Source organism: Primulina eburnea, chromosome 18 (genome assembly GCF_022965805.1).
Source record: "Primulina eburnea isolate SZY01 chromosome 18, ASM2296580v1, whole genome shotgun sequence".
Lineage (NCBI taxonomy): Eukaryota > Viridiplantae > Streptophyta > Magnoliopsida > Lamiales > Gesneriaceae > Primulina > Primulina eburnea.
The window spans coordinates 3,829,526-3,901,614 of record NC_133118.1 but is presented as its reverse complement, the minus strand read 5'-3'; the positions used below and the strand labels follow the sequence as shown (position 1 = coordinate 3,901,614).

The 72,089-nt window shown below is 38.3% G+C and overlaps 5 protein-coding genes and 1 non-coding gene across 8 annotated transcripts; 2 read left to right on the top strand and 4 right to left on the bottom strand.

The window, feature by feature from the left end:
* Positions 1-13,089: 13,089 nt before the first annotated feature.
* Positions 13,090-16,118, bottom strand: LOC140819723 (tRNA (carboxymethyluridine(34)-5-O)-methyltransferase). Its single transcript, XM_073179904.1, is given in 4 exon segments — positions 13,090-13,445; positions 14,238-14,316; positions 14,319-15,349; positions 15,946-16,118. Coding segments are annotated over 3 exon segments (1,167 nt in total). The 5' UTR covers positions 15,322-15,349; positions 15,946-16,118; the 3' UTR covers positions 13,090-13,360.
* Positions 16,119-16,789: 671 nt separating this feature from the next.
* LOC140819861 (putative HVA22-like protein g) lies at positions 16,790-19,670 on the bottom strand. Of its 2 annotated transcripts, none has more exons than XM_073180105.1 (7): positions 19,541-19,670; positions 18,683-18,723; positions 18,499-18,597; positions 18,363-18,419; positions 18,200-18,263; positions 17,911-18,117; positions 16,790-17,351 (listed from the first exon to the last, which is right to left on the bottom strand). In XM_073180105.1, exons 2-7 carry the CDS (start codon positions 18,712-18,714, stop codon positions 16,950-16,952), a joined length of 861 nt encoding a protein of 286 aa, XP_073036206.1. In that variant the 5' UTR covers positions 18,715-18,723; positions 19,541-19,670; the 3' UTR covers positions 16,790-16,949. The 2 variants fall into 2 exon arrangements, with proteins under 2 accessions (XP_073036206.1, XP_073036205.1); XM_073180104.1 differs by having other exon boundaries at positions 19,425-19,669.
* Positions 19,671-60,524: 40,854 nt separating this feature from the next.
* Positions 60,525-63,357, top strand: LOC140819490 (protein SPA, chloroplastic). The gene is made up of 5 exons (XM_073179608.1): positions 60,525-60,852; positions 60,938-61,021; positions 61,117-61,168; positions 62,438-62,594; positions 63,051-63,357. Exons 1-5 carry the CDS (start codon positions 60,682-60,684, stop codon positions 63,070-63,072), a joined length of 486 nt encoding a protein of 161 aa, XP_073035709.1. The 5' UTR covers positions 60,525-60,681; the 3' UTR covers positions 63,073-63,357.
* A 228-nt stretch (positions 63,358-63,585) lies between these two features.
* Positions 63,586-65,760, bottom strand: LOC140819489 (L10-interacting MYB domain-containing protein-like). 2 transcript variants are annotated; one of them, XM_073179606.1, is made up of 4 exons: positions 65,628-65,760; positions 64,942-65,023; positions 64,498-64,824; positions 63,586-64,402 (listed from the first exon to the last, which is right to left on the bottom strand). In XM_073179606.1, the coding sequence occupies exons 2-4, from the start codon at positions 65,017-65,019 to the stop codon at positions 63,806-63,808; spliced, it is 1,002 nt and encodes a 333-aa protein (XP_073035707.1). In that variant the 5' UTR covers positions 65,020-65,023; positions 65,628-65,760; the 3' UTR covers positions 63,586-63,805. The 2 variants fall into 2 exon arrangements, with proteins under 2 accessions (XP_073035707.1, XP_073035708.1); XM_073179607.1 differs by having other exon boundaries at positions 64,971-65,023; positions 65,628-65,733.
* Positions 65,761-69,932: 4,172 nt separating this feature from the next.
* LOC140820382 (small nucleolar RNA R71) lies at positions 69,933-70,040 on the bottom strand. Its single transcript, XR_012115457.1, has one exon. It is a non-coding gene; the product is annotated as a small nucleolar RNA R71 (small nucleolar RNA).
* Positions 70,041-70,577: 537 nt separating this feature from the next.
* LOC140819045 (uncharacterized) lies at positions 70,578-71,912 on the top strand. Its single transcript, XM_073179057.1, has one exon. The coding sequence runs from the start codon at positions 70,578-70,580 to the stop codon at positions 71,910-71,912; it is 1,335 nt and encodes a 444-aa protein (XP_073035158.1).
* The last annotated feature ends 177 nt before the right edge of the window (positions 71,913-72,089 follow it).

Here is a 72,089-nt window from a genome sequence, read left to right as displayed (position 1 = left end):
TCGGATCGTCCGAACGTTGGCTATAAATAGAGGCGCGAGGCTTCACTTCTGACTCGCCAATTCCGAGCGTTCCAGAGCGTTTTAGTCGTTTCTGATGGGTTTCTAGTCTTTTTCCGAGGTTCAGGCACTAGCAAGGAGCTACTGGTTTTGTAGCGGAGCTGTGCTCTAGTTGGGAGCTAGCGGCATCAGTGGGCTAACTGCGGACGCAGGCGTGAGTCTAGGGCTGATTGTTAGGATCTGCTGGTTTGAGGTACGAAGGTACTATCCGAGATATCCTGGTCGAGTATACATTCTTATATGTGTTGCATGATTATTTGGTGCATTGATATATGTCATATGATGTATGCTATTATGTCACGTTTATTACTGCATGTTACATTTCATCTTGAGCCGTATCTCTTTCGAGATAGCCTTTATTGTTGAGCTGTATCTCTTTCGAGATAAGCTATATCTTGTGGGGCCGCTCAGCCCTGTCTTGTGGACGCATGGACACCGAGAGTACACAGTGGCCGACGGGTCCGGAGGGCTTCGGTGATCTGGGACATTTTAGGTCCACGTCTGATCTTGTAGTGGATGCAGTGACCCAGAGGAGTACCGCGCGGCACTATCCACTTGGCGCCTCTATTGATCGCTTACGCGAGTTGACGCAGAATGGTCATGTGATCGCTTACGCTTCCAGGCAGTTAAAATCTCACGAGGAGAAGTACCCTATTCATGATCTAGAATTAGCTGCTATTGTGTTTGCGCTAAAGATCTGGCGTCATTATTTGTACGGTGTTCAGTTTGAAATATTTACTGATCATAAGAGTCTGAAGTATCTGTTCACTCAGGCTGAGTTGAACATGAGACAACGTCGTTGGATGGATCTACTTAAAGATTATGACTGTGTGATCAAGTACCATCCAGGTTCTGCGAATCTCACAGCCGATGCTCTTAGTCGCAAGGTGAGAGCCTCTGCACTTCAGACCAGTGCTATGTCTAGTACTGTCCAAGATTGTTGTTCGTTGGGGTTTAAGTTCAAACATCGGAAAGGTATGGAAAGCATTCGTGTTGCTACCATTTTATCTGAGCCAACTTTTTCATGTGATTCGAGATGCTCAGATGTCTGATCTCAAGACTCAGAGATTAGCTCGGTTGGTTGGTGGAGATAGTAATTTCCATTATCAGTCTAATGGTCTTCTGTGTTTGTCTAATCGGGTTGTAGTACCAGAGGATGATACTTTGAGAGAAGAGATCTTGTCTCAGGCTCATCGAAGCAAGTTGAGTATTCATCCGGGAAGCAACAAGATGTATAAAGATTTGAGGACACGATTTTGGTGGAAAGGGATGAAGCGCAGCATTTATCAGTTTGTCTCCAAGTGTCTAGTTTGTCAGCAGGTTAAGGCAGAGCACCGTCGACCGGGAGGATTATTGTTGAACTTACCTATTCCTGAATGGAAGTGGGAGCATATCGCGATGGATTTCATTACTCACTTGCCATTGTCTTCGAGGAACAGTGATGCTATTTGGGTAGTGGTGGATCGACTCACCAAGTCTGCTCATTTTCTGCCATATAACCGTGATTTCACTTTCGATCGTATGGCTCGATTGTATATTCAAGAGATTTTATGGTTGCATGGAGTGCCAGTCAGTATTGTTAGTGACAGAGATCCTCGTTTTACCTCACGATTTTGGGGTAGTTTCCAGTCAGCATTGGGTACTTCACTAAGTTTGAGTACGGCTTATCATCCAGAGACTGACGGTCAGTCAGAGAGGACTATCCGTACACTTGAGGATATGTTGCGAGCTTGTGTTATGGATTTCGGAATCGCTTAGCAGGATCATTTGCCTTTGATTGAGTTCGCGTACAACAACAGCTATCATCGTAGTATTGGTATGGCACCATTTGAGGCGTTGTATGGGCGACGTTGTCGTACTCCATTATTCTGGGACGAAGTTGGGGAACGACATGTTGAGGGACCGGAGTTAGTCCAGCAGGCTATTGATAAGGTTACAGTAATCAAGAAACGGATTAAGATTGCTCAGGATCGACAGGCTAGTTATGCGAACACCAAGCGTCGACCTCTTCATTTTCAGCCAGGTGAGAAAGTGTTTCTCCGAGTTTCGCCTTTTCGCAGGATTTTGAGATTTGGTCTCAAGGGTAAGCTGTCTCCGAGATTTATTGGTCTATTTGAAATATTGGAAAGCGTGGGAGATTTGGCTTACAGACTTGCATTGCCGCCGTACCTATCAAGTATTCATGATGTGTTCCACGTATCTTTGTTGAGACGATACGTAACAGATGAGTCTCACATCTTGCATCCCTCTGAAGTTCAACTTGATTCGGATTTGTCTTACGTGGAACGACCAGTTCGGATTCTAGATCGCAAAGACAAGGTGTTGCGGAATAAGATCATTCCTCTTGTCTTAGTGCAGTGGCAGCGCCGAGGTACTGAAGAAGCCACTTGGGAACTAGAGAGTCGTATGCGATCAGAGCATCCAGAGTTGTTCTAGTTGTAGTGTTTTCAGTTATGATTATAATTGCAGTTGTACTTTCGGTTGTAATTCATTCTTAAGTTGAATGTATTGTTATTCAGAATTATCATTCTTCAGACACGATTTCGCGGACGAAATTCTTTTTAAGGGGGAAGAATGTAGTATCCCGATGCCTAATTTGAGTTAATTATTGGATTAATTATATTTCGGTGGGATCGGAAGGACCGAACAGGGTTCGGATCGTCCGATCAGGGTTCGGAGCGTCCGAACAGGATTCGGATCGTCCGAGCCAGGTGGCTGGACCCGTGGAAGGCATGCAGGATTCGGATCGTCCGATCAGGGTTCGGATCGTCCGAGCCAGGTGGCTGGACACGTAGAAGACATGCAGGGTTCGGATCGTCCGAAGTGTACCGGTTCGGATCTTCCGAAGTGGATCGGATCGTCCGAACGTTGGCTATAAATAGAGGCGCGAGGCTTCACTTCTGACTCGCCAATTCCGAGCGTTCCAGAGCGTTTTAGTCGTTTCTGATGGGTTTCTAGTCTTTTTCCGAGGTTCAGGCACTACCAGGGAGCTACTGGTTTTGTAGCGGAGCTGTGCTCTAGTTGGGAGCTAGCGGCATCAGTGGGCTAACTACGGACGCAGGCGTGAGTCTAGGGCTGATTGTTAGGATCTGCTGGTTTGAGGTACGAAAGTACTATCCGAGATATCCTGGTCGAGTATACATTCTTATATGTGTTGCATGATTATTTGGTGCATTGATATATGTCATATGATGCATGCTATTATGTCACGTTTATTACTGCATGTTACATTTCATCTTGAGCCGTATCTCTTTCGAGATAGCCTTTATTGTTGAGCTGTATCTCTTTCGAGATAAGCTATATCTTGTGGGGCCGCTCAGCCCTGTCTTGTGGACGCATGGACACCGAGAGTACACAGTGGCCGACGGGTCCGGAGGGCTTCGGTGATCTGGGACATTTTAGGTCCACGTCTGATCTTGTAGTGGATGCAGTGACCCAGAGGAGTACCGCGCGGCACTATCCACTTGGCGCCTCTAGACTGAGCATATTGAGATCTTTTGTGACTCCTGTTTCTTGACTACCCTGGTATCATATCATAGCATGTGCATTTTCATATAGGCTTGTATACTCATGCTTTTGTACTGGGCGTTCTTATCGCTCACGTCCTCGGTTTTGTTTATCTTGGACACCCCATTCCCACGGGGCAGGCCTCAGGTTGGATGGCTCAGGAGGAGGATGAGGAGAACGTGGAGTAGCCGGTTGAGTTATTTCTTCAGTACCATTTGATTCAATATGGTTGTACCGTATTTTTTTATTTCTGAGTTGTTCTGGATATAATTTGGGTTGTATAACTATCGTTGGTTGACCACTTTCCGCTTTTATCTCTGATTGTTTTTAATTAAGTTAATTGCATGCTTAGTTCTTGATTAGTAGGTGATTCTGGAACGGGTCACTACAGTTCTTATCCTGACATCTCTGCAAAACAAGGGATATGTTATGTAAACAATGATCAAACGATGAACCAAATACCAAAAAGTCATCCATGAAGACTTCCATTATTTCCTCCATCATATCTGCACATATGGCCATCATGCACCTCTGGAAAGTGACAGGTGCATTGCATAGGCCAAACGGCATTCTCCTAAAAGAAAACGTGCCATAGGGACACGTGAAAATAGTCTTCTCCTGATCTTCTGGCGCTATATCAATTTGGTTATAACCTAAATAACCATCTAAAAAGCAATAATGACAATAGCCAGCAAGTCTATCAATCATTTGATCAATAAAAGACAGTGGAAAATGATCTTTACATGTAGCATTGTTCAACTTTCTATAATCAATACATACTCGCCAACCAGTTACACTACGAGTAGATATCAGCTCATCATTTTCGTTTCTAACCACAGTTATTCCACCTTTTTTAGGCACAACTTGTACAGGAGATACCGAACTACTATAAAAAAATGGCATAAATTATACCAGCATTTAATAATTTTAGCACATCACTTTTTACAACTTCCTTCATTGCTGGATTCAATCTCCTCTGAGGATCCACATAAGGAGTATAAGATTCCTCCATTAAAATTTTATGCATGCATATAGTAGGGCTAATTCCCCTAATATCAGAAATCGACCATCCTAGAGCAGTTTTAAATTTCCTCAATAATCTCAATAATTTATCTTTTTCAGTACATGTAAGAGAGGAAGAGATGATTATCGGATATGTAGACTTCTCACCTAAAAATGCATAGCAAAGGTGTCTTGGTAGTTCTTTCAAGCCAGGGGAATGTGGTTTTACCTCAACTTTCTCATTTACATTCAACTCTTCAAGCGGTGCATCTTTTCTCTTTTCTTTCTGCAGTGCCTCAAGAGCCACCGGTTGCTCTTTCACCTCCCAATTGTCTTCATCAACAGTTCCTGCAGCACTTAGCAAACAGCTCTCCAATGGATCCCTAGTTCCTGCACATTCAAGAGACATACATGAGTCTTTAATATCAATACTTTTACAAGTGCTTACCTCATTCGATCCCTTCATAGCGTGATAGATGTTAAAAATGACTGCTTCTCCACCAACTCTCAAGGTAAGTTCACCCTTATGCACATCTATCAATGTCCTTCCAGTTGCCAGAAATAGTCTCCCAAAGATTAATGGAGCATCATGATCTTCTTCCATATCTAGAATCACAAAATCAGCAGGAAAAATAAATTTATCTACTTTTACCAGTACATCCTCGACTATCCCTCGTGGATACGTGAGACTTTTGTCTGCAGGTTGTAAGGTGATAGTAGTTGGTTTAATCTCTCCAAGCTCCAATTCCATGTAAATAGACAATGGTATTAAATTAATACTTGCTCCTAAATCACATAAAGCTTTACTACATTTAGAACCACCAATAAAGCAAGGAATAGTAAAACTCCCTGGATCTTTTAATTTTTGTGGTAGTTTCTTTTGCAGGATGGCGCTACATTCTTCAGTCAGTTTCACAGTCTCAAAATCCTGCAACTTCCTCTTCTTAGACATCACATATTTAATAAATTTTGCATAATTTGGCATTTGCTCCGAAGCATCAGCAAATGGTATGTTGATGTGTATCTTCTTAAAGATCTCCAAAAATTTTGCAAGCTGATCATCCAATTTTTTTCTTTTTGAACCTCTCGGGTATGGAAGAGTTGGCTTAAATACTGGAGGTTGTTCAACTTCAACTTCAGCTTTAGATACCTCAGTTTCCTCTTCTTCAACTGTCTTCTCGTTGTCCATTCCCTCCTTGGAACTTTGCACCTCTAACTCTTTTCCACTCCTTAACGTGACTGCCTTGCACTGCTCTTTAGGGTTAACCTCCAGGTTACTTGGAAATTGACCCCTGTTCTGATCCCTCAAGGCATTGGCCAGTTGCCCGATTTGCGTCTCCAAAGATTTCATTGTGGCACCCATATTTCCCATGTGAGTCTCCATGTTGTCAAGACGAGACTCAGTCCTTGCCATTCTCTTACCAGACTCGGCAACAAAAGTTCCCACTAAATCTTCAAATGAAGGCTTTCGTTCCCCCTTTGATGTATTGAACCCCGGTGGATGATTCACCACATTTTTATTATTTGCATAAGAAAAATTTTCATGATTTCTTAATCCTGGATGATAAGTATTAGGGGGAGGGTTACCTCGATATCCTCCGAATCCTCCAAAATTTCTGTTGTTGATGTACTGAGCTTCTTCAGGAATAGATTGTTCTTCAGCAACAGTCGATGGACTCTCGGTCTCTGATGTGCTCACTTATTCATCGCTGTTATTTGAGTGGTCAATGCAGATACCTGAGCAGTGAGCGACGTAATAGGATCCACAGCATAAACTCCAGCTGTCCTTTTTACTCCTATCCTTTCAGACGGCCACTGGTAGCTATTTATCGTCATCTGTTCATGCAAGTCACAAGCTTTCTCGGGAGATTTAGCAAAGATCGTGCCACCAGCTGCGGCATCCACTGTTCCTCTTGTTTGCCCATTTAGACCGTTGTAGAATAATTCAATTTGCACCCAGTTCTCAAAACCATGGTTCATGAATTTCCTCAACAGCTCCTTGTATCTCTCCCATGCCTCATACAATTGCTCAAAATCAGTCTGCATGTACGTGCTAATCTCAATCTTCAACTATGCAGACTTTGCAGGGGGAAAGTACTTTTCCAGAAATTTTGTCTCCAGCTCCTGCCATGTCGTGATACTTCCCAAAGGAAGCGATTGGAGCCATCCTCTTGCTTGATCCCTGAGAGAAAACGGAAACAAACGCATTCTAATAATATCATCAGGAACATTATTAATCTTTACCGTATCCGTTATCTCCAAGAAGGTCCTCAAATGAAGATGATGATCAGAAGTGGCTTTTCCAGCAAACTGGTTTTGCTGAACCATATTGATTAGACCAGGCTTCAACTCGAAATTATCGGGATTGATGGTCCCTCTTGCAATACCAGAGTAATGATTGTTGATCACTGGTCGGAAGTGATCTCTGATAGGAATAGCCTCTGGCAGGATTTTTCTGTCATTTTCTCTGTGTTCAGACATTGCTTGTATCTGTTCTCTTCTTGCTTTTCTTAATCTTCTAGAAGTTTTTTCGATCTCCGGATCAAAGTTAAGCGAGTCAGAGTTTTGCGATCTTAGCATGCACTGTCAAACAAAAAAAAACAAAAAAAAAACTCAATCAATATAAAGTAAAATAAAAAATAAAAGCTCTAAATTAAAATCTAGACTAATTGGTAAAATACTGATATAAATTCAAATTTGACACTCCCCGGCAACGGCGCCAAAAACTTGTTGCGTGTTTTCTTGAATGTTCGCAAGCGCACGACGTCAAGTTATAGTAAAATGTAATTTTGAGCACAAGTGTCGATCCCACTGAAGAGTGTGTATAAAAATGTATATCAGTTCTTGTAATTAAAATAGTCTCAATTTTATTTATAATAATCAATTAAAAGGTTGGTTTGCTTGATCGAATTAATTGAAAACAAAGGATTAATCTAATCACCGAATTGAGAAATAACAATGAGAGAAAATATCTAGAGAAATGATTTCATCAAGTTTTCATGAAAATTATTCCCAGTTAAATTTATATTCCTGAATTCCAATTATTTAATGGCTAAGAACACTCAATTATTTTATTCCCTCTTTTCCAAGTGACGAATAAACTGTACCAATCAAACTTCGATTCTAATATTCCTAATTAAAATCTAAGTTTCATTGATATATGCAAACAATGTTCTTACCTAAGACTCGCTAAAGTTATACGCCTTCCGAACGCTATAAACATTCAATGATGTGTTTCTAATGATATATAATCCTAGTCCCTCTCCCGAGTTATAGACTTAATCAAACAATATACAATTTATGACCAGTAAATTGCAGTGAAATAAACACAGATAACACAATTAAACAAGAGCGGAATTCAATCAAATAAACTACTGTGTCAAATCATCGTATCAACAAAGCTACATCATTCTCTAGACTAGAAAATTAGTTCATCACGAAATCCAAGCGAAAACAAGACATGTTCCACGTTTTAGACATCACAACACAGTAAAATAAAGAAGCGGAAGAAGAGATGAAAAATCAGAAGTGGCGTCTCCGTCCTCGGATTCGTTGTTCTTCGTCTTCGTGATCTCTCTTCGTCCGTCTTTCCCGGTTGTGCATGTGTTCTGCGGCTCTCGTGTGTCAATTTCTCTCACGGCGGCCGATTCTTGTTCTGACCTAGGACCTGCAATTTATAGTTTTCTGGACGCTCGGCTCGCGCGGTCGCGCGCAAGCTTCTGCCCGGTGGCTCATGTCTGCACGCGCGCGGTGGCGCGCAAGCTGCTGGTCTCTCGCCTATGTTCATGTGCGCGCGGTTGCGCGTGAGTTGCGCGACCGCACGCGCGCCTCTGCCCGAATTTCTGCATGTATGCACGCGTGCACCTCTGTCCGATGGCGTGCTCGCGGCTGTGCACTTCTCTGTTTTCTTAGTCTGCTTGGTTTCGTGCCCACTATTTTCTCCATTCCTGAAATGACAACAAAAAAAAACCAAAAACGCATAATTCTGTTCGAAACAAGTATAATTCAAAATGGATTTTAATGTCAATGAATGCAAATATTGCACTTGTCAGTCTTGCTTGATTGAATATGTTGTCAGACCATTTGGGCTTGACAGAGGGACTCTCTGGTGTATACCTAATACCAAAATTTTTGTCTTTATTAATTAGTTTGACAGGTTTCTCAACTAGGCTTCTGATATTCATATATCTTACTGGACTTCAAAAAGTGAATATATTTCCATTTGCACATGTTCAGTTTCGATTGTGTGATACAGTGGGGTTTCTATCAAACCTGCTGAAGCTAAGACCGTTTTCGTCTCCTGAGTAATTCTGCAACTCCTGCATTTTCTCAGGACTCATGGACGACTTGTTCCAAATACCAATCAATTCAGGTAATTTCTTATTCTTAGAAATAAGCAGGTAATGCTCATTTAGTACTCTTTCATTCTCATTTATCAGCTTTGTAACTTCTACCTTTAGACCTAACACTTCACCTGACTATTCCCGGTTAGGCTCAATATCATTGTTAGTTAGGCTTACTTGCTTTGATTTGAATTCCTCGAATAATTGAGAAAGTATCTTGTACTCTGTTATCATGTTATTGATTGCACATATGAGATCATCTCATATAAAATAATTTAAACTAAAGTCAAATATCTCATCATAGGTAGATTCCAACTCAGTATCGGCCATGAGGCACTATATCACATCTACATCACTCTCATTGATGAAGCAATCTGGCTCGGATGAGTGAGTCTCAAAATCAGCCCACTCGGCCTTGCTGTCTTCAGCCACCAACACTTTCCAGTTTCTTCTCTTTCTAAATGACCTCCTCTCATACTTGGAATTCTTGTCATGAGATAGGCCTTCTTTGTCAGTTGACCTCATTTCATCCTTCTTTGGCTTGGTATAGTGGTCTATGAAATGCTAGAGTTTCCTTCTGTTTAAAATGCAAATTGTCCTCATCAATGGGCTCTTTTTTGTGGTGATTGTGTCTACTTGGGTTTTGGACATTGCCATGATTATTCCTTATGAACTTTCCAAATTTATTCACAAACAGTGACATTATGGTCCTTCGATTCTCGCATTGCCATTATTTTGACATCTCATTCTCTTGGGAGTGCTATCATAACTTTTAAGAATATTTCTCGGTTGTCATATTCTTTGCCAAGAGCAGCTAGTTCAATAATGATGTTGCTCACTCTTTCATCGAAATGTGACGTAGATTCTCTAGCCTCCATCTTGATATTGTCAATTTTTTTAATAGCAACTGACAGTTTATTCTCTTTTGTTTTAGCATTGTCTTCACATAATTATATCATTTTCTCTCATATGTCCTTGGAAGTAGGACACATCTTAATCTTGCTGAAAATATTTTTGTTCAGTGTCTTGTATAGAATGTTTTTATCCACATTATCTAAATTGGTTTTCTTCTTGTCTTCACTTGTTCGTTCCATTCTGGTTTTTCTATCATTTGTGAAGCACCATCACTGATGGCAATGGAAGTGTTTGCTTTTAAAATCTTCATCGGACCATTTGTGATGACAAACCACATGTCATCATCTTGAGCAATTAAGATAGACTTCATTCTAATATTCCAATCATCAAAATCATCCTTGGAGAACATCGGGATTTTACTAAATGAGGTTATTTGATTGAATAATGTTCAGAGACAATAAATAATCTGTTCTGATACTATTTGTTAGGATCGAAAATAAATTTAGAAAGAATTGCTGCAAAAATTTCGGTTGGATTAGCAACATTGAAATTAATTTTTTGTCAGTTGGGTTCTCAGTAAGTCAAAAATAAGAATTGTGCGAAACTATACTGGCTGAAACAGTTTGAACAAAATGACTTATCAAAAATCAGTTGGGTTATCAAATGAGAGGTAAAGAAGGTAAACTGAAAAGAAATTTGGCACGAGTTTGTTTCTGGATTTTCAGAAACTTCAATACTCCTACGTCACTTCTTATTCCTCGCGAAAATACTGCACTAAAAGATTTTGGTAACTACAAACAATTTGAAATCACCGACTTCAGTAGAACTTAACACTGCCTATTTAACTTTTAGTAAATCTCAATCTTAATCAAAATGAACAGTAAGACTTCTTACTTTCAATTACACAGATTTCACAAAGAAATTCTAAGCAAAAATTGATCATTAAATGATCAGATAATAACTTATCGGTGTATCAGTTTGGCTCGCAAAAAGTTTTTCAAGAAGATACAATAGATCAGTTAATTCAGAGAATTGGAGAGCTCTATTAAAGTTTGTCAAACCGGTCTATTTATAGACTTCATCTGTAACGATAATATTTTTAAGTCATATATTCGTTTCCAAATACAAATGTCATTATTGTCATGTCATCGTTTTTTCTGACATATTCTGGTAGTGTCGTGAATCCTGACATTCTGTTGAGAATCAATGAATCTTGGTTAAGAAAACTTCATCTGAATTTCAGTTGGAATCTGATTATTAATCACTGAGTATTCTGATATTTTTCAGAGAATGTTTTGATTTGTGCTGACTAGTCGACTGAAGTAGACTGTCTTTTAAGCTCTATCAATTGTGATTTGATTAGTTTATCTATCAATATGCCACTTACACTATCAGTTTGGTTATGTTGTCAGTTGGACTCTTAGAAAAAAATTTCTTTTGAATATTTAGTTTTTTCTTGAATTTTGTTAAATCAGACTACGTAACTATCCATTAGATTTAAAAAGTTCTAACAATTAGCACCTCAGGAAGCAACTATATTCTATGAGCTGAAGTCGATGAAAAATTCACTTACAGTTAGATGATCAGAAATGTATGTCACCTCGAACTCCTTGCCAAAGCCGGGAAAGGAAATTATGAGGGGTCCTTTCCCATCATTGCAAGGGTCGGGAAGGTCTCATATATATATCGAATCGACTCCGCAACACATTGAAGATTCATGCGATGATGTGAACACTAGAAGGCGTCAACCCTCGCTTATGATATATCTAACATCTACACAGCATTTTCTCAAACAAGTGGAAAATTTTGACTAATATTGATTTTGTCCATTGGAGAGAATACTAATTTATTGTTTTTTAACCTGTTAATTAAAAAATCATCTTTGTTTTAAGTAAAAAATATTTCAATTTGGAAATTTAAAAAAATCGAAATAAATATTTTTTTCAGAAGGAATGGTTACAAATAATTTAGATGATTGAAATCATGTCTAAAAACAATATTAGTAAGTAGAATTTTTTATTTTCAATATATGTTACTTTTTAAAATAAAAATAACTAATTAGATGTTCAATAACTAAACGGTGTAATTTTGGGAAAATATGAGTGTATATTTTCATGAATATAGAATACATAAAAATATTTTCTTAAAAATAATTATATATAAAACTGGAAATATATACTAAAAAAACATATTTAATTGAAAAATATTAAACGAATTATATTTATAACTAAATACTAATTCAAAAGTTACAAATTTATAATTATCAAAGCATTTTATTATAGTATAAAATTTCATAAATATATATCACCAAAGTAACAAAATAATGTAATGCGTATAATAATAATAAAATGGAAGAATAAATATGGCAAACAATCTATATGTAAATGGTGAAATTTTGGGAAAATATGAGTGAAAATATTAATATTTATATAAATTAAATGTAATGCCTATTTTATTTTATTTTTTTAATAAAAAAGTAAATATTCATTATATGATATGCTATAATTTTTTAATAATTCATTAGTTTGATCTCATTATTTTTTTACCTTTAAAATATGAATAAATAAATCAAATTAGTTCAAAGTACAACCAGATCAAGATGAAAATAATTTAGAATCAAAATCGAAACCATATCCAAACAGAATAAACTGGAACTTCAAGTTTCGAGATTGAAACTAGGGGTGGGCGCGGATCGGGTTTTCGGGTTCGGGTACCAGAAATTTCGGGTACCTGACACCAACCTGATCATGTCGGGTATCCGAAATTTTCGGGTATTTTCAGGTACCCAGCAGTCGGGTACCTGAAAAAAAAACCATTTTTTAATTTATTTTTTTAAAAAAAATATATGTATTATTCAAATTTCACAAAAAATCATATCATTATATCGAGTTATGGCTAGTCAGTATATCATATTATGACTAGTAAATTAAAAAAACAAATGTATTTTTCACATTTCACAAAAAGTCATGTCATTATATCATTTTATGATTAGTCATTTGTCATTATATAGGGTTATGACTAGCCACAAAAAAATACATAGTATTTTTTAATTGAATAGATCGGATAGACCCATAAAAAAAGTTTAAAAAAAATATCGGATACCCGATACCCGATCGGGTATCGGTAAACTTACCCGAACCCGATAATGTCGGGTACCCAACGAACCCGTTTTTACAAAAATACCAGACCACGATCGGGTCGGATCGGGTACCCGAAGATAAATGCCCACCCCTAATTGAAACCATCGATTATAGAATTTTGAACGTGTAAACCAAAAATCATATTCACGGTTCTGTAAAAATAGGAACCTTCTGCCCAAAACACATTGAATCACCCCATCTTCATTGATCACATCCCAATGAAAAGCAATTTTTTGACATTTGAACTACATTCAGCATTGATTGGTTACATTTTTTGAAATCTGTAATGTAAACCAAATATTACAATCTCATTCTTCAATGTATGTTTTTACCGCTTTCCCATCTCTGATTCAGTATTTCACAAAAATATCCTTTGCACCATCAAATTCTCGAAGTCTCCCATGCATCTAAAAACCTCTATTTGCTCGAGGTTGAACATGATCACCGGTCCAGAGATTAAGTTTTCTCAAGGATAATGCACCAGTTTGATTTGTCGTAAAATTTATCGACGATGACAGCACCATCCACACCAGACACCAACCTGCAGAGTAAACAACACATTAGATGTAACAACTTTAGTCTTTCAAACCCATGTAAAAGCAAAAAACTCCCCTACCCCACCCCAATGTTGTAATAAAAAAAAGTAGGGGAGGACTTTAACTTGTGTCAGTCAACAAACTCTCGAAATTTGAAGTTTATTTTTTCACCAAAAAAGCTGTTTATTCTCGCCTTGACCCACAGGGTGGACAGAAATGAGAATTAAAAGAAAGAATGCAAAGACTTGCAATTTTATTCTTGGTAGACAGAATTCCCCAGTGCAACAGAAGAAAAGAGGCTAGGGATGGACCAGATGTTCAACAGAGGAATTCTAGTAAAAAAATGTGGGGACTATTCGTAGAGGGGTAAGACAAGAAAAACAGGATGTGTTGAATCATCTCAGTCTCCACAACTACGGCCCCCAGCCTTCATTGACTCCATGAATCTTTTCCATTATTTTTTCCCAAGATTTCACCAGTGGTTCAGCCCAAATGGAAAAAATATACATAAAGAATGGAAATTACATTAAGACCGAAAGCCTGTTCTTTAGCAAAACAGTGGCAGACTATAAATGTCAATGCGGAAATTTGCCCAAATATTGCAAATCACAAAGCTGTTAATCAACGATAATCAAGCAGCAAAAACAAATGCTAGCTGAGGATCGTTTTTGACAATATGCTGTTGATTAGAGCCAAGTATTTAGCTATTAATTACAGGCAGAAATCACTGAGAGATTATTATTATTATTATTATTATTATTCAAACTGAGGAAGATAAACATAAACTGAGGTCTAACCTTTCAAGTTCACCTTCACCAAAAACATGATAATATCTGTCATAGACTACAGCGCCCTTCTTGTCATCTTCCTTGCCCAACCATTAGCTATGGCATTGGCAGAAGCTCCACTCACTTCAGCTCGATGATAGGGTAAGTGCCAAGGAACAAAATACTCCTGATGACAATCTCTGCTTTTTTTATTATTGGAAACCAATGCATCATCTCCATAACTAAAATCTGCATGCATTTCTTCACAAAATTCACCTTTTAGGAACTCAGAAGGAATATACTTCGACGTCTCCGCAGAAACATTTTCCTCATTTTCTGGGATGCTTTCTAGAGCAAGTGAAGAGGAAGGGCTGCGAATTCGGGGGCTTCCAGGCCCAATCCATTCCTCCGAGTACTTCTGAGGAATGGGAGTCCATTTGCTAACCAAAGCTTTATCCTCTTGTTCCCTAGCCCAAACTGTAATTAGAACAAGGCCACCCACCTTGACAACACGTATTAATTCATCTACAGCTTTTTTTCTCCTACATTCCGTGCTTAAGTGATGTAACACTGCTATAGAAATCGCTGCATCAACATATCCAGTTCGGTAAGGAAGATTTACTGCATCAGCAACTAAAACTTCATGCCTCTTATCCGCACATATACCAATAAGGGGGGCACTGATATCACAACCAATGAAATAGCATTTCGGATTCAAACCCAAGTATTTCCCATTTCCACATCCTGCATCTAATATAAGTGATCCTGAGGGCAAAGAGTTAAGAAACAGTTGAACTTTGGGCCATTTTGCAAACCGAGTAGAGCTAAAATGGGGAGCAATTGCGTCATATATGCGATGAACGTACTTCTTCTCAATTTCTGGGGTCGATTGAACATTTGAAGAGGAAGCTCTCGGGTCAGACCTCACAGCAACAGGAGATAAAACGTTTAACATTTCTTCGGATACATCGGACAAACCAGAGGAGCCATCTATTTCTATTTCTTTCATGGTACATAAACCTCTCTGATGGCCAGTTGTTTGAAATATTAAACAAGAGTATGCCCGAAATCCTTTAATAAGAGATGTTCTAGCAGTAGCAGCATCAAAAACCATCAGCTTATGCCACCATCATTAGACTAGACTGAAAGATAAACACCACAAACTTCAGGAAAATTAAAAAAAAAATTAACAAACTCAACGAGAATCTTAAATGATGCCTCACCCACACGGATACTTGATATTAAAGCAAAAACCTTATAGAAGACAATAACTTGCTCCTCAGTGAAGAAAACCCAAACACGTGAGTAAAAAAACAACATAAGCACGCCTTAAGATGAATGGTCAAACAAAAGAACCATAAGCATAAATTCATCTCTTACAAATGACAAATCTAGTAAAATGATTCCAGAAGGATTATTTAAGAAAATCAAGAAACAAATTAAAGGCATTTACATCTACAAAAGGTAAGAAAACGTGGATAGATTAAGTAAAAATCCACTCCCACGAGTTGTTGAATCACCATTCATTCCAACAAACACATAATACAGCGCAAAAATCATCCATCCAAAGTAAATGCAACAAAACATGACAAAAATTTACCATCGGCATTCCGTCAAACAGAAGAATTGCTAAATATAAAACGCGAAAAATCGGAAGAAATCGATATTCTTCAGAAAATTAAAACAGAGTATCGCGAGTTTCATTAAAAAGAAAATGCAGAAACAGATTGAGCCTTACGTAAATATTTGGCAGAACTTAACAATTCTTGCTGCTGTATCTTCGGGTGGTGTATGTGTCCAATGTTCGGAAATATAGGGCGGACCTCGCCGGCGGCGCCGCAAGTGGCGGAGACCTGACTAAATACCCAATATTAGAGGCTTCGGCTCTCGGCCCAACTGCAAGTTTTTATAGATTGGACTTTTAAGGACCATTTTTGGGCCTATCAAGCCCAGTTTTAAAAATATTTGTTTTTCAGAACATTTGAAATTGTTGATTTTTTTTACTCAGAAATTTTTAGGTAAGTCGGAAATTTGATATATATATATATATATATATATATATATATATATATATATATATATATATATATATAAATAGGTTAAAATTTGTGTCAGATGGTCTCACGAGTCGTATTTGTGATACGGAACTATTATTTGGGTCATTCATGAAAAAATATTAATTTTTATGCTAAAAGTATTACTTTTTGTCGTGAATATCGGTAGGGTTGACCGTCTCACAGATTAAGATCCGTAAAACGGTCTCACACGAGACTCACTCATATAAATATAGTTTTTGTAGTAATTTTTCTTTTTTTATTTTGCATTTTCTTGTATGCTTAAGTTGAATTTTTTTTAATCACAAGTCATAAATATTTTTTCATGTTTGATTTTTTTTACTAAGTTGTCGATTAATATCGCTAAAACGTACACATTGAGTTAATCATTTTCCATAGTGTTGATTTTATTAACTTTTCATTATACTTGATAGATTGTTTCTTGTAATAATCCTTTTGTTGGAATATATACAAACATATACTTTGTGAATGAAGATTGATTTACATCTACTGAGGAAGAAAGCAATATGAAAAATGCACAAGAAAAATTTTTCCCAAGAAAAATACAAACAAAGGTTCTGTATATAAAAGAATAAAGGACTTGAAATGAGTAATGTTACATAAGCATGAAGAATCCATTGATCACATATCTGCTAACCAACACAACGTAACTACACTCGAAATACATCTATTTATTCGGATGATTTGGGGGAGCACGTGTTTTCCTAAGCCTGGCTCGTGTCATTCGTTCTACTCCGTCCAATATCATGTCTTGAGGAGGAGGTTGAGCACTTCCATTGGCTGAAGGCACTGAATCAACCTGCATCATTGCCAGTTCTTCTGAAATTTTGACAGTTTCAATAAGGGCTTGCATCGGCGCTGTTTTCAGCTCTTTTGGGACTGCGGGAGGGGGGACAGGGGTGGGAGCAGGTTTCGAATTTTCCGAAGGTCCTGCTTTGTCTGTTGCATCTTCTTGGTGATCACTCAAAGCAGGAGAAGAGGGTTGTTCATCTTGCAGCTGTGTTGTTAGACCTGGTCCTTGATTTAATGGTGCAGCGGGTTTCTGAACTCTGGTGCCTTGCTGAGATGGCTGAAAAAGTTAAAATCGGATATGTTCATTTGTTCATTTGAAAAAAGAGAAAATTGGATCCCTATCAAATTGTACTGGAAAAGTCCTTGAAGGTAGTCGGGAGTTGTAAAAAACAAGTGTGAAGCTAACATATTCAAGAGTAGAAAGAGTTTAAAGTTGAATATTGTTTGGAAGCAAAAGCTTCACCGAATACACACATCTAATGACTGGAAAAGAGTCGTTTCAAAGCACGACTAAATATTAACAACTGCTTTAGCTTTGCCCTAAACAGTTCAAGTTATTTTGAAAGTATAAAACTAGCCAGAATTTTCACTCAAGGAACTAAAGGCAGATTGGATGCAGAAAAGAGGCATTTCTTTTGCTTTGACAAATCAGGAAAGAATTTCTACCAACACTTGTGCATGGCATGAATGTTGGAAAAGAGTTCATTCAAGGAAACTAACTGCTCCTATAAGTGGACAAGGGACAAAAAAAGAAATTGGTCTGAAAATTTTGAATTTCATTATGCTGCACTTGACAACACTGAATACTCTTTGAAAAAAGACATTCCAGTTCATACCTGAGCTCGTTGTGGGGGGGATGATTGTGAAGCAATATACTGTAAAACATAAAAAATTCTAGTTTGCCCGTAGTTTGCAGCCTTTTGCCAGTACAAGAGAGCCATATCTCCAGCTCGTGTCCTCAGTTCTAACAGACTACGGTCGATTTCTGTTTCATGCTTAGCAACATAGTGTCTAAAGAAGGAATCATAGACATATGTTGCTCCCTGAAATACATTAGTAAATGAAAACATTAATATACAATACAGAAGGAAGAAAATACCAATATTCCATAAATAGAAAATTGACCTTGGTTTTAGGGAACCACAAGTATATAAAGAAGGCCAACTTAGCTTCGCCATACATAGGAACCCTGAATACATTTTACAAGCTAGAACTACAATGAGAATCTGGGGAAAAAATGTAACAACCAAGTAAAAAAGTATTAGTGTATCAGTTATTGAAAACTAACCAGCCAACAAACATATCACCAATCCATTCACAAACAGTCAAACAAGCGACCAAGATCCTGAAAGTTGGAGATGAAAATTAATCAGATAATTGCATTAAAGCACTGTTAAATTAAGTAAATGAAACATGCAGCATACCAATATTGGCACCAAAAACGAAGTTGCTCGATGTCAGGCTTGTTCATTTCCACGGATTTATAGCATTCATATGCAGGATACACATAACCCAAAATCAACCTGCAAAATGCTCAGAAATTTAGAAACTTGTGCAACGGAAATGTAGTGGGGTTTAGTTTTTATCTGCCAGAAAAAGGAGACGTACAAAAGTCCTCTCGTCAGTAAAGATCCTATCATCTCGATTCTCTGTCACAAAGATATAAAACACACATAAGATCAAGTTCAGCACACCACAGATTCGGAATAAAAACAAAGAGGTTGCAAAAACTGCATTCCGTTGCTAAAACATGAGAATTTAATCAAATCCCACAAAAATCTAAAACACATAATGAGGTCAAGTATAGCATAGAATCGGGATGACAAATGGAAAAAACCAATTTTTTTCCCGATTAGCTTGTGGATTAGATTAATCTCATCCACAAGCTAATCGGGAAGACAAATGGACACAAATCGCCTTTCTGTGCAATAAATATCCCTAGTGTACTAAAAAACGAGAAAAATCCTCTACCAGCTTAGACATCAAATTTCCAAACTTCGGACAAAAAAAATATCATAGCTTAAAAAAACCTCCGAGAAATGACATTCATGTTCCACATTACGCCTCCTTCATAAAAACAAGAAATGAAGCAGTTTCAAACTCCTATCAAACTCCTAAAAGCTCAATTTCACCGAATCATACTAGTCTCAACCCCCACACAAAGTTTACCGATCCTTCTAAAAATACCTTCACGGTGAAAAAAAAAACAAAGAAAGAAAAACAGCAATTCATCGAAAAAAACTCTTCAAAAATTCAACGACGAGCAACCCCAAAGATAACAAATCGAACATAGAAACAAAAAAGAACAAGCGAAAAGAGTAACGATTCAAATCATTTGGGTTTTCAGAACCTCTACAGAGAACGAATACTCCAGAAAATAAAAAGAGGGGGAAATCTCCGCTCGTTCAGCGCCGCATACACAGTGAGTTGATCAATAAACGACACAGAGCATGAGATTTTAGAAACCTTCTCCGTCGCACGTCCGGCGGAGCCGCCTCGTATACTGAACTAACCGTTACTACGTCGGCGAGAGGAGACAGTAGGCGAGAAGGAGGGGACCGGATTTTGCAGTAAATTTTTTAAAATTCAATTTGAGTTTTTGAAAGGATGAGGAGTAATTTTAATGTGCGGGGAGGTGCACGGAATCAACGTGAGGGCTCGCGCTTACACCATCGATGGTGTTTTCCAGAAAATAATAATACTGACATCGTGGGACGATTGTACATATTTATATCTTATATATAAAATAAAAATTAATATTTTTAACATAAAAAATAAGTTGGATCGGGTTGGATAGAAATTTATCTCACAAAATTGACATATTAAACGATCTTATAAAAAATTATGCGTCCTTGAACCTTGCAGCACTTTGAAATTTGATTGCTAGTATAGATTAAAAACCTGAAAAATTATCTTCTAATATCAATCAAATATCACTAAATTTAAGAGATTTAAAATGTATTCATCAATTTATTTAGAGTAGGTCGTTTGTGACACGGTCTCACGAATCTTTATCCGTGAGACGAGTCAACCTTACTGATATTCACAATAAAAAAATAGACAAAAACTTATGTGAGACGGTCTCACGGGTATTATTTGTGAGACGGATCTCTTATTTGACTCACCCATAAAAGAGTATTACTTTTTATGCTAAAAGTACTATTTTTTATTGTGAATATGTGTATTGTTGACCCGTCTCACAGATTATGATCCGTGAGACAGTCTCACATGAGACTCACTCTAAAAAATAATACTCTTAGCATAAAAATTAATATTTTTTCATGCATGACTCAAATAAGAGATTCGTCTCACAAAATACGACTCGTGAGACCGTCTCAAACAAGTTTTTGTCATTTATTCAATAGTTATTAAATGTTCAAATTAATAATTATCATCAATTCATAAGAACTAACAATCTGCTAGCTAATCTTACACAATTTCAACACAAACATGACTTAATTTTTTTTCAAAATTTATTAAATACACAATATAATAGAAAATTATAGGTAAATAATAATGTGTAACTAAATTATAAATTGGTATCACTCTATGAATTTTACAAAAGAAATGGATAAATTTTTTTAATAAATGATATAATTTTGTTTCAATTTATGATAGTATTTCTAATTTAAAATTTCATTAATTTTATTTTAACATAGCCAAATTTACATCAATTTTTATAATATAATTTATGGAGATTATTTTATTTATTCATATAATCATTAAAGTATATAAAATTAATTAATAAGTTTTTTTTAACATTTTAATTAATTTTAAAATAATTTATAAAGAAAGCTTAGTAATTGAACTTTTGTATGTGCCTTGACAATGACTTATAATATACTGATTAGTATTCAAATTAATTAATAATATACTGATTAGTATTCAAATTAATTAAGGATTTATAATTAAAATAAAATAGATGGTGACATGAATGAATGTATAAGGAGCAAAGTATATTATTTAACCTACCAAAACGCAACAATCCAAGAGAATCTCCCTTTCTAAGTTTCTTTAATGTTACTAATTATATGCTACTCTTCTTTGTACTTTTTAAAGCCTAAGTATAAAGACTCTACCATAAGTTTTGTAAGATCGAGCGTATGTTATTCTACTAAGAATCGTAGTTAATAATAAATGTTTAAATTTAATTTTTTAAAGAGTAAGTTTTTTGTGAGATCGGTCGACTCAATACATACTCGGATTAAAACGTAATATTTTTAGTATAAAATGTAATATTTTTCATAGATAAAGTCAGATAGGAGAAGTATCTCACAAAAGTAACATGTAAGACGATCTCATTAGAGCTTTTGGTGTCTTTTAAATCATCCATATTATGTATCTCAAATGTAAAGTTTCGATTCTCTCTCACCAAGAACAGTTGTTTCTCCCGAAAAATTCTCATCGTAATAATCACATTACTTTCAACAAATGAAAATTGAACAAGTAAGCTTAACTTTGATAACAATCGCAGGTTCGAATACTTTCCGTTTCATCAAAAATTATAGTTGGTGGTAATTGTAATTGAGCTGAGCTTCAATCTCTTAAAAATCGTGCAACAATCTAAGAATCACGTTCCAATTATTTTTATTTATTACTTTCAACAACTTTTATCACTTGGCTTCATGTACTCTCTGTGTTTATACCATGTGCCATTAAAATGGGGAGTTTGTGAGTGGAATATTTTGGAATGCTAATTGAATTACTTTTATTTCGGTTATAGAATTTAATAGTCAAAATTGTGGACCTTTTACAACGGCTATATGGACTTTTAGATGCTCATTTGCTAGCTTCAAAAGATTGATATATTATTATCCCAATCAAATTATTATTTCAACGGTTATAGTTTTTTTTATAAAACAACACACAAAAGTGTTACTGTTGATATCAGAGACATGATTGTTTGTTCAATTATCATTAATTTCAAGAAATATAATTATTGAAAGAGATATATTCTTAAACAACGATATTTGTATATGTTAGAAACACGATAAAAACATAGCTTTTTACAATTTTATAGTTTAAAGTATTGAAGTTTCACATTTATTACTCAAAATAGGAAAGATTGTTATGTCAATTTTAGAGTAAAAATATGAAATGGAATGTCATTATTGTAAATATATTTTCACAAAATTCATTTGAGATGTTCTTACGGATCAATTTAGTGGGTCAGATCTCTTATTTTGATCATCCGTGAAAAATATTACTTTTTATGTTGAGAGTATTACTTTTTATTGTGAACAGCGGTAGGGTTGACTCGTCTCACAGATAAAGATTCGTAAGGCCGTCTCACAAGAGACCTACTCATATATATATATATATATATATATATATATATATATATATATATATATATATATATATATATATAAATATATATGTATGTATGTATGTATGTATGTATGTATGTATACACGCACACATATATACTGACCAATATTGGGTGTTTTCCGGAAGATTTCATCCTACCTTGTGGGGCACTCCCCCATGAAAAGATCAAATGTCCAGATTTAGAGTAGGTCTCATGTGAGACCGTCTCACGGATCTCAATCTGTGAGACGGGTCAACCCTACCCATATATGGGGTCCACCAATTTCTTTATGTGGTCCACCAATTTCTTGAAAATCAATGGCCTAGATCCTGTGGGGGCACTACTTCCACAGGTAGTGTCAAACCTACCGTGTTTTCCATAAATAATCTTTAGAGTGAGGCGATAATAACGGCTCTGCGAAGAATTGCGACCCCGATTTGGAGCACTCATGGCTCATCTCATAAATCTATTGTATAATTCTTTAGGTATTTATTTATAATTCTTCTTTTACCATTATTTATTTAATTTGATAACAATCTTTCATTATTTTTAATGCCATGAAAAATATATTATTCGAAGAATACTGCATAACCATGACCATAGGGTCTTGAAAAAATTGGGTAAGTGGCATCAAAGATGTGGTAACAATATCCAAGGAACGATGGACCAATTGACCCTAGGGAAAGCAAGTTGAGATACAAGTCCATGAAGCAATTCAACTTATTATTATAAGAAAACAAAATTTATATTTTAGAAAGAACGACAATATGACCATTCGAGTCGTGGATGTTAGAGTAAATGTTCAACGAATCAATCTGACGGTTAAGCTTTACGTCGAGTCTGGATTTCCATTAGTGGGATTCTTCAAATGAAGCAGGCATTAGAGTGGCAAAATTACATAGCTTTTAGAGCCTTTATCCCCCAATCATTTGTTCTTTAATTTAGTAGATATAGCATACAAAGGCTACTAAGGAGAGATAGGGGGCAAACAAGAAGTAAGCTCCATTAGCATAGATCTGATCGAGGAACTCGTTTTTTGGACTGAAAATCTTTTGAAAGAGAGAGGTTTGAAACCCCAATGGGTAACCAAAACAAGCAAGCCCGTTTCGTTAAGGGTAGCAGCTTCAAAGGAATTGGTAGTATGTCTTGAATAGGTAATCATTCAATGTATGAACTCAACCTATGTTCAAAAGCTTGAACAATGAAGTGAAAGCTATAAGCTAGCTCTTCGATCATAGCAGTGTGTGGGGCCCTTAGTTCCTAATCGTTATTACAATACAATCTGATTAGGGTTAAGTAATTACAGCGGAAAACGAGTTTAAAATTTCTTTACGATGTGCCCAAAACATTTCTTCTAGATTTATAATACTAAAAATAGTATTTAATCTCAATCATAAAACACGCCCACACGTAATCAAAACTAATCACATACAAACATATCATATCCTCGGGACATGCCCCGGTATATAAATACATATACATATATACTGGGAACAAGACATAAACATAAAACCTCAGCCCAAGCTGTGGCTCCCTCCAGAAGTACCCTCTCCGGTCTCCTGATATCCTGGAGTACCTGCCATTGTCCACACACAAAGACAACAACAGCCCCCCTTGGGGGTGAGCAAAGCTCCGTATGGAACAACCAATCATATATACCACAGATATCTAAACAATGATATATGGTATGCAATGCATGTATGTCGTGGAGGTATCAGGTAATATGTCCATCCACTGAGCACATGTCAGAATCAATCGAATCGCTATCAAATCAAATCAATGCTCGAGGTGGCACACCGGCCGATATGGGAATACACGTATGATAGCGTCGACGAAGCGCCATCAATCCCACATCTCATATCCAATCATATGAGGCCACAAATGTCTATGTTTTAAGGGTCATGTAATACCAAACATAGCATTGTGTTCACAAACCCCGGAATCCAATCAAATCATATCAGGGTATCCAAGGATCATAGCTCAACGTGCATGTCATATATCGATGTATGCAGCAAATGGTGTGTGTTAACAAAACATTTATTTTATACATCGATACTCAAATCATAATGTCATGTATGCCACATCAAATCACCCAATAGGCATATAGACACGTATTCCAATCCAATCAATCCAATTATATATCATATAATACAGATACCTGTCGTATGTTACCCGGTCGCAACATACCTCAATTCTTCGTTCCAGTTGATATAGCTTGAAAATACCAATATAATAATCTATCTACATCAATAACATATCCATTTCAATCAATAACATTATTCAATATCAACAATATAAGTTTCAAATATCTTTTGAAACTTTGAAATTTCATATCAAATCGAAATCATAATATAATTCAATTTCGACTTCGAATACAAGTTTCTTGCCGATTATTCTACCGCATATATAACCGACAAATAATTCTTCAATCTCAATCAAATGATTAAAATTCTCTAATTATAATAAATTGAGAATAATTCAAAATAACATCATTATAATCATCTTTTCTTCGTTAAAATCATACACTATTCAACAATCTTCAATTCCTGTATGATTTAACAATTTATCGGATTTATTCCAAAAATCGACGAATTTCAAACATCATCAAAAATATAAAATTTATACCTCAAATCGAAGACCTTGTATCAACGATCTCAAAACTGAAGTCGGTTCGTCGATTGGATAAACCGATAAGTCGCACGATCGAAAAGAAAATAAAAAAAAAATTGTATCTCCTCTGTCTCTCGCCTCTCGTCTCTATTCTTTCAAATGAGTTCGGTGGAATTCCTATCAATCCATTTTTTCTTTTTTTTTTTCTTTTTTTTTTTAAATATTATATTATATTATTGTATTATATTAATAATAATATAATATAATATAATATATAATATTTAACATTTTATTATCGGTATATCTCTTTAGACGAGTCAAACGATCAAATTTTCCAAAACTCAAAACATGAAACTTCTATATCTTTGAGTTTTCTATGTCATATCCAAGTTTCAAATCATTTGGGCTAATATTCGGACAATTATGTTAAAATCCATAACATAATTACCATTTTGCCCTTGAAATTAATTCATTATTTTTCAACTTATTTACGAAAATGCCATCAAAATAAATTGAATATTTTTCAACTTATTTATCAAAATGCCATCAAAGCTATTTTAGTCTCGGGGTCTCATACAATGGGTGTTCGATGTGAGAAAACGGTACTTCAACAATGATATCAAAGCCAAGGTTTTTATCATATGATTCATTTTGCTTAAGAAAATTTTTCAATAAATTGCAAAGCCTTTAAAATCTGATTTTTAGAAGAAAAAAAATAGTAGTAAACTGATGCAACCCGGGCAAAATAGACGAGTCGGGTCGGAAACTCTGTCGAGTTTGCTATCAAAATATCGAAGGAAGTACGAATTGGACGTTTGGCTTGAATTTTATGACTCATCGAGCGATTTGAGAAATCTGCGAACAAGAAAATAACCACGTGAATGGGCGCCGGAGGGGTGTCCGGCGTGACCACTCCGATGCTTAAGTCAGCAGGGTACTCAAGCAATAAAACCAATGTGGCCAAGTGATGGCTGTGTGATTGGTGTGAAGAGTAAATGAGAGTATTAAATGTGAGAAGTAATGACTGAATAGAGAATAAATGCAAGTAAAGAACCTGGTATTTATAGTAAAGAATGCAATGATGACTTCGTTTTTTGTGTTTGAGCATTAATGATAGTAGGGTAGCTGATTATACCCTATTATTCTGACATGTCAAATCTTACACTAGTCACGTCCAACCCACTTGATTTTATCAACAATTAATGTCATTGTCAGATATAGGTCGGCTGTGCATGCTCTACCAAGTTGGCGCCATTAAATGCTTCACTCATATCGAGGTGGCCGAGCAGAATGCCTCTCAGGTAATTACAGAAAAGCTCGGGTATTCCACGTCTTGGGGAAATCATGTCTCGGGTGGTCCAATGGCTCGGGGCATTAATCCATTTTTTCATGCTACCGGCCTGAGAGCATCCCATCCTGGCCTGGGCACCAGCCATGGATATGCTCCATTGCCCGAGAAGTCCCAGGGCCTATCCATGACTCGGGACATCCCGGGACATTATCACTCCCTCAATTATTCGGGCTAGAGTCCACTCGCTGTCCTGATTGGTCTAGTGTGCCCGGTCAGGAAAATCGCCTTATCACTTGGAATTTTTTGGGATGGTTGTAGTGTATTGACATGTAGATATTGCTAACGTGAGCCCTAAACTTCAACCTTATCCAAAACGTTTCGTATTCCCGAGGATGATCGTTGTGATATTCCTATATCTGTGCACGTCTTTTCAGCTACTTGGTATAACTCCCAATACCCATCCTAACCGTTCATGCATTCAAAGATCAACAGTCGTGATCAACCCCTTCCTCCTATATATAGCAACCCACCTATTTTTTAATCGCCCGAGAAATCTAATGGCAGGTTCAAGTAGCTCGAAGACTCCTGATATGGCGGAAGAGTTCATGCACGCGGCTTTTGAAAAGCGAAAAGCTGAAATGGAAGATGAAGTCTTCCAAAAATCCTTTGCTACTGGGAGAAACTGCAAGGACTGCAGTTTCTCTATGAACGTGGGGAAGCTACCACTCCTCGACTGGTAGCAAAGCTGGAGAAATATCGGGAGCGCCTGTACGTTGCCATGACGGTGGACCTCTTTGAAGGTGACTATGTCTACCAGCTGATGCTTCACAAGGAGAGGAATATTTTGACGGACATCACCAACTCCGATAGCTTCCACAAGACGTCTACTGGAGAAGTAAAAAATTGTATAACCATGTGGATGTTCTTTGTAGAGGAAGAGTATTTCGATGTAATCCGCAGAAATGCTCTTAAATAAATAAAATGCTTATCTAGTTTATCTCGGTTCTTTACTTTGCTCAGTCGAAGATAAATAACGGATAATCGACAAACCGAAATGCCGGGACCTCACATATCCCGGTCTTAGAATAAGGTGTCGAGGCCTCATATTCCCGGGCTTAAATAGAATGCCGGGCTCTCTAACCACCCGGGCTAAGAATATGGTGCCGGAACCTTATATCTCACGGGCTAATATGTTTGAGATCTTCCAACTTCTTCAATATTAAATGTCACTTGCGTATAAATAAGATGGTAGAGACAAAAGGTGATCATCAATTCAATATGTCGAGTTCAAGTGATTCCAGTGCTTGCAGTAGTACAATCACTTTCGGTGGTACGCACGCTCAAGCATCAGATGGAATACGCCCCTATCTGGAGGGTTTGAAGAGGACTATTGAAGAATATATCTGGGTAAAGGTCATATCTACCTGGTATAAGATTCAAGATATCAGTAACATGCACCAGAACGGTTTGGCCCTTACCCGTGCACAAAGGGCAATGGCGAGGAAATACAGGCAAGAGCTTGGAGTAGCTCGAGTTGCAGATCTGGCCACTGACCAAGTTCTGTTGCACGCGTGCTGTGGAAGGAACGACATCAGCTGAACAAGATCTCAACCGCCGAGTCCTTGTCCAATCTTTACATTCAAAAATTGACTGATTGGATAACTGAGTGGCAAGACTATGTAGCCTCAAGAATGGCAGATGTAATACGACATCAATAATTTCCTTAATAAAATCTTAATTATTATACTTTGTTTCTTTAATCTTCTGCAAATAAATCGATGTAAACCGAATAATATATAACCAACGAATGAAATTGAAATGCCAGGACCTAATGTATCATTGACTTAAAATGAAGTGTCGGGGCCTCGTGTCTCCCGGGCTTATAGATAAGGTGCCGGGTTCTTCCACCATCCGGGCTTATAGATAAGATGTCGGGTTCTCTCGCCAACCGGGCTTATAGTACTTTGTCGTTTGGTTTCCCCGGGCAATTAATGCGATGTCAGAATGATGCGTGGCCACCGCTTCTGCCTCTATCAGGCGGCGCGATTACTTGGCGATAATTGTGGTTTAATGCCCTTCTGACAAGCTGTCAGGATCTGTTCGTATTTCGAGCAGATAAATGATCATGACGCCTCGATTTATGCACCTGTCTTTTCAAATATCCCGCCTAATCATGCCGCTCAATTTCCGAGGCTGATCTGGTCCGTTCGATTTTGTTTTAGATCAACGGTGTAGATCACCTTTCTCCCCTATATATAGTAGATGACCGATTTTCCAAAAATCATTTGCTAATTCAAACTTGTAGCGAAGCTCTGCCAAATTCCTCTCTCGAGCTTTTCCGTCGCGTAGATATTATTCTGGCGACCCTTCCGCTCATCGGCTACCGGTCATCATCTTCGTTTCTTCCTAGTAAGTCTCTTCTCCCTTCTTTACTTCCTTAGCCATGTCAAACTCTACCTCATCTATTTCTGGCCAAAATGCCAGGGGTCAGTCAGAAGATAATTCCCCGACTCCTTCCGAGCAATCTGCTCATATTCCCATAGGTATTCCTATTTCCCGTTCCCGACCCCTCCAAAAATCCAAAACTTCTTCTTCTCGGCCCTCTGGCACCCAGGGCAAAGGGAAAGACCAGGCAACAGGGCCCTTGTGGTTCTCTACTATGACTTCTACCCTTCTCCCGGTAGTATAGAGGAGCTGAGATCTGTAGGCTCCATCCCTTCCAACTACAAAATCAAAATTCCCGGGCCGAACGATCACCCAGACACCCCACCTCCCGGCTACCATGCTTTCTTTCTAGAACAACTTAAGAGTGGTCTTCACTTCCGAATACATCACTTCTTTGAAGGGGTGGCCCGATTCTTTAACTTTCCCCTTAACCATCTCCATCCTAATGCTTTTCGCATTATGGCTGCCACTTTTGTTCTGTTTCGCATGAAACTTATTCCTATCAACTCTCCTATCTTTCACTATTTTTATTCTTTCCGGTTTAATGACGGGGTCTTTTCTTTCATGGCCCGAATGCATCACCGATTTTTAACTGACATCCGTTCCTTTTTGAAGGGGTGGAAGACAAAATTTTTCTTTCTTCAATTCCCGACTCTTCCAACCTGTGCCTTGAGTTTCCTACCTTCTATGCCCACACAACCTGAGCATCCGCGGGACTTCAAACTCCCCCCCCCCCCCCCTTTACCCAGGCCTGGGATGTTCTGGAGAAACAATCTTACTTATCTTCAGTACTGATGGGGGGGGGGGGGGGGAGGGGGGGGGGGGCAATCTCATTCATTACGGGATCGGGTCCCGGCCTGAAGACCCTGTAGATCGGATAATAGATGAATTTGGTCAAGCTGGTTCTCAGGCTGGTAAATGACTTCCCAGCTTCCAATTCTTAAATTCAAACTTGTTATTTTTCTAATCTTCGAGTTCCCAATGCAGAAGGAGAAATGATCAAGGCCAGCCTCCAGGAAGCTGCTGCCAAAAGGAAAGCTGAGCAGAAGAAGATCCGGGCTGAGAATAGGGCCCGGGAAATTCAAGAGGAGGAAGAACGCCGAGCCCGAGCGGCGGCTGAGGCCCGAGAAATTGAAGAACGCCGAGTCGAGGCGGAGGCTAAGGCCCAGGAGGAAGCCATCCCTCCCCGGAAAGAATCCACATCCCAGGCTGCCGAGGAGGACCCGGCTCCTCTAAATCAGCGAAAGAGGAAGGACACCAAGGAGCCGATCGCAGAAGCGGTGGTGATGGTAGAGGATGAGGCCGAGGAGATCGCCCGATCTCCTCCTATGACTGGTTCTTCTGCAGGTCCTTCCGGAGGAAGGCCCTGGATCCTCCCCAACATCTTTGGGGATGATATCAGCTCAGATCTTGTCAAAATGATCCGGGGCCTTCTGCGCCCTGACAAGGTGGCTCACCTCCAGGGAGTTCATCCCAATATGCTGCTCTGCAAAGGAGTGTCCCGGACCTTCTCTGCAAGTCCATAAAATTGCACTCTTTTACATTACCTTCTCTGACCTTTTTATGTTTTCAGGGCTTGCAGATGCTCATACATTCCTACGAGCGAGTGGCTCAAGTAGCCAAAGGGGCCTATGCTCAGGCTACCTCGGTCCGAGAGATGCATGCTAAACTCCAAGAGGAGGTGGGTCGTTTGAATGAGCTTCACGAGCATGTGTTGGCTCGGGAGATGGCTGTCTGGGAGCAGAAAATGAATCTAGTCTGGGCAGAACTTGCCGAGGCCCGAGCAGAGACACAGACGGCAAAAGAAGAAGCAGAGTCCTCCCGAGTCCAAGCCGAGGACCTCCATGCTGCTGCAACCCTCATTAAGACTGCTCAGGAGGAGCAAATGGCCAAATTTTTTAAGTCCCCTGAGTTTAAGAAGGTGGTGGCTGAGAAGGCCTTTCCATACTTTGAACAGGGCTTCAACAAGTGCCTGGAGCAATTTGAGGAGGCAGGCTTAGTTCCAGCCGACCAGGAAGACTTTCCAGACCTGGAGAAGGCAGCCGCATCCCTTTCGAATGATGAGGAGGAGCAGAATAAGGAGAAAGATCCCCGAGTAGATTAGGATTTTCTGTTTTGCTTTCCCCCGTGGTTTTTTTTTTACCCCGGGATTCCGGGCACTTTGTAAATATCTTCCTTTAAATGAAATCTCCTTTTCTCGCATTTTATAATTGCTTCCCAATATTTCCAGAATTGTAAATTAACTTGAATTCTGTATTAATTCGGAATTTTATCAATCATTAACCAATATATTTTCTCAAAGCAAATACCTGAGGGCCCAATACGAAATTAATCTTGATAAGCAATCAGGGTGTAAGTTACTGGACTGGTTTCCTGGGATTGATAGACGACCAGGGTACGGATCCCTGAGCCAAGGTACAGTTCATTGGGCTTTGTAGATAACCAGGGTGCGAGTTCCTGGGATTGATAGAAGACCAGGGTACAGATCCCTGGGCCAAGGTACAGTTCCTTGGGCTTTGTAGATAACCCGGGTGCGAGTTCCTGGGCCAGGATACGGGTCCCTAAACTTAGGATATAACCTGGGTACAGGTCCCTGGGCTTAGTAGATAACTAGGGTGCGGGTCCCTGGACTAAGGTACGTGTAAGGCCCGAGATTTTGATTATTGTAATCTACCATGAATTATGGATAATTGAGATGCAATTATAGACGGATATGATTAGACCGAAAAGACGGAAGAAAACCCGAGTTTTGTGCGAAGACCGAAGGTCTCGCGCATATGCGCGAAACGTAGGCACGCATATGCGCGAGCTGTGCGGACGCTAAGGAGCCCAAGATTGAACCTTGCGCACATATGCGCGACTTGAAGCACGCACATGCGCGATAGGTCCAGAGAGTTGGGCGCATATGCGCCGATTGGATGCGCGCATATGCGCGAGTGCTGAACGTCGAGGCCGTAAGTCTCGCGCATATGCGCAGGGCTGTGACGCGCATATGCACGAGCCATGCGAAACAAGAACTCGACATTTGGCCTCTTGCATGCAACGTGTGTGTGTGTGTGTATATATATATATATACACATAGAAGATTGTATTATTCTTGAGAAGCTTCAGAAAGAAATGGACGAGAAAACTTCGCGAAAATCCTTATGCCTTTATATTTTGATCCGTCCGTTAGATTTTGAATTCGATGTCGGTACTGTGTTCCTATCGACGTAGACTACAACTGGACGTAAGTTTTGCTACGTTTTGATATGTTTTGAAATTATGGTATTGTCAGAATCTGATATGATTCATATATGATGTCCTTGTCATGTTAGACATCGTATAATTGAAACTGGATTGAGAAACAGATACCATATGAAATTGTTATGATTTTTGGAATAGTTTTTGAATCAATTGATATCAGAATTGAATTGTTATCGATTATGAGATGTTGGGATTGATATCTGACTGATATGGTAGTGCTGGATATATTGAAATTATGACGTTATGTTGTTGAAACAGAATTTGATTGAATTTTGATTATATCCAGTATTGATTGAATGGTGTATTGATATTGTACCCTCGATATCGTTATTGTCATATTGAGTATTGACAGGCTTGGGGTTCGAGACTTCAACCGAGTCAGAGTATCAGAAAGAAAGGTATAAATTAATGTTGTGTTGGGATTGCACAACTCGAGTGAGGTTTGACTCGAGTTTCCCTAAATCACATACTTAGTTTATTACATTGATATTTGTAATTGATGAGATTGATGTTTGTAGTCTATTGATTTATAGCCACTGCATGTATTGACTACTGAGTCGTTTAGTCATTGGCTGATTCGCCTAGTCACCGGCTGATTCGTCTGGTTATTGACTGATTCGTCTGGTTATCGACTGATTCGTCTAAACTTTGGCTGATTCGCTTAATTACTGGCTGATTCGTCTAGTTATTGGCTGATTCGCTTAATTTTGACTGATTCGTCAATTCTGCGGCTGTTTCGCTCAGACACTGGATATATGAATTATATCGATGCCGTTTAGGAATTGATTCATTCCTATCGACTGAGATTCAATATAATTATCAATATCCAGACATTGGGATCCCTAGGTTAGAGTTGAGTCGAGTCTGAGACGACGCGTTGTTTGAGTCGAGTCTGAGTCTGAGTCTGAGTGTGATTCATTGCTTGATATTGATTTATGTTTCTGATTTGATACATGATATGAATAATTCTTATATGCTTTTGTATATGCTTTTATATGATTGCATGTTTACATTGTTTATACTGGGATATAATTCTCACCGAAGTTATCCGGCTGTTGTCTTGTTTTGTATGTGTGCATGACAACAGGTGGGGCTGGATCAGGGTCAAGAAGAGGATGAGAGAAGACAGTTAGCGTGGAGATCCGAACTTAGGAGTATATCTGTTATATGACCTGAGATGTAGTGAAAGAAACAGTAGTTATTATGATTTCTTGTTGTACAGGACTTGTACTTAGCTCTGATTAGTGATCTTGTAAATGAGATAAGACTTATTTCATATGCTGCGTACTCTCGTGGTTTTTTTTAAAACAAAATTAGACCCTGTTTATTTTAATTGATTAATTATTCCCAGAAAGTGATTAAGAATTGAATTAAGTTCGGGTCCCCACAGTACGGGTCCCTGGACTTAGGATATAACCGGGGTACGGGTCCTTCGGGCCAGGATACGGTTCCATGGGCTTAGTAGATAACCAGGGTGCGGGTCTCTGGGCCAGGGTACGAGGCCCTAGACTTAGTAGATAACCAGGGTGCGGGTCCCTGGACCAGGGTACGGCTCCCTGGACTTAGGATATAACCAAGGTGCGGGTCCCTGGGCTTAGTAGATAACCAGGGTGCGGGTCCCTGGGCCTGGGTACGGGTCCCTGGACTTAAGATATAACCGGGGTACGGGTCCTCCGGACAAGGGTACGGGTCCCTGGGCTTAGTAGATAACCAGGGTGCGGGTCCCTGGGCCAGGGTATGGGTCCCTGGACTTTGTAGACATTTCCCTGAACTATTTCTTTATTTGATGAAGAAACAATAGATACACTTGCTTTTAAGCATAATATTTCTTTAAATGAAAGGTATTTCATGGCCTCTTGAGAGTGTGTCCCTGAGAATCTTCGAGATAGTAACCTGCACCTGAGCTGACTCTTCGAATTATTTTGAAGGGTCCTTCCCAACGGGCTTCTAATTTTCCTACATCACCTACGGGCTTGATCTTCTTCATAACCAAGTCCCCAACCTGAAAATTTCGTGGCCAAACATGCTTGTTGTAGGACTTCATCACCCGGCTGCGATAAGCTTTCATTCGAATGGCTGCTCAATCTCTTCTTTCTTCCACTAAATCAAGTTCAATAGCCCGGGATTGATCATTGTTGCTCGGATAAGATTCTATCCGAATAGAAGATTGCCCAATCTTCACCGGCAGGACTGCCTCTGAACCATAGACAAGGCTGTAGGGTGTTTCCCGAGTAGATGATCGAGGCGTAGTTCGGTATGCCCATAAGACACTCAATAATTCTTCCACCCAATCTTTACCTTTCCCATGGAGTCGGGCTTTCAATGCTTGCACAATGATCCTGTGAGTCACTTCAGTCTGGCCATTAGCCTGAGGGTAAGCTACTGAGATGAAGGATTGAATAATCTTCATTTCTTGACACCAGGAGGTGATCTTCTTTCCCTGGAATTGTCCTTCCATTATCTGAAATTAATCTCCTCGGGATGCCATATCTGCAAACAATATTCTTCCAAAGAAATTTCATGACTTCATCCTCGCTAATCTTGGCTAATGGCTCGGCCTCTACCCACTTGGAGAAATAATCCACAGCCACAAGAAGGAATTTTTTCTGTGCTCGGGCTATGGGGAAAGGGCCCACAATATCCAAACCTCATTGGTTAAAAGGGCATGATGCGGAGATCGGTTTCATACTTGCAGCTGGGCGATGGTGAAAATTAGAATGGTGTTGACAACCCTGACATTATTGAACAAGTCGGGCAGCATCTTGATTCATCCGAGGCCACCAGAACCCGGCCAGTATAGTTTTCCGAGACAGAGCTGTTCCACCGAGGTGTTCACCACAGCATCCTTCGTGTAATTCCCGGAAGACGTACTCTATCTCGTCTTCTGATAAGAACTTGAGCAATGGGCCCTGATAGGATCGCCTGTACAAAACATTATTCAAAAAGACGAACCTGGGCGCTTGTTTTTTGATTTTTGCAGCCTGGGCTCGATCTTCTGGGAGCTTTTCATGTACTATGTATTCAACGATATGAGTCATCCATGAGCTTTTCTGGACCAGGGGTACTTCTTCATCAATAGAGAGCACCAGCTGGGTAAAGCAGAGAACCTCCCGCATATTTATATTTGCCATGGAAGCAGCCAATTTGGCTAAGGTATCTGCCTCTGCATTCTCCTCCCGAGGAATTTGTTCGATACTTCAGTCTGTCAGAAACGATGCTCGGGCAGTGATGAGCCCTAAATATTTGAGCATATTTTCGTTTTTGGCCTCATACGTCCCTTTGATATGCTGTGTAACCAACTGGGAGTCAGAATAAATAATGACTCGGGAAGCACCAACTTCCCGGGCATCCTGTAACCCTGCGAAACAGCTTCGTACTCTGCTTCGTTATTTGTGACCCTAGAATCAATCCTCAAAGCCAACTTGATTTTCTCTTCTGATGGGGCGATTGGACCACCCCCACTCCACATGCCTGATAAGTTTGACGCGCCATCAACAAACACCCTCCATACCTCTTCTTAGACTGGTTGGATCATTTCTGTTAAGAAGACCGTTAATGCCTGGGCTTTTATAGCAGCTCGGGGTTTGTATTCAATGTCATATCCCCGAGCTCCACAGTCCATTTGACCATTCTCCCGGAGACTTCGGCGTGAGTCATGATCCTTCCCAGGGGAGAGTTGGTGATGACCACAATGGGATGTGAGAGAAAATATGGCCTCAACTTTCGAGCAGTCATTACCAGGGCTAAGGCTACCTTCTCCAATTCACTGTATTTTAATTTTGCTCCTCGAAGGGCATGACTGACATAATATATTGGTTTCTGATCGGCCCTCTTCCTCTTTGATAAGCATAGAACTAACAGCGAACTCGGTGGCGGAGATAAACCCACAATTTCTCCTCGGGCTCGGGCTTGGCCAGAACGGGCAAATCAGCCAGATGTTTTTTCAAGTCTTGAAAAGCTTGCTCACATTTGTCGTCCCAACCAAATTTCTGCGCCTTTCTTAGGACTTGGAAGAATGGATAACTCCGATGGGCAGATCGGGAAATGAAACGCGACAGGGCAGCAATCCTCCCGGTTAGTTTCTGCACATCTCAGACAGATTGAGGAGAAGGCATGTCCATTATTGCTTTGATTTTTTCAGGGTTGACTTCGATTCCCATATCAGTTACCAAGAAACCCAAAAATTTACCGCTCCTGACCCCGAACACACACTTGCTTGGGTTGAGCTTTATTCCATATTGTTTCAAAGTGGTGAAAGTTTCAGCTAGATCATCAATGAAGTAGGAGACTTCCCGGGTTTTGATTAGAATGTTAGTCCACATACACCTCAATGTTCCGACCTATTTGCTTTTGGAAGACAAGATTTATCAAGCGCTGGTATGTAGCTCCCGCATTCTTCAAGCCAAAAGGCATAACGACATAGCAAAAGGTGCCCCCGGAGGTAACAAAACTGGCTTTGTCTTTATCTTCCAGAGCCAAGGGGATTTGGTGATACCCTTGATATGCATCTAGAAAGCTTAAAAACTCGCACCCAGAGGTAGAATCTACCAGCTGATCAATCCAGGGGAGTGGATAACAGTCTTTTGGGCATGCTTTATTCAAGTCCCAGAAATTAACACACATTCTCCACTTCCCAATGGATTTTGGGATGAGAACCACATTTGATAGCCAGGTAGGAAATTGGACTTCCCTGATATGCCCGGCCCTCGGCAACTCTCCAACTTGCTCTTCAATTACTTTATTTTTTTAAGGGCCAAAGTGCCTCTTCTTGTGCTTTGCAGGCCGGGATCCCGGGATGATATTCAATTTATGCTCGGCCACTTGGGGCGAGATCCCGGTTAGTTCCTAATGAGACCAGGCGAAAACACTAATGTTAGTTTTTAAACACTGTAAAAGATTTACCCGGGTGTACGTGCCGATGTCTCGAGCCACCCGGACGTGATTTCCTGGCTCAATTTCCACCACTTCTTGCTCTTCCTCAGCAACAAAGTGCACTTCCCTCTCCTTGGCCCCTTCTCGACATTCTTTCTCCTTCCCTTCCCTTCTTGCCTTCTTTTGATCTACCCGGACTGTCTCCCCATAACATTTTCGAGAGGAGGGCTGATCTCCCTTAACTTCTCCAACCTGTCCTCGCACTGGGAATTTGATTTTCTGGTGATAAGTGGAGGCCACGGCTTTCATCTCATTCATGGCCGGCCTTCCCAATATGATATTATACGAGGATGGGGCATCCACCACGGTAAAAACTATCATCACAGTCTTCCTCAGGTCTCCAGTGCCCAGGGTCAAGGGTAGAGTGATTTCCCCCTCAGGGTACACAGCATGTCCAGCAAAACCAAACAAGGCAGTCTCAACCGCCTCTAATTGATACTCGTGTAAATCCATTTGGACCAGTGCTTCCTTAAATATGACATTAACAGAGCTTCCATTGTCAATAAATACTCTCAACACATCATAGTTAGCCACTCGGTCTTGAATGACAAGAGCGTCATTGTGAGGTAAACTAACTCCCCTGAGGTCCTCTGGTCCAAAGCTTATAACTGGCTCGTCTCTCCTCCTTCCATCAACCTCCAAACATTCCCTCCTGCTCCTTGCTTTCCGGGCTCGGTTGGAATCACCATCGGTAGACCCCCCCGAAATCATTTTGATTAGTCCTCGGCTTGGAGAAGGGTCCTTCCTTTCTGCCGGTTTGCCCATTTCCTCTCGAGAACTCGCTTCTCCCCTTCTGCTTCCGCTCGGGATGTTTGTTGACTTTGGGAGAATATTTGGTCTGGGACGTCTAGACAACCAAGGTGGTTGTCTAGACTTATCTCGAGGGGGATGGGATGCTGACATAGGACGCTTACTGGATTCCTTCCTCAGGGTCCGGCATTCATTAGTGTCGTGAGAACACTCTTTATGAAGGGTGCAATACCTTCTCTGCTCTGGCCTTGATGCCCTCGTCACAGGCCTGGGAAGCGGGGCTACATCCGAGCTGCATTCTTGAATCTCTCAGTCCCGGGCAATTCTCAAAGTTACATGAGAGAAATGTCCCGGGCCATTTTTCTTGGGAGCTCTTTCTTCGAGTTTGACAGCCCGGTCTCCTCTTGATCTCTTCAAGGCCTCTCTTTTATGATTTTGCGCTTCTTCCATATTAATGTATTTCTCTGCTCGGGATAAGAGATCTTCGAAGTTCTCGGGCAGTTTCTTAGTCAAGGATCGGAAAAAATTCCCTTCCCACAGCCCTTGCATGAACGCCGTAATTTTCGTATCGGGTGCACAGGCCGGCACATCCAGGGCCACTCGGTCGAATCTTTTGAGATACGCCCTTAGGGTTTCATCTTGCCTCTGTTTTACCTCAAATAAACTGAAAGCAGTCTTCTTGTACTTCTTGCTGCTGCTAAATTGATGCAAGAATACCTTTTGGAAGTCCTCAAAGCAATTGATGCTTTGTGGCGTCAACCCTTCAAACCATCTTTGTGCGGAGTCGACTAGGGTAGTGAGGAACACTTTACATTTAATTTGGTCCCCATAACAATGCAACATGGCCATGTTTTCGAAACGAGCGAGGTGCTCCTCGGGATCAGAACTCCCATCATAGTCCTTCATTTTGGCTGACTTGAAATGCTCGGGTAATGGTTCCCGGACAATGATATCAGAAAATGGACAACCCTTTGCAACTGGAGCATTGCCCTTCGAACCAACCTGCCCTTCCAATACTTTTACTTTTTTCCTCAACTCCTCCAATTCTTCCGCAACAGTGGGGGACTTAGAACCTGCGCTTGATTCCCTCTCCTCTTCCCTTCTCTCCTACTCATGTGGCTGCTTGTTAGACATGAATTTTATTCTGGCGATGATAACTAAGACCAGTAGACCAGCAGACCAGAACATTAGTATAACTTATCAGTAGCTGCTGATCTACTATAACTAAACCAGTAGAAAGGGATAACAATACAAAACCAGTAGAGAACGTTTTCTAACGTTGCTATCTTAATTGTTACCGTTAAAGAGTTCCTAGTACTAGTATTAATTGCAGCATTAAATACTATACGGAGTCATTTAATGCACTTTACCCAATTAAGTATAAAACAAGACTGATTGTTTTATAGCTTTTCTGCAGGAACTTCTTTCGGTAATAAAGCTGATTGTATCAGTTATCTGAAGACATACTCTGATTGTGAACGTTGAACTCAGTCGATTATATATACTTGGATCAAATCCTTGTTCGACACGACACTTCGCTTATTATCATTCTTCAAGGAACAAAGCTTTTCTCTTATCAGACGAATATCAAAATTCCTTGAACATTTAAAGTTCAACATAAAGAAAAGTAGCACACGCTTCACAGCTTATATCTGATCTTTTGTAGATCATCTTGTGCTACTGATTCTTACACTCTTCACGATCTTTACATCATTTATACTTTGTCAGAAGAGTCTCTAATCTGAAAAGAGTCTTTTCAGAACTTTGTGTTTCGCATTTTTGAGAGTTGAGAAACTAAGAGTTTCAGTAGGCTGAGGTGTAAGTCCTTCTGAAGTGGGTGTGTACAAAAGTTGTACTGTAATATCCAAAGTATTTTAGTTATACCTTCTGGAAACAGAAGAAGGGGAGACGTAGAAGAGTTTATCTTCGAACTTCCATAAACAACTGCTGCCTACTGTTTTATTGTTTTTCAACTACTTCATCAGATTGTTTCCGCACGTTTTATTGTAATCAGGTGAAAGTATTCGCACAAGATCAACTACTATCCTTAACGATTTTAGTACCTCATCAGAACGAAAAACGAATAGAGTTTATTCACCCCCCCTCTAAACTCAACTTCGATCCTCAACAATTGGTATCAGAGCGGGTTATTCTTGTTTGTGAAAAACTACAACAATTGGCACACTTCAGCAAGATCCCTATGTTCTCTAAAGAAGATTTTGACGACTGGAAGATAAGGATGCAAGCTCATCTTGCAGCACAAGATGATGACATGTGGTATGTCATCACAGATGGTCCACTGAAAATCTTAAAGCCTAACACAGCTGTTGCTGTTACTGACGGTGCACCACAGATGGTCGAAAAATCAAGAAGTGAATGGACCAGTGAAGATAAGAAAAAGGCCAATCTTGACAATGTGGCGAAGGATATATTGTATAAAACTCTCGACAAGAACACTTTCAGCAAGATTAAAATGTGTTCTACTGCAAAGGATATTTGGGAAAAGCTCATCCAGATATGTGAAGGAAATGAGCAAACGAAAGAAAACAAATTGTCTGTAGCAATGCAGAAGTTTGAAAATCTGAAAATGAGAGCTGGTGAAACTCTAAATGAGTTTGATGAAAGATTCAGTAGCCTGGTCAATGAGCTAGCTGCTCTGGGTAAAGAGCATAGCAACAGAGAAATAGCCCTCAAGGTGATGAGAGCCTTACCCAGAGAATGGGATGTTAAAACAATGGCTATGAAAGTATCCAAAGACTTGAACAAATTGGAACTGCACGACTTATTTGCAGATCTGAAAGCCTACGAGTTCGAATTGGAAGTGAGAAGTGGAGAAGAGCCTTCAAGCCTACCCACCAAGGCTCTTGCTGCTACTGCTACTGCTTTTACTGCTACTGCCTCTACCTCTTCTACTGCTGCTGCAGTTGTACCTCAGGCATTACCTGCTGTGATAATTGACAATACAATGGAGAAGACTGTTGAACAAAATAGTAGTGATGCTATGTCCTTATTTGTAAAGAAATTCTCCAGGTTCATGAAGAAGAACCATCGAACCTATCAGGGTCCCAATCGCAACTTCAAAAAGATTCACCATCTAGTGATATGGGATGCTTTAACTGTGGAAAGATAGGTCACTTCATTGCTGATTGTCCTAAACCAAAGAAGGATGACCAAAAGAGAAAGGATCACAAGAGGAATGACAAAAAGTCCAGAAGAGATCGAAAAGCGATGATTGCCGAAGAAAGCAAATCTAAGTGGGCGGACTCTAGTTCTGAGTCATCTGACTCAGAGAGTCATTCCAGTGATAGTGATGCAGAAGAAGTCAAATGTCTAATGGCGGACAATGACTCAACCTCGACATCTGGAGAGGTATTTGATTTTGACTCTAATGAATTTACACGAACTGATTTGATTGATGCACTACATGAAATGGTAAAAGAGTATTCCAGACTTTCTCAATCATTTGAAGAAGTTAAGATTGAAAATCAGAACTTAAAGAATCAGAACAGTAAGTTAACTTGCTTGCAAGTAGACAGCTGCAATGATTTACAAGTTAAGATGAGTAAATTAATAACTGAGAATGAAAGAGCCAAAGCAGATTACCAGAAGGTGCTTTCTGAAAACCAGAAGTTGTCGCTACTGGTGAATGCTTGGAACAAGTCTTCTGTTTCATTGGAAAAGATGCAAGAATTACAAAAACAGTCAGGAGATAGGAGTGGTCTCGGTTTTTGTAATAATGAAGGCACTTCTGAAACGAATATTAAGCCAACACTGGAAATATGCAAAGGGAAATACATTCACTTTGTGAAATCCAGCGTGGTACAGGAACCAGAAGTACCTACTGCTTCAGTTGAAAGGAATGTAAATCTGACGAACAGAAGAATGCACTATGGTCTGGGTCACGTTAAACCTAAGGAAAAAGTTGACCAGAGTTCTAGATTCAGAAAAGAATTCAACTCTGGAAGACAACATCCTATGAAGGTTAAAAACTACCAGTACTACAACTCTAAACCTGTTCAGAAGAGATACAGACTGGAAAACAGAAACAGAAGGGAAGAACAACATTTTGGTATGCATACTGTTAGAAATAACAGACCTTCTGTTGCACACACATCTTTGGATACCCGAAGTACAAAGTCACCAAGAATTGTACAAATGTGGGTTCCCAAAGGACTGATAAGGCTTGGACCCAAATAGATTTGGGTACCAGATACTGAAATTTGAGTTTGCAGGAACAACAGAAGGAAGCAGAAATCAGTAACTCTACATGGTATCTGGACAGTGGATGTTCCAGACACATGACTGGACAGAAAAAACCTACTTTCTGAGATAGTGAGTTGTACTGGAACAAAGATAACTTTTGGAGACAACTCAAAAGGGGATTCATCATGAATATTCAGCTGCCAGAACACCTCAACAAAACGGAGTAGCTGAGAGGAGAAATAGAACTCTAAAAGAAGCAGCTAGAACAATGCTAGCAGATGCAGACATTTCTCAGCGCTTCTGGGCTGAAGCAATCAATACTGCTTGTTACACGCAAAACAGATCTATGGTCAACAAAAGACACAACAAGACTCCTTCTGAAATATGGAAAGGGAAGAAGACCAATGTATCTTATTTTCATGTGTTTGGTTGCAAATGTTTTGTACTAAATAATGGCAAAAATCATTTGACTGCATTTGATTCTAAATCAGATGTTGGAATATTTCTTGGTTACTCTGCTGTAAGCAGAGCTTTTAGAATCTTCAACAATAGAACTCTTAATGTGGAAGAATCGATTCATGTTGTCTTCGATGAAGACAGCAGTGCTGAAATTTCTAACATATCTGATTTAAGTAACAGGTTAGACATGATTCATTTGGAAATTGACAGTGAAGATGATGTAGAAGCAAATACCAAGGATCTTCAAAATCCAGAACCAGACACACCAATAGTGGAACCATAAGTACAGAACCTAGATCTACCAATACCAGCAGAAGATGTTCAAGAACCTACTACTGGTTCTGTAGAAGACAATCTTAACATATCAAATCAGGAAGATGTCCATTCAAATCCGTTTATCTGGAGAAAATCTCATCCTCCATCATTGGTTATTGGTAATCCAGCAGCGCCGTTGAGAACCAGAAGGCAAATGCTTAATGAATACATGCATGCTGCTTTTATATCTCAGGATGAACCAAAGAAAATTGAAGAAGCTCTTCTGGATCCTAGTTGGATTGAAGCCATGCAAGAAGAGCTGAATCAATTCAAACGTAATGAATTTGGTTTCTAGTACCTAGACCATCTCACCAAGTTGTCATTGGAACTCGGTGGATATTCAGAAACAAACTCAATGAAGAAGGCACAGTGGTGAGAAATAAAGCTAGATTGGTAGCTCAAGGCTTCAGACAAGAAGAAGGCATAGACTTTGATGAGACTTATGCACCAGTAGCAAGGCTCGAAGCAATCAGAATATTCTTAGCCTTTGATGCTTTCAAGAATTTCAAAGTATATCAAATGGATGTGAAAAGTGCTTTTCTAAATGGTCTTTTACAAGAAGAAGTATACGTCAAACAACCTCCAGGTTTTATCGATCATTTCTCTCCGCATCATGTATTTAAATTACACAAAGCATTATATGGTATAAAACAGGCACCTAGAGCTTGGTATGACACTCTATCACAATTTCTTATTGATCATGATTTTACCATTGGAGCAGTAGATAAAACTTTATTTACTTTAGTCAAGAATAAGCACATTCTTTTAGTACAGATCTATGTTGATGATATTATTTTTGGGTCAACTAACCCCAAATTATGTGCAAAGTTTGGAAAATTGATGCAGGATAAATTTGAAATGAGTATGATGGGAGAATTAAAATTCTTCCTAGGATTACAGATTAAGCAATCAGAGACTGGAATCTTTATAAATCAAGCCAAGTACACCAAGGAGCTTCTGAAAAAGTTTGGAATGGAAGCATGCTCTGCTGCTTCTACTCCAATGAGCTCATCTATTAAGCTTGATAAAGATGAAAGTGGTATTCGAGTAGAGGTAACTCAGTATCGAGGTCTTATTGGTTCATTATTATATTTAACTGCCAGTAGACCATATATCATGTTTGCTGTTTGCATTTGTGCTAGATTTCAATCTAACCCCAAACAATCTCATTATATTGCTGCTAAACGTATTTTGAAGTACTTGAAAGGAACTCAAAATGTCGGCTTATGGTATCCCAATGATTCATCGTTAAATCTTATTGGATATTCAGATGCTGATTATGCAGGTTGCAAACTAGACCGAAAAAGCACAAGTGGGTTTTGTCAATTTCTTGGGGATAGGCTGATATCCTGGTTTAGCAAGAAACAGACTTCCATAGCCACATCTACTGCAAAAGCAGAATATCTGGCTTCTGGAAGTTGCTGCTCTCAGATACTGTGGATTCAACAACAGTTAAGAGACTATGGGATTCAAGCCTCCGAATCACCTATATTCTGTGACAATACCAGTGCAATTGCAATTATACAAAATCCAGTACTTCATTCCAGAACGAAGCACATAGACATCAGACATCACTTTATTAGAGATCATGTGCAGAAGAAGAACATTCGTCTGGAATATGTTTCTACTGATCAACAAACAACAGATATCTTCACGAAACCCTTACCAGGAAATAAGTTTTCTTACTTTCGTAATTCTCTTGGTTTGATAGATTTAACTTGATTATTTTCTGTTAACTTAGTTAACTTTTATTCTTGCTCGCTTATTTATCGTATTGAACTAACAGTAAGATATTTGCAGAAAAGCAGAAGGAAAGTCAGATACGTAAACTGGAACTTTATTAGAAACCATTTCAGTACATTACACGATGCAAAAGTAAAAACAGTAGATCTTCAATGCTATTTAACCAGTAGCGTTACATTTAGCTTTTGTCTTCAGTAATAGGAGCTCTCTGTTATTTGCTTGCAAAGTACTTCAACAGGAACAAGAGAAAGGCCTAGAAAGAATCTAGCAAGCTTAGGTCTTGTCAGCACTAATGTAATTTTTAGATGCCTTACAGGGCATCATAGAGGATTTCAGCATCATCAATCCACCAGCACTCTCTTATTGCATTAGCATGCTTCTGGAAGAAATCGATGCTACATTTCAAACTCAATCGAAGCAACAGATCTGCTTGACTGTGGAGACTACAACTCCAGGAGTGTATTTCAAGGATCATTACGAAAATAATGATATCCTCAAACTTCTCTCTAGACAATTTTGCTTCGACTCCTGAATCAAACTCTAACTCTCTTTTTACCTGAGTTTTCATTTTTGAAGTTCATCTGTTTAACTTCGCTCAAGATATGCAGGTATTTGTAGAGGGAACAAAGACTCTTGCGAATCGCAAGATTGCAACTGTTCATTTTCAACGGCTCAGATTGAGAGATGGCCAAGAGTCACTTGTCGCAATTATGACCACTTATTAATTGCATTTACCGAGGAGGAACAGTAGTTTAGTCAGACTAAGAGTTTGACACCTTTTCAGAAAACAAAGAGAATGTTTGTCTTTTCGATAAAACTTCAAGTCTGCTGGTTTTTGTCAAAGTGTTTAAATATTTCAGCACCCTGAAACTTCCAGCAGACATTATCATAAAATGACAAATCCTCTTCTGATTTTTTTTAGTAACCGTCTGGACAGCCCGCCCTTTTTCAAAATTTTCAAATCATTCGGATTTCTGACAGTTTCTGCAAAACTTTTCAAACACTCAACCAAGAACATACTGACACGTGTCCTCATGTTTATTTGACGGCTGTATATCTATTTCAAATTTCACCTTTTCACATTTACTGTTTCATATCTATCGCTATTCAGCTACTGCTTTCTCTCATATCTTCTCTAACTACTGCAAAGTTTATCCAATTTTATCTACATACAGAAATGGCTGGAGCATACACTCTTAACGCTTATCAAGTTAACTTTGCTTCGGTTCTCAACATCAAGGATGCGAATCTCATGAAAATGTTTCAGGATATTGAAAAATCGGGACTCCGGAAATTCCTGGAAGCACCAGCAGTTATTTACAAAAATACTCTTCTGGAATTTTACGCTAAAGCAACATTGCATGACGGAAGGATTGTTCATACTCAAGGAGATGCATCTATCTCTATTGATGCCGCACACTTAGGAGCAACCTTCCTCCTTCCACTTTCTGGTACGTCTGAACTTTCTGATATTTCCAAGACAGATATGTCTGTTGCACTCAGCTCTTTCTCAGCATCTGGAGAAGAAGTGTCTCCTTCTTGTCACAAGAAATTGCTCAAAATAGAATATCAGATTCTGGCCTATATTGTGGCTAAAGCTATTTTGATCAAAGCTGGCACCTTCGACAAGTTGACCAAGGAGAAGGTTCAAGTAATGACTGCCATCACTAAGGGGATTAAAGTGGACTTGAGTCATTTTATTTTCAGAATTATGAAGGATATGGTTGTCAGGAGGAGTTCTGGTTTTGCTGTTCAGATCAGCGCTTTGCTCAAGGATGCTGGTTTTGCCTCTACCAGTGATCTTGATGCTACTTCAGTCACCATGATTGATGTTGCAAATGTACTGGCCTTAAGGCCTAAGCCAACCGTGACGGAGTTTGTTGCGTTGAAAAAAGAAATTGGGGAAACTGCTTCTGAGGCTTCAAAACCTCAAAAGAAAATTTCAAAGAAACGAGTGGTTATTTCGACGGATTCTGACAAAACAACATCAGAAGAGTCTGCTGCTGCTGTTCAACCAGCAGTGCCAACCCCAGCCAAGAAGAAACCGCGCACCATTCTTAAGATTAAGAAGACATCAGCACTGTCTGAAATTGAGAAAGTACCTATTCGACAGGTCTTTCCAGAAGTGGTTCCTTCTGCTCGATCAACTGCTTCTTCGATTGCACACGCTACTGCGTCTGTTTCAGCACCTTCTACTGCTACTGTTTTTAAGCCAACATCTGGAATAGTTATTCGAGAACCAGCAAGCGGGTCTTCTGCTTTTCGACCCATCGTGCCTATTTCATCTTCTGTCAAAGGCAAAGGGAAAATGGTTGAAGAACCACCTATTTTTGGTCACAAGACCACTGTCACCACCGGCGTTGATCTTCATCTAGCCGAGATTGAGACCTCTGCAAACGATGACATGCGTTTCTTTGATGAATGGCATACTGTCCGACTATTCCACTCTTTTGCTTACTTCAAAACAAAAGGGAATTATGGCAAGATGATGAATGCAGAAAAGAAGATTTTTCAGCTGGCAAAAACAGAAAATGTCATCGAGGCCTTGCGAAGAAGGAATTTTATCCTCGATCAGTGAAATGTCAGAAATTAGAATCGGTTCTGAAAGTTCTTCAATCAAATTTTGATCCTGCTGTTCCTACTGCTGTTCAGGATCAAAATGTTATTATGATTCTTTCTGACAGATTAAAGCAGATGAGTGAGCAACTTCTTGCTCAAGAACAAGGCTTTGGAGAGCCTATTGTCTATCATGTTGGCCTTGTCCCAATCTTTCAACAGAATCAGACAGTTGAGGAAAGGACTACAGCCTCCCCAAAGGCTACTGCTCTTAGTACTCCTGCATCTCCGACTAGGCCCATTCCGTCATCATCACTATTGTCCGTGCATGAACTGGATTCGGTTGAGGAAGTCATTGAATCGATTGTCCCTTCAGTCTCCACTACTCTGGAAGCAGCACCGGCTATTTCATTGCCCTCTTCTGGTTCTCCTAACCCAGGGCAACAAATAGCAGAACCAGATGCTACTTCTTTACTGCCGAATTTAGAGATGTTTTCTGCTGCTCATCAAGCAGAAATGAACATTCTTCTGGAACAGCCTTCTGCACCTTCTACTGAAGCACCATCAGATTCACAGGCTGTTATTGCACCAATGGAAGAAGCTTTGGCCTCTGACTTGGCCGTTTCTACTGAAGAAATTGCTCTTCCCATGATTGCTGATGAACCTACTGTTTCTGCAATTCCAGCAGAAAGCACAGCAGACCCTGCTCCTTCTACTGCCTTGATGGATGCTAATCTTGTTTCTACTGCGTTGACTGTCTCTCTTCCTGTTTTGACTGAGACGAACTCTCGTCTTTCTGAGATTAAACAACGCATTCTTGCGCGAACTCCCTCCCCGGAATCAGATGCATTTAACCTGGAACATCAGATTGAGTCTCTACAAACCGAACTCAACAACATCTCTGTTTTAGTGAAACGTATATCTTGTGAAAACATTTCAGAATTCAGTGGTGCTCAATCTTTCAGAGAACGAATGGGCAAATACATCTATAACACTAAGGAGACCATGGACAAGATGTATGCTGAAACCGTCGTTTTCAGACAAGCTATCTCGAGAACTCACGGCACCATCATGCTTGCTCAAAATGATATACTCACTCGAATCACTGAGCATGATGATCTCTTTCGATCACTCACTACTTCTGTGGAACTTTTGGATGCCAAGATTGACTCTCAAAATCAATCTATCACTGCATTAGATAATCGCATCTCTTCTCAGACCCCGTATCTGGAGATGCTAACCGATGGCATTCAAAATATTTCCGGCAGACCGAATGACCTCTTTACCCATGTGGTTGCCGCTGATGCCAAAAAGGGGGAAGATAGAGGAGATAGAGGAGATCAAGCAGGAGCTAGGCAAACAGAAGATGAGGCTGAACCTTCTAACAGAAGAGATCAAGAACCTCATAATGAAGAAATCATTTACAGGGATATTGGAACCGACTGATTTTTTATTATCATTACTTTATTGATATTATCCGTTTGTTTAAATGATTATCTGTTTTATTTAACAACTTTCTACTGTTTAGGTTTTGGCATCACCACAAAGGGGGAAATTGTTAGACATGAATTTTATTGTGGCGATGATAACTAAGACCAGTAGACCAGCAGACCAGAACATTAGTATAACTTATCAGTAGCTGCTGATCTACTATAACTAAACCAGTAGAAAGGGATAACAATACAAAACCAGTAGAGAACGTTTTCTAACGTTGCTATCTTAATTGTTACCGTTAAATAGTTCCTAGTACTAGTATTAATTGCAGCATTAAATACTATACGGAGTCATTTAATGCACTTTACCCAATTAAGTATAAAACAAGACTGATTGTTTTATAGCTTTTCTGCAGGAACTTCTTTCGGTAATAAAGCTGATTGTATCAGTTATCTGAAGACATACTCTGATTGTGAACGTTGAACTCAGTCGATTATATATACTTGGATCAAATCCTTGTTCGACACGACACTTCGCTTATTATCATTTTTCAAGGAACAAAGCTTTTCTCTTATCAGACGAATATCAAAATTCCTTGAACATTTAAAGTTCAACACAAAGAAAAGTAGCACACGCTTCACAGCTTATATCTGATCTTTTGTAGATCATCTTGTGCTACTGATTCTTACACTCTTCACGATCTTTACATCATTTATACTTTGTCAGAAGAGTCTGTAATCTGAAAAGAGTCTTTTCAGAACTTTGTGTTTCGCATTTTTGAGAGTTGAGAAACTAAGAGTTTCAGTAGACTGAGGTGTAAGTCCTTCTGAAGTGGGTGTGTACAAAAGTTGTACTGTAATATCCAAAGTATTTTAGTTATACCTTCTGGAAACAGAAGAAGGGGAGACGTAGAAGAGTTTATCTTCGAACTTCCATAAACAACTGCTGCCTACTGTTTTATTGTTTTTCAACTACTTCATCAGATTGTTTCCACACGTTTTATTGTAATCAAGTGAAAGTATTCGCACAAGATCAACTACTATCCTTAACAGGATTTTAGTACCTCATCATAACGAAAAACGAGTAGAGTTTATTCACCCCCCTCTAAACTCAACTTCGATCCTCAACACTGCTCATGTTGCTGTTTGGGGTGGCTAGAATGATGGGTAGTGTCTTGCTTTTCCATGGCTGTATTGACAACATCAGTCACAATTTTGGTCAACTCAGCAGGTGTCAACTGGATGGTAGGCTGAAGGCCATTAGGTGGGGGACTGCCTGCACCAGAAATACGGGTATTGTTATCTTCCTGAACTCGGGAAGTGTCCCGGTTGGCTCTTCTAGTAGGTGCCATATCAACGCCTTAAAACTCAATTTCCCACAGACGGCCAATGATGCAACCTGGGCAAAATGGACAAGTCGGGTCGGGAACTCTGCCGAGTTTGCTATCAAAATATCGAAGGAACTATGAGTTGGACATTTGGCTTGAATTTTATGACTCCTCGAGCGATTTGAGAGATCTGCGAACAAGAAAGTAACCACGTGAATGGACGCTGGAGGGGTGTCCGGCGTGACCACTCCGATGCTTAAGTCAGCAGGGTATTCAAGCAATAAAACCAATGTGGCCAAGTGATGGCTGTGTGATTGGTGTGAAGAGTAAATGAGAGTATTAAATGTGAGAAGTAATGACTGAATAAAGAATAAATGCAAGTAAAGAACCTGGTATTTATAGTAAAGGATACAATGATGACTTCGTTTTTTGTGTTTGAGCATTAATGATAGTAGGGTGGCTGATTATACCCTACTATTCTGATATGTCAAATCTTACACTAGTCACGTCCAGCCCACTTGATTTTATCAACAATTAATGTCATTGTCAGAGATAGGTCGGCTGTGCATGCTCTACCAAGTTGGCGTCATTAAATGCTTCACTCATATCGAGGTGGCCGAGCAGAATGCCTCTCAGGTAATTACCGAAAAGCTCGGGTATTCCACGTCTCGGGGAAATCATGTCCCGGGTGGTCCAATGGCTCGGGGCATTAATCCATTTTTTCATGCTACCGGCCTGAGAGCATCCCATCCTGGTCCGGGCACCAACCATGGATATGCTCCATGGCCCGGGAAGTCCCAGGGCCTATCCATGACCCGGGACATCCCGGGGCATCATAAAATATTTTCTTCGGTGCCAGAAAAATTGGATTTTCAGAAAAACAAAAAATAATAATAAATTATTTTATGTTCCATAGCGCTTCTTAGCTCAGGCAATACGCTTCATACCGTACTGTTTGTGCATAATTTTAATAAAAAAAATTTGTTTTTCACTCGGACTGCGTATTGCCCTGCACGAACAGTCAGGTGCCTGTCGACGGCTATCCGAGTTGTCAGGTAGAAGGAGAGCACATGGGAAGGGTGCCAATCTCGGGCAGCATGCCCTTTCCAACAGGGCGATTTTATGAATTTTTTTTTAGATTTTGGGTTAAATTGATTTTTTTTATGAAAACTTTTGTCGAATTTATCCTTGTAATAAGTTTTTGATGAAAATTTTGATTTTTCTTATAAAATAAATAATTAATAATTAGATTTTAAATATTTATGGTGAAATGTATTTACAATAAATTTTAATTATAAATAAAATAAATAAAATGTTCTTATTTAATTTATTGATTTATTTTTAATTATGGAAGTTAATAATAAATACAAGATACATTATTTAAGTTATAATATTTGATATTATGTTTTATATAGTATATGATATTATTATTATATGACATAAGGATAATCGAGAGTCATGATCAAAGTGTTAGGTGTATGTTTTGATATTTTACATTGTTATTTTTAATTATTTGATAATTATTAAAATGTGCATGTTTGTGGTTCGTTACCATCGCTTAAATTTGTAACCTAATATGTCATGAAAATTAATGTAAATGTTAGATTTAGTGAGAGGTTATGTAAGGACCGTGTATCATATTATCGTAAATCTTATGTGATTATCGATAATTCATGAATTTGATATGTGATTATGTATTTGACGTAAATCTTGACACTTAAAATGAGAAAATAAGTATGGAATATGAATTGACGTTGTAAGAGCTTGAGTGGAAAAGCCGGACGCCAATAAATACAAAATCAATATTTTGGAACAGAACCTGTGGCGCCTGAGCGGTAGAAAATGACCGCCCGAGCATCAGTGTAGCACAAAATTGTGTCCGGACACAACATTCCGCGCCCGAGCGGTAGTTTTTGACCGCCCGAGCGCAGTGTAAGTTAAATTCGGGGGAGAACATCTCGCGCTCAGGCGTGAGAATTCTACCGCCCGAGCGCTGAAGCGGTGGGGATAAGAATGAGATTTTTGTTCCTTTCTTCTTCATTTCGTATTCAGTAACTTCGAAAAGAGAAAGGGAAATTCGATTTCTTTCGTCCGAATCGACTTCGAAACGTTGTCCAAACGCGAAACAAATTATAGATTCGGAATCTTCGCGTCGAGGGATTCTGATTGAGGTAAATTTCTTCTAATTCCAGCAGCTCTAAATATGAAAGTGCTAGAATAGCATGTATTTGAAGTTGAAATTCCTATATGTAGTAGAATAATCGACAAGAAACTTGTATTCAAAGTCGGAATAACATACGACAGATATCTGCATTATATGATATATGTTGGATTGGTTTGATTGATTGGAATGAGAATACATGTCTATATGCCTTATTTTTTGAGTTTATGTGGCATACATGACATTATGATTTGAATATCGATGTATAAAATAAATGTTTTTTAACACACATCGTTTGATGCATACATCGATACATGACATGTACGTTGAGCTATGACCCTCGGATAACTTGATATAACTTGATTTGATTATGTGGTTTGTGAACACAATGCTATGTTTGGTATTATATGACCCTTAAAGCATAGACATTTGTGGCCCCGACGATTGATTGAGATTTGGGATTTGATGGCGCTTCGTCGACGCTATCATACGAGCATCCCTTATTGAGGCCGGTGTGCCAGCTCGAGCATTGATTTGATAGCGATTCGTTTGATTCTGACATGTGCTCAGTGGATGGCCATTTGACCTGATACCTCCACGACATACATGCATTGCATATTATATATCATTGTTTAGATACTTGTAGTATATATGATGGTTGTTCAATATGGAGCTTTGTTCACCCCCAAGGGGGGCTGTTGTTGTCTTTGTGTGTGGACAATGGCAGGTACTCTAGGATATCAGGAGGCCGGAGAGGTTACTTCTGGAGGGAGTCACAATTTGGGATGAGGTTTTATGTTTTGTTTTCCAGTATATATGTATATGTATCTATATACCGGGGAATGTCCCGAGGATATGAGTTGTTTGTATATGATTGATTTTGATTATGTGTGGGCGTGTTTTATGATTTGAAATTATATACTATTTTTAGTATTCAAATTATTGAAGAGATATTTTGGGCTCATTGTAAAGAAAATTTAAACACGTTTTCTGCTGTAATTAATTAATCCTAATCAGATTTGTTGTAATAACGATTAAGAGCTAAGGGCCCCACACAGAGTGGTATGAGAGCATAGCTGGGAATGCTCGATTGAGTCTTGTGTACACTTGAATAGGCACAAATGAATTGTGCGTATGTGTTTGATTTATTTGTACTACTTGCTCCCACTTGATTTAGTTTGAGTAAGTTATTAATGAGATTGATGATATGAGATCATGATGATGTGAAATTGATATTGATTTGTGATATTCAACAATGATTTGTAGATGGATCCCACAAATGAAACTGCGAGTAGCAGTACTGAGAGAATAGTTGGGCAATTTGAAGGATTGTCCATGGATGTAGTGATGGCTTGATTCCAGGATCTGAAACCACCGAGATTCTTTCGCACTGCGAGTGCAGAAAGAGCAGAGGCCTAGTTGAAGGATATCGAGCATCTGTTTAATATTGTTGAATATTCTAAGGCTCAACGAATGAAGCTTTCCTTGTATCAATTGAAAGACCAAGCGAAATCTTGGTGGGAAGCAGCTGAGATTGGACTGAAAGAGGCCGGGATTGAAGTCACATGAGATGTCTTCAAGGCCCAGTTTTTGGAGCAGTATTCTCCTCGTTCTTATTATACTGTCAGGATAATGAATTCAATAATCTGCAGTAGGGAACGATGACTGTTGTGGAATATGCTTCGAAGTTTTCTACTCTGTTGAAGTATGCACCTCACGTAGATGGGAATGCGAAGGCAAAATATAACAGGTTTGTGAATGGATTGCATCCTGCTATATATACTTAGGTTGTTTCTGGTTTGCCTACCAGCTACGCAGAGGCAGTTGAACGAGCCAAGGCAGCCGAGGCTGGACTTAGGTGAGGAGGTCCACAGTATAATCCTCCACCACCAGTGTCAGCTCAGCAGCCTGCATTGCGTCCAAGGGGTAAGAATCTCAAGAAGACTGGTTTTGTTTCTTCGACTTCTTCGAGTTCCAGTGGATCCCAGAGAGGGAGTCCTGTTATTGCCCCTTACTGTAGCCATTGTGGGGGTAAACATACTATCGAACAGTGTCGAGGTATGCTTGGTACTTGTTATCAGTGTGGACAGGAAGGCCATTTCTATCGAGTATGTCCGAACAGGGGTACGACTTCTTCCCAACCTCAGCCAGGATTTAGAGGTGGCCCTAGCATGATGAGACCTGATGTTCCTGTTCCCTCTTTCCAGCAGTCAACCTCCTCAAGTGAGAGTGTATGATATGACGGAGGATCAGGCGAAAGAAGCTCCTGGTGGTGTGATTGCAGGTATTTGCATGCTTTGCGATTATCCTGCACATATTTTATTTGATACATGAGCATCTCATTCATTCATATCTCATGCATTTGTTACATCTCACGGTATTGAGTGTACTCAGTTGTATGATACCTTGTCGATAGCCACGCCAGCAGGGAAGATTATTTTCCTTGAACAAGTTGTGCATAATTGTGTATTGATACATGAGGATAATGTGGTATTTCTGAATTTGATTGTCCTCCCAATGCACAACTTTGATTGTATTGTTGGCTTGGATATCTTGACGACAAATCTAGCTACTGTTCATTGTTTTCATGGAGTGGTTCGATTTCGACCGATTGATGGACCCAAGTGGAATTTTTATGGCAAGGGTTCCCAAGCCAAAATTCCATTGGTCTCTTCCTTGGAAATGTCTCAACTTTTGACTAGCGGAGATGAGGGTTATCTTATCTACGCTATTGATGTCTCTAAGAAAGAGCCTTCTTTATCTGAGAATCCTGTTGCGAAAGATTTCCCGGATGTATTTCCCGATGAGATTCCTGATTTTCCTCCTCATCGAGAAGTTGAGCTTAGTATTGATCTTATGTCGAGGACTGTGCCTATATCTGAAGCTCCTTATCGCATGGCACCTCTGGAATTGAAATAACTGAGAGAACAATTACAGGATCTTCTCGATAAGGGATATATTCGACCGAGTGTATCACCTTGGGGAGCTCCAGTTTTATTTATTCGGAAGAAAGATGGTACTATGCGAATGTGTATCGATTATAGGCAATTGAATCGGGCTACTATGAAAAACAAGTACCCACTTCCTCGTATTGATGATTTATTTGATCAGCTTCAGGGTACTTCTGTATACTCAAAGATTGATCTTCGTTCTGGTTATCATCAAGTACGAGTCTGAGACGAAGATGTGCCTAAGACTGCTTTTCGTACGAGGTATGGCCATTATGAATTCTTGGTTATGCCTTTCGGTCTCACGAATGCTCCTGTTGTCTTTATGGATTTAATGAATCGTGTCTTTCGAGATTATCTTGACCGATTCGTTATCGTATTTATTGATGATATTCTTGTCTATCTCCCTTTAGAGGCGCTGTTCAATTTGGCATGCGAGGTAAGTTATCACCTCGATATGTTGGTCCATACGAGATCCTTGATCGAGTTGGTGATCTTGCTTATCGACTGGCATTGCCACCAGCTCTATCTGCCATTCATGATGTGTTTCATGTTTCTATACTGAGGAAATATGAACCAGATCTATCACATGTACTTGCACCTGATGAGGTTGAACTTGATCCTTCTCTTTCCTATGTTGACCAACATGTTCGCATTATGGATCGAAAGGAAAAGACATTGCGTAATAAATCGATTCCGCTAGTTCGAGTACAATGGATACGGCATGATTTGGAGGAGTCAACGTGGGAGTTGGAAAGCAAAATGTGAGATGCATATCCGCATTTATTTGATTCTATTCCACCTGTTCCATTGTATTCAATATATACTGATCCGTTTACTGATTTTAATTTTGAGAATTCGAGGACGAAATCTTTTAAGTGGGGGAGAAATGTAAGTACCGTGTATCGTATTATCGTAAATCTTATGTGATTATCGATAATTCATGAATTTGATATGTGATTATGTATTTGAGTTAAATCTTGACGCTGAAAATGAGAAATAAGTATGGAATATGAATTGACGTTATAAGAGCTTGAGTGGAAAAGCCGGACGCCAATAAATACAAAATCAATATTTTGGGACAAAACCTGTGGCGCCCGAGCGGAAGAAAATGACCGCCCGAGTGCCAGTGTAGCACAAAATTGTGCCCGAACAGAACATGCCGCGCCCGAGCGCGGTGTAAGTTAAATTCGGGGGCAGAACGTCTCGCTCTCGGGTGCACGCGAGAATTCTACCGCCCGAGCGCTGAAGCGCTGGGGATAAGAATGAGATTTTTGTTCCTTTCTTCTTCATTTCCTATTCAATAACTTCGAAAAGAGAAAGGGAAATTTGATTTCTTTCGTCCGAATCAACTTCGAAACGTTTTCCAAACACGAAACAAATTATAGATTCGGAATCATCGTGTCGAGGGCTTCTGATTGAGGTAAATTTCTTCTAATTTCAGCAGCTCTAAATATGAAAGTGCTGGAATAACATGTATTTGAAGTTTAAATTCCTATATGTAGTAGAATAACCGACAAGAAACTCGTATTCGAAGTCGGAATTGAATTATGTACTGATTTCGATTTGATATGAATTTTTGAAGTTTCAAAAGATATTTGAAATTCATATTAATGATTTTGAATGATGTTATTGATTGAAATGAGTATGTTATTGATGTAGATAAAGTATTATACCGATATCTTCAGGCTACATCAACTGGAACGAAGAATTGAGGTATGTTGCGACCAGGTAACATGCGACATGTATCTGTATTATATGATATATGTTGGATTGGTTTGACTGATTGGAATGAGAATACATGTCTATATGCCTTATTTGTTGAGTTTATATGGCATACATGACATTACGATTTCAATATCGATGTATAAAATAAATGTTTTGTTAACACACATCGTTTGATGCATACATCGATACATGATATGCACGTTGAACTATGATCCTCGGATACCCTGATATGACTTGATTTGATTCTGGGGTTTGTGAACACAATTCTATGTTTGGTATTATATGACCCTTAAAGCATAGACATTTGTGGCCCCGACGATTGATTGAGATTTGGGATTTGATGGCGCTTCGTCGACGCTATCATACGAGCATCCCTTATTGAGGCCGGTGTGCCAGCTCGAGCATTGATTTGATAGTGATTCGTTTGATTCTGACATGTGCTCAGTGGATGGGCATTTGACCTGATACCTCCACGACATACATGCATTGCATACCATATATCATTGTTTAGATACTTGTGGTATATATGATGGTTGTTCCATACGGAGCTTTGCTTACCCCCAAGAGGGGCTGTTGTTGTCTTTGTATGTGGATAATGGCAGGTACTCCAGGATATCAGGAGGCCGGAGAGGGTACTTCTGGAGGGAGTCACAGTTTGGGATGAGGTTTTATGTTTTGTTTCCCAGTATATATGTATATGTATCTATATGCCGGGGTATGTCCCGAGGATATAAGTTGTTTGTATGTGATTGGTTTTGATTATGTGTAAGCATGTTTTATTATTTGAAATTAAAGGTTAAGATTTCAAAATTGTGGTATCAGATCATCAAAAGTTTTGAAGATCGAAGACATGTGAATATTATAAGCTTATGTAATATTGCATCCTTATATTTACCTAGATTTTGGACTTGGATCCGTATATGGCTCTCAAAGATCAAATAGTTCTCGATTATCGATCATCTTTTATTATTTATGATACATGTGATATGTTACACATAATCAGTATATGCGTTATTATTACTATAATAACAAGAGTTTCATTAATCAGATAAATATATAAAAAACATGACACGAGATTTTAAACTATTGATGAGAAAAAAAATTTCAAAATTAAAATCCTTAATTTTAAATAAGATTCAAATTTTTTAACAAGCCTATGAAAGAAAAATTAAACGGAGCTTAAATTTTCCTTGTTTTGCATCACAATGATTGCATGATTAACTCTACGTGTGGTCAGTGTCTATCTCATATTATTGGGAAGTCATGGACGTCGGAAAACTGCGATTTTCACTGACATGCTTGAAGTGAATTATGTGGAACTCCCGTGAACTCGGCTAATATTATTGGAAAATATCATGACAACCGTCCACTAAGATTTTATATTGATGGATCGAGCTATAGACGTAAAGATAAACGTCATAATATTATTGGGTCACTATCAAACGTGATGCAAATTATGTGAGGTTACAAAGGATTGCAATTGAGCTCTACCTTTTCGAAATTATGGTTGACTGATATTATTCGTGATCATAATTTAGCAATTAGATCTTTCGTACTCACTAAAGAAATTTGATTTCTCGTTTTTATCAGAAGGTGGTAAAAATGTAAATAGTGGGAGGTAATTCATAAACAAAAGTCTATATTTGTTGGGATTTGAATCATACGACACCCAATAAATATTTGATTGGCAAATTAATTTTTGTTGAAAACTTTTAAACTTCCGCTGCATATTGAATGCAAAGAAACATTACTCCAACATTCGACTCATCCACACTAGTTATTATCATTCTATCTAGTACTAACATGATTTGAGAAGCCCTTTTCAAAAATAAATAAAATTTAGAAGCAACCATCTATAAAATATAGTTAGAAAGATTACATCAATTGGTTGGTTCTCATCATTATAAACTTCAAAAGATTAATGTTTGGAGCACAAAGGCTAATAAAAAGGATCTCATTAAATTGATTGGACAAGATAGTACAAGAAATCAAATTTTAATAATTATAATAATATAACAATTATAATGTTACATATACTTTGTGATACTTTGTGTGTGGCATATCTTAATTGATTATACTAGAACATGTTATTTAATAAAGAATCCAATTAAGTGATATGTTACTGTAGAATTTGTTTTGGATGAATAATATGTATCTCGTGAGACAGTTTCACGAATATTTATATGTGAGACGAGTCAACCCTATCGATATTAATAATAAAAAGTAATACTCTTAGCATAAAAAGTAATAATTTTTCATGGATGACCCAAATAAGAGATCCGTCTCACAAAATACGACCCGTGAAATCGTCGCACACAAATTTTTGCCTTGGACAAACAATTGGAAACTTTGTCGTTGTAAGTTGCTTCCAATTTTTAGATAATTTATTTCAAATTAATAGGTTTTTTTTTGTGTTATATTAAATTTAATTTTATACTTTTTGTGATACGTTATTATTTTATTTTGTTAGCAAATATTAAATAATATAGTAATATTTTTAACTTTTTAACAAGTACTACACTCGTCTCAATTATATAGACATGTTTTTTTTTTACGTAGATTAAGAAATTCATTGTAAATATCGATTGACAAACAACTTTCTAATTTTACTCTTAGTTAATGAGTGTTTACGTATATCATTTATTATATTTCAAATACTTGATTAATTTACCAGACCTCAAAATAATCAGACATATATTAGTAAAAGAGTAGAAAAAATATTACTAAATATGATACGAGATTATATATTTGATACAAACAAGAAAATAAATGTATTCGAATCAAACAACTTAATGTCCAAAGTCCTAACATATAAAATATCGATTAGTAAGTATATCTTATCCTATTGGTAGGATTACACTTGGGAAAGAAGATATCAAAAAGACAATAACCCTTGGATTCTACGCTTCTTTCAAAATTGAGAATATTGATAATATTACTACTTAGGTAAAAATAATTGTAGGGCCGACCGCTTACCGCTATAGCTGGTGGTAATTGTGTAACTCAAATCTTTTAAATCACACAACAGCTCTAGCACCACGGTTCGATCGCTTTACCAAATAGGGACAATTTTTGCACCCAACAATCTCTCTCCCAATAATTACACTTCTTGCAATCAATGAGAATCGAACCCGTGACCTTGGCTCTGATACTAGTTGTAGGATCGAGCGCTTGCCGCTTTACCAAAAGCTATAGCTGGTGGTAATGGTACAACTCAAATCGTTTAAACCGCACAGCAGCTCAAACAACACGGTTCGATCGTTCTATCAAGCAGAGACGATTATTGCATCCAATTAAAAATGTCTATATTTACCACTTTACTCGAAGACTTGGTCACTTGCTTTACAATGATGAACTTCGTTGGATGGTCTTTATCATACCTAATTCGCAACATACCAAATTACCCCAAAGGGACGACATGGTTTTTATGCCAAAAAGTAGGGAAGATTGTAAAATTAGCTTGATGAACCGGCATGTTCGGAACTTGTCAAAATGTAGTTTTGGTTTACTAATTTGGAATTTTTGTTTTATTCGTTTTTGGACAAGGCTGCTTAGTTGGAACTAAGCGTGCTTACGTGGAATTAAAATAGAGAGAATATGTTTACGTGGAAGCCGAGTGTCGATGTAAATTGTAGAATCGGTAATGTAAATCGACATGTTTTGACTTTTAGTCATGACACTCGTCAAAGTTTGGTGTTCATATATCTCATTGCAAATTTTTTTTTCGATTTTATTTCATTTTTGCTGCAAACTACTCGAATTAAGGATGACAATGAGTCGAATCTAAACCCCGTTTGAACTCGAAACCACGTGGATCTTCAACCTCACCCATGGCCTAGCCAAACAAATTTATAGATTTGTATTGAACTCAGAAAATGGGCCGTGGAGTGCAATGTGGCTAAGCTTAGGCCCATCACACACCGGAATAAATAAAGGCCCAGGCCCAAAGAATTCTCGTGATTTCTTGGTCGAGATTGCAAGCTGAAGTTAACCCCACACTATCCAAACTGTGGGATTCAGGAAGAGCCACCAGAAAAATCGAAGATTGTTCCAAAAGTTATATTTTTTTTGCCACAATTTCAACAATCCCACCAAGAAATACACAGTTCCTCGTAAATTTGGTTCGGTCAACTGTGCAGAAAATAACAATGAAAATGGTGGCATCTGCTTCAGCTTCAGCTTCTCAGCTCAGCTCTTCGTTCCTCTGCTGCCCCGTGAAGTCCTCTTCCGCATTGTCCCAAACAAGGAAATCCCTTAAATTTCAGCGGCTTCCATCTTCTTATCCTTGCGTCAGAGCCGTTGAACTTGACCAGAGCACGGTTGATGGCCTCTGCTTTCTGGTTAACAGTGTTTTGTTTACTGATTTTAATGGGTTTTCTTAGTTGTTCTAGTTTTGTCTTCCAGATAGTGGCGATATCTGTGGGAGTGGTCAGCATTGCAGTTGGGATTGGAATTCCTGTTTTTTATGAATCCCAAATCGACAATGCTGTAAGATTTAGTTTAGTCTAGTCACTTGGAATATTTTCTGGGACTTGAATATCTGGTAAAAGTTGGGTGTTTTAGCGACATTGTTGATGTTTCAGGCAAAAAGAGAAAACACTCAGCCATGCTTTCCCTGCAATGGCAGCGGTGCCCGTAAGTAGTTTTCTTGATTATCTATGTGTTCATATATGAATATGGATTATCAATGCCCTGAATTTATGCACCACGTGACCAGTACTTTAGGTACTAAGCTCAGAAGTTGTTATATATCTCATCTGGGGACCTTGTGTTTTGGGCATGGAGGTATAGTATGTACAAGTGTTTATGTGAATGAAATAAGAGTTGAACACTTTTTGCTTTGCTGAAAATGTAGAGTTTGATTAATTTTTTGCTCATGCTCGAGCAACGGCTGGTCCGACTGTTCCGAATTACTGTCTGCTTTTGATTTTCAAAAATAGAGCCTTTACAAAACGTTTTGCCACTCCCTGGCACCATAGAATGAGGGTTGTTGCAAATGAAACCATGTACATTGGGTGGCATTAGCGATTAAGTTATATCTCTATTTATATCGAGAAAAAGATGAAACCATGTACACCCTTATAATATGATTCATATTGCACCAACATTTCGATCTGGGACATAGCATTACGTATATGATAACTATCAATACTCAATTTGACTCCTCCTCAGTCACTTTTTCAAGAATAAAGGACTAACCTCTGACTTGCTCGATCTTACTTCCCTTCAATGTACTTGTGGCTCAGGCCTAGACATACCCAGATAACAAGCTTTGAACATGGGTTTGTTCAAGAAAGGGATATATTATAAGATTCCAAATATCTTGCAAATATTGTCAAGTGCTTGTGCATTATAAGTTCTCCGAATCAAGTAATATGATTCAGATGAATGAGGCAACAATTAGTTCCATATGCAATAATTTATCGATTTTTTTTCCAAGAAATTCGGTTATGTAAACCACAAGTATCAAGTATTAACTCATGTCATTTCATTGGCCCAATTTTATGAATTTGTTACCTTTATTGTTAAATCATAGACACCGCATTTTTTGGGCACTTGTGCTATTCACACCCTTTCGAGCGATGAGTTTGAATTTAGAATTTCGAATTTCTTTTTGTGTTTTGTTTAGATTACTATTGTTTTCCGGTAAATGTGAAGAATACTTCTTCTATTACAAATTTTTTCATGGATGTTATTTCGAAACCTTAACTTTGAGATTGTCAAGAAATAGAACGTCTGTTGTTACTTTTAACATGACGGGTGGCCTCATCACAGGCGAGGAATTTGATCAATTACACCCCTAGTCACATTTCAAAATATATCGTATTTCCTGCTGGCGTTTTCAGCCGAAAAACTTGGGTGCTCTTAAAAATTACATCTAAAAATTATGGTGATTTTCTGCAGAGAAATGTAGATTTTGCATGGGTTCTGGCAGCGTGAGTGTAGAGCTCGGAGGGGGTGAAAAGGAAGTCTCAGGATGCATAAACTGTAACGGGGCTGGTTCTTTAACATGCACCACATGCCAAGGTAGCGGCTTTCAACCTAGATATCTCGACCGCAGGTGCTTATCTCATCTCTCCGATTCCCTCTATCTCGACCATGAACTGTTATTTACCAATGGTCCTGGTGTACCTCAGCATCATATTCTGCAGTTGGAAATGTTAGGAACAGATGAAAGAAACTAATCATAAAATTTATGTGAAAAACACTTACTAACACGAAAAAGGAAAATCGCTGCTGCACCTAGAAATCTTCTCATTCTTATGAAAATCTTGTTGTGAGAACAAGTGAGAATCTGTGTTTTAGAGCTAAAAAGTTGACTTAATATCATTCTAGAAGTTGGATCCTTCGGGTTAGGTAAAATTGGACATTATCCCTTTTTTGGGTACTTGATATCCTTCTAGAAGTCGCACACTACAAACACAAGTTCAATGTTTTGTTCCAAACCTCTATATATTCCTAGCTTACCTGTTTTCCCTGCTAATCCAAGTAACTTTTTTGCTTTTCCCTCCGACAGAGAATTCAAGGATGACGACTAGATACCGGAGAAAACCTTTCCACAGGGTAGAAAGGACCCTTTGGCGACTAGTTTGCAGTAACACGTTTCGTTGGGTTGAGGTTTTGTACCCAATTAATTTTGGGGAGAAAGTATTTAAATGCGAAAATAGCTTGTTTGTGCTATTTTCAAACGTATCTTCATTGAGAAACTCCGAGATCGACGATGTTACTTTGATCTTGTTTCTTTTCTTACAAGAACATGCATTCATTCTTTGCAAGAAGTTGAGAAATTATTGTATTTGTACAATCTTGTCTTCTTGTGATGATTCCGACATTTTTTTGAACCTCTCAAAAATTTTCATCTTAGTTTACACAAAACATTAATACCAAAAATGGATCTACTAAAATAATCGACTACTAATGCATCGTGCTCTCTGTTGTGGGTGTTGTGTGCGCTACCGATATAAGTGGTATCATCTCCGGCTTTATGGGAGACGTCGTGAGTTCGAACTTTCTTCACCCATTAACCACCAAAAGAACCAGACACGGAAAAGGAAAACAAAACGCGGTTCTAACATATGTATTAAACAAACATCTATGCTAAAGCATCTAAATGGATTTGTGATAGATGCGAACAACTCTGCATGCTTCCGTTCAGCTATTTCTCTATCCCCTCAAAATACCACCCTTTCAGAGATCGAAAGATTTTGTACATATTTAACACCAACACATCACTCCCTCCCCCTCCATCAAAACATATGCAGCTGACGACATTTACAAGACAATTTCACACTGGCCAAAACTTGTACACTTTCTTTGCAACCATGCTAATCGTACGCCATTGTTATTGAGAGATAGGAATGTCTCCCTAAAATTAGGATTCTGGAAGAGATCCAAGGCAGCATAGTAGACATAGTCTTCAATACCTTCGATCTCATCCAATGCTTTTATGCACTCGGTGATGGTGAATCTTTCACAGGCAAGAGGATTGGTAGCTGTCCGTAATTTTGAAGAAGTAATCATGTCCAAGAGGACTTTCGCCATCATGTCATTTGATTCTTCATTCCAGTTGCCTTGATCAGTTACAGAACTAGCCTCAGTGGGGCGTTTTCTCTTTTTATCAGCTGTGTTCTGGCTAATGATTTGCGACGAAGATCCATTTCCTTGCACAAATTTTGATGTCGATGGAGTTTTGATACATGGGTTTCCACCTTCTGCACCCGAGGCTTCGTTTCCAGCAGATTTGTCAAGTTCTTCATAGTGGCTTGATTGGGCATATTTTCCATCCACACCAGAATCTGCAAATATTGTGCATAACTGCTCATAAATAGGACAATCCTTGGTCTTGGCTGGTTCAGTCTTGGGCTGTTCCTGTATGCATCGGGTGATATTTATAAACGGAAATAATGTGACAGATCGACATGTCATTAGTATACAAATTCGTGGCTATGTATAAAAGGAGATACCCCTATGTCATCCCATAGATCAAACCCCATGAAGCAAGGATCCTGCATCGCATCACTATGGCTAAAAGCAGATTGCAAATTGTGATAGCGCGTCCTGAGGACGTCCAGATGTTTCCTCAACTGATTGTTATTGAAACTGAGATTGGTCTGTCCATTGAATTCCTCACGAATCTGGTTCCATGTCTTCTTGTCAAAAACATTATTAGCCCTATTCCCTAGTTGGATCTGCTTCACAACTATGTCTGCAAAGATCTTATCAAGTGCTGGGGTCCATCGTGTTCTCAGACGCTCTTGCTTCAGTTGCTCGTCAATAGGTTCTGGTTCCATCTGCACACACGAAAGAGAGTAATTTACCGTTTAAAAAAAGCCAAAGTATTGCCAGGAAAATAACATTTAACGTTTGAATGATGACACTGACAACAGGGAACTACACAAGACACTTACCTTGGCTTGATCTTCACCCCAGAATTGGCATAGGCGACTAAAATGCTGGTTCTGCTCCTCTGCAAGTGTGTCCCACATCACACTATCACCAGAATCAAATTTCCACAAGAAGGTAATAACTTCGTTAGAAATATAGGTTAACTAGTTACAAGATTCTGTAAACTCCCTCCACAAATTTATAAAAGGAGATAACAAAATGAAACACGGATATAACAAATTTCATGCAAACAAACAGTTTCCTAACACGAACAAATAAGCAGAGAATGCAAGATGTCCACATTCAGATCATCTGCCCATGTGATAATTGTAAAACATTCCAAGGTAGCTGCTTTTCATCATTTCTCAATCAATAATTCCGAATTTTTAAGTATCGGGTTAAGAAAACAGCCTTCATCAACACCCATCAAACCTCTTCTCTAACAAATCAAAAGTACACATAGTCTAGCTGAAAAAGGAGCCAACAAACTTGATTTGCATATTCAACACCAAACGACACATTTTTCCCCGTCAAACGAAAATGCAAAAGTTTCAGTAATTGGTAACTAAAAACACAGAAATTTTCCGATAAATCTTCAGCATAAAATCAATCGTTACACCCGATCAAAATTCAGATAGATTTTTTCCAACAATTAAGGAATACCAAAAACACATAAGTATTAACAAAGGTAAAGGAGTAAGAACAATACCTTAACGTAGAACTAATCAGACAATGCCCAGAAAATTGAAATCGTTAATCAACAGCAACGGAATTTCTGATTTAGGGTTTGCTGATTACTACTGAAGCCAAAAATATGAGAGAAAAATAATATTGCGTTAATTATTATTAGTAAGTGTGCATTTTACGACAAAATCAGAAGACGGGTCGAAATATTTGGGCTTATGTGGGAAAATGGGCTGCCAATACAATACAAAATCAGAAGATGGGTCCAATATTTGGGCCTTTGTGGGAAGAAAATGGGCTCCATAATCCAATACAAAATCAGTTTATGGGTCCAAATATTTGGGCTTTTATGAGACAAAAATGGGCTGCTTAATCCAATTCTCCATTTCATGATTTGATACCCATAGCTGGGACTTAATTGGAACTAGTGTATCGACACAAGCAACGCCTGCACGTATAATATTTTTTATAATTCATTTTATTTATAATTAAACGAGGATCAAAATGTAATTATAAGAAATAATGAAAGACTACATTGTAATTTTGATATATGAATTAAAAAAAAAATAGAAAAAAAAGATCCAAGAATTGAAACTACAACTTGATGAGAAATAAATACTCCATCCGCTGAGCTATAGAAAACTTGTATTAAAATTTTAATACTTTATTAATATATATAATTATGAAAACAAACAATGACATCAAAAGTTAATTACTTTAAGTGTCTTAAACTTAATAATATAATAATAATATAGATAGTATAGATAGCTATAATTGTTTTTGCATTTTATAAATTATATCTACAAATTTAGTGATATATATAGATAAATATAAAACTATCTTATTTTATAGTATAGTATAGATATGACCATCTCGCTTTATGGTATAATATAGATATGATGGGGGTGTTTTGATAGTTACATCACAATTCATAAATTAATCAATTAATTTAAAATCATCAAACGACATATACTTCACCATATTATATATTTTATCCTTATTTTTCATTTTCTTATTATTTTTATCACATATCTTTTGTTGATCGTATCACATGTATGAAACGATAGAAATGGTGATATTAATTTTTATCAATTTTTTATACGCAAATATATATATATATATATATATATATATATATATATATATATCCTAAGTAATATTCATATTGTTTATCACGAAAACTTATGGACGTGCCAGAAACGTGATCCTGCTAAATATGAAATTATCATACTTTTATTATCAAACGTTGTGTGTCCCGATTCGACCGTTTGTTATAATTATCTCAGTATGACTTCAATACTAAGAACTTGGTTGAGAAAGATAATGACAATTACAGAAAAAAAACATGAACAACATCAAATTTAATTTATGTTATGAACTCAAACGACATTTTACAAGAAACCTGAAAAAATATGTCAAAAATTAAAGAAAGTAAATAGTTGGAAATTAAAAATAAGCGAACAAATTATTGAAAGAATTTGCGGGAACTTTGCTGTAGTTTTTTCAAGAGAGTTTTCTGATTCTTCTTTTCTATTTTTGTTCAACTCTTTCCAGTGATTTAACCATCTTCCATGATCATTCATCATGGATAGTAAGTCAACTTCCTCAATCGTGCGTTATTCGGACCAACTGCAGCTCTCGTGGACTTGGCAACATTTGAGCTTCCATATCTGATGGGCTTTCTGTTGATAGGCTTTGGCAGATTTTAGGTGGAACAATTGCCTCCCGTAGCCAATTTGGCCATTGGAGAATTTGACTATTTATATGTTTAGTCCATTATTTTAGCCCACTTTGACACATATTCAAAATTTGACATGAAGACCAAATTCTAATTTACATATTCTTCTTCATAATTCTCTAGCAATAACCCTCAACTTGGATTCCGCCGCCGTGTCCTTACTTACCTGTTATCGATTTTTCGCCATTTGTCGTCGCATCTGGGTTCACTACTGGGACACCATTCAATTTTCAAGCAAATCACCACTCTCAAACACTTTTGCATCCAGCTACACTGTCTCAAGGAGTAGTATATTTCACCATTTTTCTAATCCTCCATAACAAAAAAACATTGTAGAATATGTCATGCTTTCATGCTCATGCACTCAAGGTGCTTATAAATGTGCCTGAATGAGTAGTACCTTGTAACATTCTAGTTCCACATAATCCATTATATTTTTTTACCACCAATGTAACACCCTCCAAATGTCAAATAAATATCATCTTCAATCTCCTTCATATCTTGGACGTGATTTTCCATATCAACGCTGATTATATTGGTGGTTGCCCTTCAATATTTCTGATAGGTTCATAATAGTTAGTATTTTTATTTTCATATTTCTCATTATTCCAACCTCCGATACGTTTAATTGATACATTTTTGTGTAATTTTATTGTAGGAGGAATTTTTACGGTCTTGGAGCAAATTTGAGCTAAAAAGGTGATGTTTATCACATTTGAAATTTCCAAGATAGAGTTGAAAGTGAATAAACAAACCAAAAGAAGTCCTGGAATAAGGCGTTGCCACTTCTTATGACGATACTTCAGCTGCCAAAAAAATTGCAAGAAGGGAAAATCTAAATAAAATATTATCTATTATTTTATATTTTGTGATTAGGGTTAATTAAGAGGTTAGTGGGCTTTTTAGCAAAAAAAATTTAGACCCAAATGAGCACACTATTCACATAACAAAGGAAGGAGGCGGCACGAAGACCTTTCTCCATTTTTTTCATTCCATCCTCACGAGAAGAAGAAAGAAGATGCAAGACTCCAATTTTTCTCCTAACAAAATAGTTTGCATTTCTTTATGTTTTATTATTTATTTTTTATGGATATTTTATATCAAACCATGCTTGGCTAATTTTCTAGTCTGATTCAAGGGATAGTCTACTGTTTAATTTTATCACCGTGAGGTTTTTGCACTTTAATTTATTATTCTTGTTTTCCCAAATATTCGTTGATTTATTATTTAATTATATGAATGTTATACGTCAATTAATCTGACAATTTAATTTGATGTATGATTTTCTAATTCTAACCATGAATTCAGTGATCCGTAATTGTCATGAACGATTGGTACGTGAGTAGCAATAGGTTACACGTGTTGTGCTATCATAACATGTGTAATTTAAATAAATCGACGGAACTAGATCTTCCAATTGTAGCTATCTCGGTTTTTAGATTTTAGGATTAACTGTTTTCACGAAACTAAAATGCTATCTTTAATTAATATGGAACGCTATCGTGCCCAGTTGATTATTGGTAAGTTTTGACTGGATGCTGGGTTCGGTCAATTAATTTAGGAAAACACAAGAATTTTAGCGGCAATCCCTATTATTCTAAGGTTAATTGTTTGGAATAACATGAATAAATGATTGGTTAACCGATGAACAGTGAAATAATTAAATAGTAGAATCCCCTTGCATCAGTATTTTTCTCGTATTAAATTCTTCAAATTATTCTCGTCGATTAATTTTCAATTCTAGATTCAGTATTCTTTCTTGTTTGGTAATTTTAGTTTAGATTATTTTATTTAGTAATTATCAAAACAAATCCCTCCCTCCTTTTTATTTTATTTTTAGTATAAAAAAAAATAAATCTACCGTTCCCTGTGGATTCGACCCTATTCACCATTACACTCGTTTTTATTTAAAAGAGTAGGAATTAATTTGGTGGTCATCGACATCACACCAAATTTTGGCGCCGTTGCCGGGGAACAGTGCAAGGTTAATTTCTTTTGATTTTTTTTATTTTTTATGCCTCGTTCTTCTCGTACAGGTGAACTCGAATACAATCCGGAAATCGAGAAGACAACTAAGAGATTGAGAAAAGAAGCAAGATTAAGGCGTGAAACACAACCATCATCATCTCCTGATTTGAACGCATCATTAGAATCCAACGATACAGAAAGAGAATCTGGCAGTGATCTTGAGATTGAAAGAAGTGAAAGTGACCAAGAAGAAATGGCAAGACAAGCTCAAAGAACACTCAGGGAGTTAGCTAATCCTAATGTAATTCAACAACCATTATGCATTCAATTTCCTACTACTGACGCTACTTTTGAATTAAAATCTGGCTTGATTCATTTATTGCCTACTTTTCGTGGTCTTGCAGGTGAAGATCCCCATAAACATCTGAAAGAGTTTCATATTGTTTGCACAGCCATGAAACCTCAAGGGATCACAGAAGAACAAATTTCACTGCGAGCTTTTCCATTCTCTTTAGCCGACAAGGCTAAAGATTGGCTATATTACCTGCCTTCGGATCCATAATAACTTGGGACAATATGAAACAACAATTTTTGGAGAAGTTCTTCCCAGCTTCACGAGCAGCAAATATTAGAAAAGACATTTGTGGGATTAGACAGCTGCATGAGGAAACTTTGTATGAGTATTGGGAGAGATTCAAGCAGTTGTGTGCCAGTTGTCCACAACACCAGATTCCAGAACAACTACCGGTTCAATATTTTTATGAGGGACTCTCGCTCTTTGATAGGAACATGATTGATGATGCAAGTGGAGGTGTATTGGTGAACAAAACGCCTCAAGAGGCACGAGCTCTAATCTCCAATATGGCTGCCAATGCACAACAGTTTGGTACTAGGCAAGACAACCCTCCACGACAAGTCAATGAGGTAAGTGTTACTCCTATCGATCAAAAGTTAGATTCTTTGACATCTCTTTTGGAAAAGTTGGTTGCAGGACAGGTGCAACAGGTAAAAGCTTGTGGTGTATGTGCTATGGTGGGACATCCTACAGAGACGTGTTCGTCACAACAAGAAGAACCCACACAACAAGCCAATGCGATTGGTGGATTTCCTGGGCAGCCCCAGCATCGATATGACCCATATTCTAATAGCTTCAATCCAAGATGGAGGGATCATCCAAATTTCAGCTATAAGAATTAAGGAGGCCAACAGGGATATCCACAGCAGAATTGGAACAAACAACACGCACCAGAACAAGCACCCAACTCAGGTATGTCTCTAGATGAAATTGTAAAGGCCTTAGCTGAAAACACTCAAAAATTTCAACAGGAAACGAGGGCTAGCATTCAGAATTTGAGCACTCAAGTGGGACAGTTGGCGACCTCAATTCACAAGTTGGAAGCACAAAATTTAAGTAATAAACCTTCTCAGACAGTGGTGAATCCAAGAGAGAATGTGAGTGAAATTACTTTGAGAAATTGTAAAGAATTGGATGTTCAAGAAATTGGGGTACAAGCATCAGCCAAGCAAAAAGAAGAGAATGAGATAAAAGTTGAGGATAAAATAATCAATCAAGATGATGCTCCGAAAGGTAAGTTTTCTCCTCTATTTGAGTATAAACCTATTCCCCCATTCCCTCTTGCATTGAACAGGAAATGTGAAAGTATTAAGGAGTTGAATGACATTATTCGTAGAGGCGAGGTAAATATTCCTTCATTAGATGCCATTAAACCAGTACCTCGTTGTGCTAAAATTTTAAAAGAATTGTGTACTACAAAAAAGAGACATAAGTTGAAGGGGTGTAAAAGAGAAAATGTTGGAGAACATGTTTCTGCTGTTATTCAAAAAACTATTCCCATCAAATGCAGTGATCCAGGTATGTTTTCTATCTCTTGTAGTATTGGCGATATTAGACTTGAAAAGGCTATGTTGGATTTGGGTGCTTCTATCAATGTCATGCCTGATTCTGTTTATAATTATTTAGAACTTGGACCTCTAACTGAAACCAGCATTGTGATTCAATTGGCTGATAGCTCCACTGTTTATCCTAGAGGTGTAATTGAAGATATTCTTGTGAAAGTTGAAAATTTGGTTTTTTCTGCTGGCTTTTATGTGCTTGACATAGAAAATGATGATTTAAACAGTCAAATTTTGCTAGGAAGACCATTTTTGAAAACTTCAAAGTCTGTCATAAACGTTAATAGTGGTACCCTTACTATGGAATTTGATGGCGAGATTGCTAAGTTTAATATTTATGGTACCATGAAATATCCTCTTAGCGAAAGCACTATTAATACTCTTGATATCGCTAATCATTTGTCAAAAGAAAATTCAAAAATTGTTGGTAAGGATGATTTAGAGGAGATTATTGAAAGACCTATTGAAAATTCTAACACTATATTTTCTTTATCTGATTCGCAGATATATAAAATTGCGCAAAAACTTCCTGCAGATCGACCCAGGCAGGTACTCATAAGAAAGGGAAGAAAGATCCAAGGGATTGAGATTTTCAAGAAATTCAAAGAAAACAAACATTTGCTGAAATTTGCTATGAAAATATTTAAGCGGAATAAAGTGGACAAATTGATCATATATGAACCACCATGAGCAACAAGAAAGAATGAAGTCGAGCCAACGACAATAAAAAGAGGCGTTGATTGGGAGGCAACCCAATTTTTATTTTTATTTTTGGTTTTTATTATTTTGATTTTTTTCCGTTTTCTTTTTTTAAAATAGTATAATTTTTGTTACATTTCGGCAGAAGATGTCTTCTAACAAGGCGTG

Excerpts from the sequence above, each read along its gene's own strand:
- LOC140819861 (XM_073180105.1), bottom strand. The coding sequence starts at position 18,714 with ATGATAGGATCTTTACTGACGAGAGGACTTTT. Across the intron at positions 18,264-18,362 it reads GGTGATATGTTTGTTGGCTG|GGTTCCTATGTATGGCGAAG; the intron begins GTTAGTTTTCAA and ends AAATGTATTCAG. Across the intron at positions 18,118-18,199 it reads TGTGGTTCCCTAAAACCAAG|GGAGCAACATATGTCTATGA; the intron begins GTCAATTTTCTA and ends AATGTATTTCAG.
- LOC140819045 (XM_073179057.1), top strand. The coding sequence starts at position 70,578 with ATGTCTCTAGATGAAATTGTAAAGGCCTTAGCTGAAAACACTCAAAAA.
- LOC140819490 (XM_073179608.1), top strand. The coding sequence starts at position 60,682 with ATGAAAATGGTGGCATCTGCTTCAGCTTCAGCTTCTCAGCTCAGCTCT. Across the intron at positions 61,022-61,116 it reads AATCCCAAATCGACAATGCT|GCAAAAAGAGAAAACACTCA; the intron begins GTAAGATTTAGT and ends TTGATGTTTCAG. Across the intron at positions 62,595-63,050 it reads CCTAGATATCTCGACCGCAG|AGAATTCAAGGATGACGACT; the intron begins GTGCTTATCTCA and ends TCCCTCCGACAG.
- LOC140819489 (XM_073179606.1), bottom strand. The coding sequence starts at position 65,019 with ATGTGGGACACACTTGCAGAGGAGCAGAACCAGCATTTTAGTCGCCTA. Across the intron at positions 64,825-64,941 it reads GGGGTGAAGATCAAGCCAAG|ATGGAACCAGAACCTATTGA; the intron begins GTAAGTGTCTTG and ends TCGTGTGTGCAG. Across the intron at positions 64,403-64,497 it reads ATCTATGGGATGACATAGGG|GAACAGCCCAAGACTGAACC; the intron begins GTATCTCCTTTT and ends CGATGCATACAG.